Source organism: Spermophilus citellus (genome assembly GCF_964194105.1).
Source record: "Spermophilus citellus genome assembly, chromosome: 15".
Taxonomy (NCBI): Eukaryota; Metazoa; Chordata; class Mammalia; order Rodentia; family Sciuridae; genus Spermophilus; species Spermophilus citellus.
Genome location: NC_138195.1, coordinates 86,190,089 through 86,261,802, shown reverse-complemented (window position 1 = coordinate 86,261,802; position 71,714 = coordinate 86,190,089). Strand labels below are relative to the sequence as shown.

The following is a 71,714-nucleotide window of genomic DNA, read 5'->3' as shown; positions in this document are numbered from 1 at the left end:
AAGGCTGGGTATGTGGCCCAGTGGTAAAGTGCCCTTGCTTTAAATCTCTAGTACAAAAAAAAAAAAAAATTCATACTGTAGAATGCTATGAAACTATGTAGGAGACTGTAACAGTGACTGACACTTTGGGAGTTGTCCTTTGCTTCCCTTCCCTTCCCTTTGCCTTTCTGCAGGGTTCTTCCTCTCCCTAACTTTGGCAAATATACCTCTTTCCTTCTTACCCAGCATTCCTAATTCTAGAGAGAAGCCCCACCTAAATGGTCAAGGTATTAGTTGCTAAGTAATCTTTCTTTACATTTACAGAGCCCAGGATATCTGCTGACCTTCAGATAACTTGTTCTTTTAACCCAGTGCATAAACTAACACAAAGTATGTAAATTGCCGTGAGATTTAACTTGCACGGAAGTAATATGTTTCCCTTAAAATGACTACAGAAGCCTCAGGAGATCAAGTTTCATAGTGATATGCCAAAGAAGAAAGAGATGCATGTCTGGGATGATGAAGACCCTCCTCAGAGGGACCTTCCTGTCCATATTTTCCTTATCCTCCCTATGAAAGCCCCATGTGCTCCTGAGTCCTCCAAGATGAAGCTTTGAGGGTGACAGCCCCTCCATCTCTCAAGATGCTGGCCCTTGAATAAGCCTAATTTCTTCAAACTCTTGTCTCCCAAATATTGGCTTTCAAATGGCCAGCAGCCTAGACTGTAGTCCAGTAACAGACATGTATTTACTAACTTACTATAAGCCCATGTATAAGGAAAATCCTAAGCTGATCTGGTTATTTGTAGGATGAGGTAACCATACGCCAAACTTCCTCAGAGGAAGCATGTGGGGAAATGGTGTGAAGTAAAGTTTGGGGTGTGCACCCCCACAGTTTTCCAACCTTTTAAAATGAGAATATATTCATATATGAACTGTATAATAAGAATTCAAATATAAATATTTACAAATATTTAAAGTTTATATTTAATACAGATATATATTAAATACACTATTTGGACTCCGTGCCTATAAAAATACCATAGAACTTGCAATCCTCCTGCCTCAGCCTCCCGGGTTGCTAGGATTATAAGAGTGTGCCACTGCACCTAGCCTTTTGTCCATTCTTAAGTTGGGTTGTTTGCCATTTTGTTACTGGGTTATATATTCAAGGATATATTCTTTATATATTCTTTATATATTCTGAATATATTCTGGATATTAGTCTTATATCAGATATATGATTTTTATGTAACTCTTCCATTCTATAGGTTTTTTTTAACTTAGAGACAGTGTTCTTTGCATCAAAGTTTTAAATTTCTATGAAATACAATTAAACTATTTTTTGTTTTGTCATTGTGCTGTGTGTTATCTAAGAAAACATTGCCTAATCCAAGGTCTAATCAAGGCTGACTTTGAACTTTGCAAGTTCAAAGTCAGCCTTGGCAACTTAGCAAGGCCCTAAGCAATTTATGGAGACCCTGTCTCTAAATAAAAAATAAAATTGGCTGGAGATTTAATCTGGCTAAGTGGTTAAAAATTCCTGGGTTTGATACCTGGTACAAAAAAAAAAAAAAAAAAAAAAAAAAAAAAGCAAAGGACTTGAATAGTCATATACTCAAAGAAGCAAAGCAAATTAAAAGATGCATCAGGGAAATGCAAATCAAAATCAAATGAGATACTAATTCACATACACTAAGATGGCTACAATTAAAAAAATGATAAAAATGTGTTGGTGACATTGGTAGTTGGGACAAGGGATAAGTGTGAAGTTGTTTAATGGGTACAGACTCAATTCTGCAAGCTGAAAACAGTTTTGTAGGTTGGGATTGGCTGCACAAAAATGTGAGTGTATGAACTGTATAGTTAAAGTGGTTAAGTGATGTCATAAAAGTGTGGTCAAAACAAAAAAAAATATCTTGACAGAACTGAGAGGTGCATGTTACTCAGAACTATCTAAAGGATGTCTGTTTCTGGCAGCCACATCATAACGTGCTCATAAATTACTGTTAAGTCAATAAACATTTTTCAAGAGCAAAAAAAAAAAAAATACCATAGAAAAACTTTGGAAAAAACTCATTTGCTAATAGCATTTTCTTTCTTTCTTCTTTCCTTCCTTCCTCCCTCCATTCCTTCCCTCCTTTTATCTTTTCTTTCTTTTCAGTTTTCTAGGCATAAAACTTAGGACCTCTAATGTGCTAAGGCATGTGAGCTATCACTAAGCTACATCCCCGTCCGAGTGTTTTCTTTTTTAAATATTTATTTATTTATTTTTAGCTTTAGGTGGACACAGTATCTCTATTTTATTTTTATGTGGTGCTGAGGATTGAACCCAGTGCCTCACGCATACTAGGTGAGCACTGAGCTACATCCCCAGCCTTGAGTGTTTTCTTCAGTTAGGCAAAACTTCATCAATTTTTCCTTCCCCCTATTATTTATAATTCAAAATTTCAAAATACAGTATTTGATTGTTTTCAGTAGTTCAAATTAAATATTCTCAAAAACTGCAATGCATTTTATAATTACAATTGGTAGCAGGTTTTTTTCCCCTTAGTGGTATGTACAATAATGATGCTTCACCATTAATGGCATTTCTAGATTCAATGAAATAAGTCAAATAAAAAATATGAGAGAATACGTTAAATCCATATACCCCAGATCTACTATTCTTTTCACATTATCAAGGTCATTGACTGAATCTCACAGAGACACATTTATCTCAAAATAATTTTGTGTGGTGTTTGGGCTTGGGGAATAATTTTTCACTAAATTTGCAAGAACACAGGGTTAGTATAACAATTTCCCTTGGGGCTGGGGATGTGGCTCAAGTGGTAGCGCGCGCCTGGCATGCGTGCGGCCCGGGTTCGATCCTCAGCACCACATACAAACAAAGATGTTGTGTCCGCCAAGAACTAATAAATAAATATTAAAAAATTCTCTCTCTCTCTCTTAAAAAAAATTTTCCCTTGCATGATGTGCACTGTGCAAACATTCATAAAACAGTCTGTGACATAGCTAAAGGCTAGGGAGATGGATACAGAGGTGATCAAAGCAGATTTCTTGTCTGAAATTTTCTCCTAATCAGGCTGAAAAACAGAAGAGGGAGAGGGAAGTCATGGCCAGTTTTATTGCTTTTGGAAATTCAGAACTAGACATCCAAATGTGAGAGAAAAAGGTAAAGAGTCTCAGGATTGGAATGGAATAGAAGTGTTGGATTTATTGCCTCTCCTTGCTCCTTGTCCTTGCCCCAGGGTAGGCACTCAAATAGTTCCTCAATGAATAAGTTAGGGAGCAGGCCCATGTGGCCAAGGCCTATAGGTGCTAACTTTGTCTCTGGCACATACTAAGAATTCAGAAAATAAATGAGGGAGAAGGAGAAGGAAACAAAGGATTTGAGGGAGATGGTGGTAGGTGCAAGGAGGGGGAGGATAATGAAGGCTGAGTGGCTCCTACAGGTGGGCCATAAGGCCAGCTGTGGAGACACTGTTTATAGGAAGGGGATGACTGGAAATGATGTCTCCCTCCCTCCTATTTCATCAGTTTGTGTTGTCAGACCTGCCAGACAGGTTCGCCATAGTTAAGGAGAAAGGAGTAGGTGGAGAGAGGGAGAAAGGAGGCATTCCCACCCAACCTTAGCTTCAAGACTGATCTCTGTGCTGTCACAGACTGGGGCATGGGAATAGACTGAGTTCAAATTCCATCTTAGCTGCGAAACCTCACTCATGATGATGTTCTGTGCTTGTTTTCTCAGTGATTAAGTGGGAGTAATCATATTCTTCTCTGTGCTTCCCTAATAAAGGCTTGAATCAGGAAAAATCTTTATGCAAAAAAATAAAATAAAAAAAAATCTTTATGCAACATTTGTAGATAAGGAGAGACCACCCCAGATTCGATGATTTGTTTAAAGGACTCATAGGATTCAACATGCAGCTATATTCATGATATTCATGGATATGGTTTATTACATCGCTCTACCACTGAGCCACAACCTCAACCCCCAATCTCCAAAAGCAAAGGGAAAAGGTGACAGGGTTGATGCCCAGAGAAAATTAGGCCCATGCTTCAAGAGTCCTCTCCCAGTGGAGTCCCACAGGATGCCAGCAACAAGTTGTGACAACACTTGTTAAATGCCGTTGACCAGGGAAGCTCATTAGAACTCAGTGCCAGATTTTACTGGGGACCAGTCATGCAGGCAACCCCCTGCCTAGCACCTACCTAAATTCCAGATTCTCAGCATGAACCCCATAATTTATACACATAGTTTAGGGAAGTCAACACTCTTGTGGGTTCTGGGAGTGGTGGACCACTGCTGAAATCTAAGCTCCCAGTCACCAGTCAAGAGCCTATCTCACCAGCAGGCTTTCCTGAGGACATCAGTCCCAAATCTGCCTTGTCAATAATGTACTGCACAGCCTGCTGGCTCCTTGATCCACAGAAAAGAGTAAGTACTTGTTGGAACTAGAGCAGATTTAGAAAATGCCCAAACCTGTCTGGTCACGTGGACGAGGGACCCCCACATTTTCCATAGGTGGAATTCAATATAAACCCCAATCACATGTTCTTCAACTCAGCTTCCCTGTAAGGTTTTTGCTTGAGCAGTCTGAATTTGTAGCCTTACTCAGTCTAGACCTTTTCCTCCATTGAATGGTGCCTTCTTTTTCATGTCACACAAGGCAAGGTAGTTCTAAACTTTTTTTTTTTTTCTTCTTTTTGCAGTGCTGGGGATGGAGCCAGAGCCTCATATATATTAGACAAGTGCTCTGCCACTGTGCTACATCCCTGAGCAAAGTAGCTTTAGAATTTTAAATTCTATTAGCATTTCACTGTTGTTTCTCTAAGAATTAATTTGAGAAAACTTTCTCTATATTTGTTTTCTATTGCTACATAACAAATTAACAAACTAGAGGCTTAAAGCAATACCTGCTAATGAGTTCCCAGTTCTATGGGTCAGTGGTCTTAGGGTCTTGCTAGGCTAGAATCGAGGTGAAAGCTAGGCTGCATTCCTCCCTGGAAGCTCCAGGAGGGAGTTCCAAGCTCAGAATATTGATAGAATTCAGGTCCTTGTGGTTGTGGGAAGGAAACCTTTGTTTCTCTGGAAGGCTGTTGGTTACCCTCAGTCTTTCCAGATTACCTGCAGTTCCCTGTCACTGAGCTCCCTTCATGTATTATTGCTGCTGCTTGGCATCTCTTCCTTCCACAAACTCAGATGACCTATTGGCCCAGATTTAAAAGCTCTTGTGATTGGTTAGGCCTGCTCAAGTAATCTCCCCTTCTTCTTCTTCTTTTTTTTTTAGTTGTAGTTGGACATAATATCTTTATTTTTTATTTACTTTTATGTGGTGCTGAGGATCGAACCCAGCACCTTGCACATGCTAGGTGTGCGCTCTACCACTGAGCCACAAAGCAGTCCCCAATCTCCCCTTCTTAAAGTCAACCATAACATAAAACATAACCTAATCCCCAGGGATTAGGTAGGGCATGGGAACCCCCCTGTACAACAGAGGATGGGAATGTTGGAGACATCTTAGAATTCTGTCCACTACAATCTTCACTCCTTTTGTTTATTCATATATCACATTATGTATGGAGTGAGTGCTCTGTACCAGGCAAGACACAAAAGTGAACCAAACTTGACCCCTTAAAATTTACCGTCTACTGTGATGAGACAACAGTAATCAAGGAAATGAAGAAAACTATCAGTTTACTGTGAGTGCTCTGCAGGAATTCCAACAGCATGGTCTTCAGATTCAGATTGTTAGGTAAGGGTTCTCTGAGGAGATGCCACTTAAAGTTGCTCCGTGAAAAGATAATACAAGGAAAAGGTCCATGCAAATATCATCTAATCTCTGCCTAACTAACACAAAAGCTCACGCCCTGTGTCTCCACATTTCCTTGTAATCATGTTTAACATACTTAACAGAGAAGCTTGTTTTCAAACCACACCCTGAACCTCTATGCACAGTCTTACTCCACTTTTGTGGCTTAGTTGGTTAGTATAGCTTTGGACATGGCCTCCCAAAACCCCAAGCAGAAGCTGGGCTTCTTGGCTTGTCAACAGTGACAAGTGTTACTCAATGAACAAATTAGGGAGCAGTCTCATGTACCAGTTCTCATAAACATGTTCCCCCTTTTTCCCTCAGCCTTCTCCTAAGGCCTACAGAATGTTAATGGATGAAGACAGCTGAGCATACGATGCATTTCCCTCAATAAGTAGCTAACACTGACAGGATATGTTTCTGCTAAAAATACATTCAATTGAATTTGCATTCCAATTTTCCTGCTGTAAATTTCCAGAACTCAAAGATCCAATGAGAATTGCCAGGCACAATGTGCTCCCCTCTGCCCTTGTTATATCCCTGTTGAAAAGATTTCAACCCCATCTGGACATTGTCATTGCAAAGCTAGGGCTGGGGTTGTGGCTCGGTGGTAGAGCGCTGGCCTAGCATGTGTGAGGCACTGGGTTCCATCCTCAGCACCACATAAAAAATAAATAAATAAAGGTGTCCATCTACAGCTAAAAATTAAAAAAAAAAGAAAGAAAGAATGCAAGGCTATAAGATTTTGGATCTTGTTATCTTTTTTTTTTTTTTTTTTTTTTTTGATGTAAGCAGCAAAGAGGTGTTTATTGAGAGCTAGCTCAGTCCTCCAGGAGCACACAGCAACTGGTGACGCTGAGAGGTCCCGAGCTCAGGGTTTGCAGCAGTTTTATACACTCTTTGGGGAAGGCAGGGACTTCACATACATCATAGCATCTCTTAGCAAATCATAACACACCGCGGGAAAATCATAAAACAACTCTAAAACATGATTTGCACATTCACTGGTGGGAACAAGTTGGGTAAGGGTGATTGGTTAGTACAAGAAGGGATTCGTTTGAACTGATTGGTTTAAGCCATGAGGGGAGTATGTGCTGAACTACATGGTTTCCCAACATGTTATCAACCACCATAAACTACTGGGAGGGTCATCTGGCATCCCAGGTATTTTCCCTGTCTCATGCTGATTGGTGGTTGCTATGGGTCTTCACCTAGCCTGACTGAGTCAGGGACACCTGAGGCATCAGATCTCTCCTGTTATTTGTAGATAAACAACTCAGCAGGGTGGGTATGTGCCTAGGAGTGCTCTGTGGGTTTTTCCAAGGACAAGGGTCATGCCCCCTTTCTTGGACAGGCTTTGCTCTGAGGTAGAGGCTGGTTTTTCATTCCCCCCTTTGTCTGGAAACTTGGGAACCAAACATGTTTCCCTCAGTTGGGGTCTATTTCGGCAGGCTCTACATCTTGGTAAACAGTAACCCTCAGGGGACAGTCTTCAACTTCCCAAACTCACTCAAAATTGGCCTCTTAGGTCCAATCTGACTCGATTTATCTAATTACACTATCTATCTATTTCTGGCTTCATTCCCCTCTCTAATTTTAGGAACTCCTTATTGCTGTAAGGAGAAGGGGTGATGGCTCATTCTGGCTGCTTCAGAGCTGAAAGGGGGTGTTGAATGTGAGGGGGCTCAACGACGTAGGGGACGTGAGTTCCCTTTTAGAAGTCAGTTCCATTTGAAGTCTGGTTGTGGAAAAACAGATTGTCATCTGGGGATGGGTGCTTCATACAACTTTAGAACACCAGCTTGATATAATGCTCTTTTAAAGCTTCTGCCTAAAAGACTTGTATACCAGCCGAGTTTTCATCACCTCTTGATCGGGGTGTCTGGGTAGGCTTATAAGGGGGATCCCGGACGAGCCCCCAAATGTTATGCTTGAATTTGGGACCCCTAAAAGACCACCAGAGACCAAGATCGATGTAAGCAGCAAAGAGGTGTTTACTGCGAGCTAGCTCAGTCCTCTGCGCGCACACAGCCTGGACCTTGTTATCTTGAAGTTGGAATGATTAAGGGGCTCTGAAACACACACTGAACAAACACCTTCTGTGTGTTGACCATGTACCAGGCACTGTCTGTGCACAATGATGAGCTGTCCCAGTTGTCACCTTCAAGGGAGATCAATATGCAAATTGTCAATCATAATATAGGAGGCTTTTTTTTTTTTGGTTTTGAGACAGGGTCTTGCTGTGTTGCCTAGGCTGGTCTTCAAATCATGGGCTTAAGCGATCCTATAGGGTCAGCATCCCAGATAGCTGGAATTAAAGTGCACACCATGCCTGGTTTAGGAGGTTTCTTTTAATCAACTAGATCATCCATGCAGCAAATATTTAATGAAGGCTTATTATGTGCCAGGTACTGTTATAGGTGTTACAAAAACAACAGAGAACAAAATGGACATAAAAACCCTTGCCTTAATTAAGCTTATATATTCTACAGGGATGGACAATAAATAAAATATTTGGGGGTCAGATGGTGATAAGTACTACAAAGGAAAATAAAAAAGGGTGTTAGGGATGTTGGGGTTGTGGCTCAGTGGTAGAGCACTTGCCTTGCACACATGAGGTACTGGGTTCGATCCTCAGCACCGCATAAATTAGGTAAATAAGTAAAAGAAAGGTATTGTGTCCATATTCAACTAAAAAAAATTTTTAAAAAGGGTTCTTGGGGCTGGGGTTGTGGCTCAGGGGTAGAGCACTCGCTTAGCACACGTGAGGCACTGGGTTCAATCCTCAGCACCACATAAAAATAAGTAAATAAAATAAAGGTATTGTGTCCAACTACAACCAAAAAAAATAGTAAATATTTAAAAAAGAGTGCTAGGAAGTATGAAGAAAGGGAAGCTATTACTACTTTAATAATTTAAAGAGGTGTGGGAACCAGACTGGTGTGGTGGTGAATGCCTGTAATCCCGCAAATCAGGAGGCTAAGGAAGGATGATTGCAAGTTCCAGGCCAGCCCGGGCAACTTAGTGAGACTCTCTCTCAAAATAAAATAAAAAGCAAAAAAGGGGCAGGGATTGGGGATGTAGCTTGATGGTAAAGTGGCCCTGGGTTCAATCCCTAGAACCTAAATAAGTAAGAGGTGAGAGAAGACCTCATTAAAAAGGTGACATTGTGGTGGTGGGAAAATAATAAATCACAGGGGAGACACTGTAGGGACAGACTGTGCATGCCATTGTGAGGACTTTCACGAAGTGAGCTGTCAAACTGTAGGGTCTTGATCAGGGGACTCTGGTCTCATTTTTGTTTGAAAAGAGTTCCTCTATTTGCTATATGCAGAGTAAAGAGAAGAGGGCTAAGAAGTTAACAGATAAGTTAGCAAGCTATTTCATCTTAGATAAAAAGGAGTAATCACCTGGCATGATTCCAACCATGTGGTAGCCATGGAGGTCATAGATATGGGGTCTGTTGGATGGATTGATTAGAGGTGGGGATGTATTAGAAAAAGTCAAGGATGTTCCCAGTATTTTTTACCTGAGCAAGTGGGAGAATGAGGTTGCCATAATTAACAAGGAGAAGGTGACAGGAGAATACTGGAGACAGGAAACCAGGAGTCTGGTTGGGAGCAGGTTATGAGCATACAGTGTGTTCAGTACTTAGCCGATGTGTGAAATGGGCATCAGGTGTTACAGGTCTGGCTTTCAGGAGAGAGATCAAGGCTAGCAATACACTTTTGTGTAGAGTTGATTTTGAAAGCCATGATCTAGAACCGAGAGATGACTGTAGCTGGAGGAGGCAGGATCCAGAGGCTTGAGCCCTGGAATAGTTCAACTTCAAAGTTCAGAGCATGGTGGACACACAGGTGAGCAGCTGTCAGCAAAGATTGGAAAAAAAAAATCAAAATCAGAAAAGGGTCATCCTGGAAGCCAACTGAAGGGTGCATCAAGGCAATGGAGGGGTTGAACCCCTATAGTTTGACAGCTCCTTCATCAACAAGGTGCTCCTTGAGGCTTGTAGTCTTAATTCAAAGCCAGACATGCCACCAAGGTTGTATGTCTTTCTCTGGCTAAAATAGGATGTAGGAAAAAATAGATAAAGGTGGGATTTGACTGGGGTTGGAAGTTTGCCAGGTGATTACAATAAAGGGAGAGAGGAGCAAGAAAGGAATCAAATCTAAGTCAGGAAAGGAGGAAATATGGGAGATGTAGATTTTTTCTTTTACTTTTTTGAGACAGGGTCTTGTAATGTTGCCCAGGCTGGCCTTGAACTCATAATCGTCCTACCTCAGCCTCCCAAGTAGTTGGGATTACTTTGTCCCAGTTAGGAACACAGAATTGATGAATAGATTACAGGTCCCTGTGAAGCAGAAGGGTTGTTGGAGTTCAGGTATAAAAAACATAGGAGTTGGTGGCCAGAAGCTGAGATGCTTGAAATCAAGATTTTGGGAACTGAAATTGTAGGCATGACAAGGTCTAGTGTAGGGGTTAGCAAACTATGGCCTGTGGGCCAAATTTAGCCTGATGCTGTTTTTTGTACAATTTAAGAATGATCTCTACATTTTAAAGTGTAAGGGGGGGGCACACTGACAGTTATCCTTTCAGCAAGAGCACCTGGTCAAATAATTGAAGACATTAGACATTACTTCCTGGCTCACAAAGCTATCTGGCCTTTGCAGAGTTTGACAATTCCTGTTCCAGACTCTAGGTATGACCCCATGTGTGAGTGGCTGAGATAAGGCAGAGGACACAACTGTGAAGGTGAAGTGGCCAGGATGTTGGATCATCTAAATAAAAAGGAAATCACCAATAATTATGACATTAGTGTTGCCAAGAGAGACAGGAGCAAGAACTGAGTCAAGGAATGGAGGATGTGGTTTGTGATCTGAAGACCCTATAAAGGCAGTGATTCAGAAGGGTAGCAGGGGATCCAGCTTGACCACAGTATGATCTTTAAAGGTCAGAGTTTAAGGGAGGAGAGAAAGAGAATGATTGGAGCTAGCTAGTGGGAAGAGCTTCTTGGTTCCTCATCTTGTCTCTAGGAGTCAGTTGTTTAAGATATGGATTCAGTCACTCCTTGAGAAGGCTGCTGGGTTGGCAGGGTGCCCACAGATGGGGCCAGTGGTGGAATAAATAGTGGCGTGATTGAAGAACATAGGCAAAGGGGCAGCTAAGTTGCCCTGCAGTTTGAAAGGCTTTGCAGAGGAAGGTTTTTTTGGGCTGAGGCTTGGAAGTATTGGCAGCAGTCAGTGAGGTTAGTGTGAGTGGGATGAGAGGAAGGGAAGGGATACTTAGGTGTAGGAAAGCATGATATTGTTGAATGATGTCCTCAGAAAAATCACAAATGGACTTTGGTGTATCCAGACTCAGAACCAGTGCAATTAGAAGCTTTGAGTGAGGAACATTACTGTTTCTTCATTAATATTTGTGTACTGGTGCTTTGGTATATACTTGGGAGTTCACAGTAGCTGGGTAGATGCTCTATGAACTAGAAAGACACATTGGATTTCAAACGTGTTCTTACTTCCTCACAGATATAGTGAGAAGTTATCTTATATAAATGTATGGGCAATCATTCATTTTTCTCTCCTATATTTTTTAGAATAGAATATCTGCCCATTGTTCTGTCAGGCATGGAAGAATTACAAATTTGGTTATTTTCACTCTGAGCTTAGAATGAGCAGGGGTAAGATAGGATGTTATTGGTGCTTATTGCCTTGGCATCTAAGCTAATCTGGGGGCCAAGAAAGAATTGTGAATTGACATTTAAGTGGAACCCAATATAAAAGCAAAGAATAGGTGATGGTGAAGAATGCTCCAAGTGAATTGATGGCATACATCAAGTTGGAGGAGAAGCTGTCTAGAACACTGAAAGACAGTGTGGCGAGAAGGGCTGAGAGATGCATGGGGCCTTTATCACAGTGGTGTGTCTCTTCATGGAGCTTCTGCAATGTTCGAAGACTGGCTTTTCCCTAAGACTCCAAAGTCCTGGAAGGCAGGAAGCTAGTATGTCGCGTTCACTTCTATCACTCACATACTTATCAGGTATCATGGCAGGTGTAATTACCATGCCTGGTACATGGTATGCACTTGATAAAGGTTTGTTAAATGAATGTATTACTACGAGTCACAGCTTATCTCTCTGAAATTCCTTATGTTCATCAATATGACTACCCTGTAAATTGCAGAACATATTTGATACTGGGGATTGAACCTAGGAGCACTTTACCACTGAGCTACATTCCCAGCCCTTTTTGAGATAGGGTCTTGCTAAATTGGTGAGGCTTGGCCTCAAACTTGCGATCATCTTGGCTCAACCGACCCGGGAGCTAGGATTACAGGAGTGCAACACCACACTTATTTTATAATACTTGTTTTAAACCTGTTTGATATTATGTTGCAAAAATAGTGCCTTTAGGGCCGGGGATGTGGCTCAAGCGGTAGCGCGCTTGCCTGGCAGGCGTGCGGTCCGGGTTCGATCCTCAGCACCACATACCAACAAAGATGTTGTGTCCGCCGAGAACTAAAAAATTAAAAAAAAAAACTATTAAAAAATTCTCTTTAAAATAAATTAAAAAAAATAGTGCCTTTATAATGTCTCTAACAACTGGTTTTTGGGGGAATCTTTACTCCACTAAGGCAGGAACATAAACCTTGAAATAAACCCAGCATGATGGTGTATGCCTGTAATCCCAGCTACTAGGGAGGCTGAGCATGGCAACTTCAAGGCCAGCAAGGTAATTTGAAACCCTGTCTCAAAATAAAAAATAAAAAATTGCTGGGGACATAGGTCAGAGGTAGAGTGCTTACCTAACCGTATGTGAGACCCTGAGTTCAATCCCCAGTACCACAAACAAACAAACCACAGAAAAGGAAAAAAACCCTAAAACATTGTATTAGAGAAATTATCAATCACATGTACTACAAAAGTAACTTGACTAGGATAAAAATCTTCAGTCTGACTACTTCCTTTTAGCATGCTTAGAATATTTTTCATCATATTCAATTTGACTGTTTTCTACTAAATGAGCAACAGCAAGTAATTATGGTTTTCTCCTGGTCAAATTAGACCCCATCTTCACTCTCATTGTGTCCCCATTGTCAACTAGGGAATCACTAACTCTTCTTTTTTTGATAGGGATTGAATCTAGCTGTACTTAACTACTAAGACACATTCCCAGACCTTTTTATTCACTTTTTTTTTTTTTTTTTTTTTGAGACAGGGCCTTGCTAAATTGCTGAGGCTGGCTTTTAACTCACCTCCAGTCTCAGTCTCCAAGCCAAGCTACAGGCATGTGCCACTGCCTTGGTGGGAATCATTAACTCTTTTTTTTTTTTTTTTTTTAAAGAGAGAGTGAGAGAGGAGAGAGAGTGAGAATTTTTTTTTAATATTTATTTTTTAGTTCTCGGCGGACACAACATCTTTGTTGGTATGTGGTGCTGAGGATCGAACCTGGGCCGCACGCATGCCAGGCGAGCGCGCTACCGCTTGAGCCACATCCCCAGCCCCGGAATCATTAACTCTTGCACTTTTTTTTTCTTTTAAATCTATAGCATTCAACATTATGGCTCTTAGATGGTTCCAAATAAGTTGGAACTGTTGGTTGACCCTAATACGTAATATCCTGAAAATTGACATTATGCCTTTACTCACTCATAAAAACAGTGCTAAATACTTTTTCTATTTGAGATAGAGTATGTTGCTCAGGCTGGATTCAAGTGATCCTCCACTTCAGCCTCCTGAGCTGCTGGAGGCTAGAGCCACTGTGCCCAGCCTTAGATTCTAAATAATTTTATTTATTGCACTTACATAATTATTATCTATTATATTACCAAATGCTTCATATACTTTAAATAATTTGAAAGGGAAAAAATCAATGTGTAGGAATATTGGATTTTACTTTACCCCTCAACTTTTTAGTGTTTGTTTGCTTTTAGGTTTACAAATAATAATAAACGATTCCAGTTTGTCATTTTCTTTGAGGTATGATAATAGAAAGTCAAGAATGTTGGAAAGCATGTTCTGATATTTAAGCCAGGTTTCATTTTATTTTATTCAGTTTGCATCTTTCTATGGTCTACTAAGTAGGTTTTCTTTTTTTAAATAAAACACATGAAAGAACTATTTGCTTTTATGTTTGACTCTTTAATTTTGACTTAATTATAATATACACAAACAAGTCCCTTGATCTTGCCTATAAAACAGTTCCTATAGCTTCTTAGTACTTGTGGGGCTTTTATATAACCCCTGACTGGCTCTTATTTTTGGGGCCAACTAAGCTAATGCATATACAATGATCTAAGCATTTTGGAGAAAGAATACCTCTGACACTAATTTAAAAATAGCCTTTTTTTAAAAAAAAAAAAAGCATTTAGTTTTTGCTCCAGGATTGCATTTTCCAAATTTTCTTTCTTTATAGCAATAAATTTAGTTTAATAATAATAAAAACACCTCTTTGAGGAGAAGGAATGAAAAATGCTTGTTATGTGTATTGTTTTCCTCATTTATTGATGTAGTATCCCTTCACTAATTCACATATTCTGCCTATTATTACAAGATGTGCAATACTCTTGCAAAGATTATTCCACAGCTTTCTACATTTCCTTCTGAATTCATCTTAGTTTCATACCAAGGGCTTGAGAATTTGATTCGGTTTAATCTGTGAGCATTATAATTTTTTCCCCCACTAACACACATTTCTCTCACGTTTGTTTGTGACGTGCCCCATATGTAAAAGCGACGACACTCATGTATTTTCAAACATGCAAGCCTGTTCTGCTCCAGGGCTTTTGCCTTACGACAGGTTGCTCTGCCCCTGCTCGCCACCTCGGGGAGCCTCCATTTCCCGGCAATCCTTGTGACACCAACTTTATTTTAAAGTTACGAAATAACTGCTCGTTTGTTCTTCACCGCGCCCCCCCCCCCCCAAGCTTGTTCGTTGAGGACGTGCCACCGCTATTTCCCAGTGGGGAGCAGCACTGGGCTAACGAAGCCTGCTCAACACATTCCCCTTAAATAAACTCAGCATTTTCACTTAGCCTCGCTGATGGGGCCTAATGGCAAGTTAGCATGAGTCCGCACAAATCGTGTTGGAAACGAAATCGTGTGTACGCGCCTGCCTTGTGTCCTTGCAGAGCCTCTGGACCCAGACTCACCTTTCCCACCCTGACCCTCGCTCGAGTAGGGAAGGTCTGGGAATCATTTCCCTAACGACCCATGCGCCCCTCCATCCCAGCGGGCGCGGAAATCGCCACAGTCTCTGCCACGTCAGCCAGCGCGCGTGACGCCAGCGCGCCGGGAGGGGCGTGGCGCGCGTGGAGTCCCGCCCCTACATCCGGGGCTTAGGTGGCGGCGGTGCCGCCGCGCGGGGGTCACGTGGCTCCTTCCTTTCCGTCTCTGGCCGGCTGGGCGCGGGCGACTGCTGGCGAGGCGCGTGGACTCTCGCGCTTGTTCCCCTTCGTCTTCTCTCCCGGCCCGGGCCGCTAGGGAGTTCGCTGACGCCGGGTGAGCCGCGCCTGCCGCCAAGATGCCGGCCTATTTCCAGAGGCCGGAAAATGCCCTCAAACGCGCCAACGGTGAGTAGGGTGTCGGGGCGCGCCGGCGTGGGGCAGCCCGAGGCCTCGGAGGTCGAGGGCCCAGGCCTGCTGCCTCCTGCCCGGGCTGCGCCCAGAGCCGAGGTCGCTGCGGCCTCATTCGCCGTCCTGGCCCGGGTCTGGCACGGTTTCCTTCTCACTCCCAGCGACTGGGGGTGGAGGCGTGGATCGGAACCGTCCTACGGGCCTTACTCCCTCTGCTGCCTGCTGGTGCGACGCGGGGCGGCGGTCCAGTAGACAGTTCTGTCGGGGTCCAGCTCCTTCCTGGCGTCCGTCTCCAGCTGGCTTTGCAGACCACCTGGCTCTGGTCCGCTTAGGCCCAGCGCCCCCGACCGCCATCTGGGAGTGCCCGGGAGGAGGAAACATGGCTCCCTCCCGGGGACAATGCACGCGAGAACCTCGGCCCCACCTCCCCCAGAGGCCGGGAGTCCGGCAGGTCCACCTCCGCCCCCCCCTCCCCCCAGCAAACACCTCTGCCCCCTAGACCCGCGAGGTGCTTTGCCAGGTCAGGGTCTACTTACCCTTCATCCAGCCACTTAAGTGCACTTTAGGGCCTCTGACCCATTTAACCCGTTTCCTGTTTTGTTTTTTTTTCCTCCTCCTCTGGCATTGATTGGGGCAGTCCGAATGCCTATTCCGAAACATGGGAAGTTGGAACAGAGTTAATATAAAGGGACTTTAAGGTCCTTCCTAAACTGAGGCCTGGAAGGAGAATGGTTTCCCCAAGGTCACTCCGTCAATTAGTTGTTGAGCCGGGAGACTAAAACCAAGGTCTCTTGACTTCCAAATCGATTTTTTTCCCCCTCTTGTCATAGCGCTGCTGTTTGCTATTTCTATTTCCATGTGGGTAGTTAAACCCTCGCACTTGCAGGAAAAACTTGTGCCCCCTGATCTGTTCCAGGGGCACTTACTACATGGACATTATGGGGGTGCAGATGTCTTTTGCATATCTCTGTTCTGCAGAAACTTTCTTGTTCAGGTTTTTTTTTTTTTTTCCCTACTTTTAAATGAACACACAAGTATTTTGTAAGCACCCGTAGCTCTTATTTTCATCTTTCCTACATCCAAACAAGTTTTGGGTCTTACCCATGTTATAGATGGACATACCGTGTCTGTTAACAGGTTTTTTTTTTAAAATATTTATTTATTTTTTGTTTTCGGCGGATACAACATCTTTGGTATGTGGTGCTGAGGATCGAACCCGGGCCGCACGCATGCCAGGCGAGCGCGCTACCTCTTGAGCCACATCCCCAGCCCCTCTGTTAACAGTTTTATATTTCAAGAGTTTGTTGTGTTTTTTTTTTCCTTCAGTTTGTTTGAAACTTCATTTTGTGAAAAGACCAGTGGGAGTCAACACATAAAAGTAATGAAAATTATGTATTGTTGATAATGTCGGGATCAAAGATGTGTTGTTTTCATACTTTAAAATAAAACTGAGTTTTTGTGGGGAGGGACTAGTCTATGGAATGGACTAACTACATAATAATTGTGTTCGAAACATTAAAACTACAGCATAGATTTGATTCCCTACCCATCCTAAACAGTAATCTAATGGCTAGAAGAGACACTTTAAGGATTTAAAACAAATTTTTTAGGAAAGAAAATATAATGGAATGGAAATTTATTGCTACAGACTAAACTGTAGCTAAATTAATGACTTTTTTGATGTATTGAAACTTAGAATTTTATAATGGTATACAAAATAACTTGCATGAAATTTCTATTCTGCGCTGTTATTGTAGATAAATTTTGGTCAGTTGCATGCCTCACCGGCAGACCCTTGTCTATGCTAGCAGGATGAAGTACTGTGGTCTCCTTGGCCTGAACATTGCTTACATTGTGTTCATAACTTGTTTCCTCATCACTCCATTTGGAATCTTCATATAAGCTTATTTCAGTAACTTTTTAAAAATAGAAAGGATGTAATGTGTTTCAAATCTTTTTCCCACAATTTCCAAGTTGAAATAAACTTGATTCATGCAGGGCAAGTTGGAAAGAATTTGAGAGTAAAGTAGTCAAAACGAGAAATGGATATTATGGGGGAAAACTTGGGTCATATTTGTGTAGTTTTTAAGTTCTGTACTGACTCCTTGTAGTTTGGTGGCTTTTGTGGCTAGAGATGCTTTAACTTCCAACTGATAGCCTATATACATTTGATCTTTTGAGTGAGGTATCTCTTAAAGTGTCAAAGGGATAAGATTGTGAATGGCACATGGCACTGCTTACCAAACATTAAGTAGAATGATAAAAGGGTATTCCACTCATTGGAAATTAATTTTATCAATTTTTTGTATCTATAACATTGTAACCCCGAACATCCAATACATTATCTTAATAAAATAATATATTTTAGTAGAATAAACCTCCAAGGGGCTGGGGATGTGGCTTAAGCGGTAGCGCGTTCGCCTGGCATGCGTGCGGCCCGGGTTCGATCCTCAGCACCACATACAAACAAAGATGTTGTGTCTGCTGAAAAAACCAAAAAAAATAAAAAATAAAAAAAAAAATAAACCTCCAAGTCACACTGAGTCTCTGTATCAGGGCATTATTTTTGGAAAAAGTGACAGTAATTGTTCTGGAAGGTAGGAAATTGTCCCAGCAGTTATAGGCCAGAAATTAATATCTCCTTATCATTGGGAGAAAACTTGTGCCCCATATTATGTTGTTACTAGTGTCAAACTAGGTGCTTCTGACCCTATAACTGCCTTTTAGTTTATACTTTACAACCAATGCCTTAAAAAAATGAAATTGTTATTAACCCCACAAATGGAGTAACATTATAGCTTATCTATTTCTTCTATTGGCACAGATTAGTAAAAAGGACTGACCTAAACTTTCTCTTTATTGATAGATACATAGTTTCAATTGTGTATTCAAAAGATAAACTCAGAATGCCCACCCTCCTAGTAATAGTCCTAATTCTAGACTGATTGATTGATTTGGTTGATTGATTGATTGTGGTGTTAAGAGATCAAACCCAGGGCCTTATGCACACTAGGTAGATGATCTACCACTGAGTTATATCTCCAGATCCCCAGATTTTAATTTTAACTTGTAGAATATTCTGAAAATCAACATTTTAAGTATTAGAATAGAACAATTAATGCATGATAGTTCTTTCCAGCCTAAAAAAACTCCCCCAGCAGGACCTAAATCTTCCATATGAATACACACACACACACACAAACACACACACACATACATATACATACATATATGAATCGTAAAGACAGGAAAACTCACCCTTGTGAATTACAAAAAATATTTCCATTCTAGTTTTTTTCTTTTAACATCCTTTGCTATCCATACTTTATTTTTTAAATTTGGTTGAGGTGAGGGTGTTAACTAAGTTTGGTTTTTAATTTTTTTTAATGTGTTTTCTTTAGTTTGCTTGAACTTTCAAAGTTAGAAAGCATGGGATTTGGAGTTATAAATTTTGTTTAATCCCAGGGATTAAACCCAGGGATGCTTAACCACTGAGACACATCCTCAGCCCTTTTTTTATTTTATTTGAGAGAGGGTCTTGCTAAGTTGCTTAGGGCTTTGTTAAATTGCTGAGGTTAGCTTTGAATCTTAGCTCCTCCTGCCTCAGCCTCCCAAACTGCTGGGATTACAGGTGTGCCTCACCACAGCCAGTATGGAGTCATAATAAATTTAGATAGGTTGTTTAGGAAGTGAAAAGTACTTGGTAGTTCCCTGACCAAAACTTAAGAATATTGTTAAGAAACTACACTACCATTTAAAAACTGTATTATTTTATTTCTTTATTTTTAAAATTTTAATAGTTTTGTATTTTGTCATCACTCCTTGGTGGGTTCTGCTTTCAAATTTAACTCATTGTTCTTATTCCATATCATAAGCATATTGATTATGGTTACATATAGTATTTTAATATTTAAATCCATGTGTGAATTAAAAATAAGAGGTCATTTTAGTGTTACTACTGTGGTTTTCTTAATGTAAAGGATAAATTTGATTAAAGGCATTTTCTCCTAAAATTTTGACCGATGGACTTTTGATTAAACAGCTTTGGAAAATTCCTGAAGCACTGGGCACTCTTGGCTTGTAGCTGTAATTCCAGCAGCTTGGGAAGTTGAGGCAGGAGGATTGCAAGTTCAAAGCCAGCCTCAGCAACTTAATGAGGTGTCCTGAGCAATTCAGCAAGACCTTGTCTCAAAACTAAAAAGAGCTGGGGATGTGGCTCACTGGTTAAGGGCTTCAGGTTCAATCCCTGGTACCAAAAGAATAAAAAAAGAAAGAAAAAACCCTGAAGTATCAGTGGGTTTTAGAAAATAACCTTTTGCATACTCCAGGAGGAGGATAAGTATTTTAAAAGGAGATTTTTTTTTTATTCCAGTAAAGTTTCTGGTTGTACTTTGTTTAATTTAGTGAGTTTTTTTTTTTTTAAAGAGAGAGTGAGAGAGGAGAGTGAGTGAGAGAGAATTTTTAATATTTATTTTTTAGTTCTTGGCGGACACAACGTCTTTGTTGGTATGTGGTGCTGAGGATCGAACCTGGGCCGCACGCATGCCAGGCGAGCGCGCTACCGCTTGAGCCACATCCCCAGCCCCAATTTAGTGAGTTTTTTCTCCTCATTTAAGACTGACTTCAGTTGAAGGTAGACTTTCACCCATAATAGTGTGGGTTTTATATTTGCATGTGAAGAAGATTTGATATTATAAGGGGTGATTCAAGGTGTTTTATAAAGATAATTATTTCTTTCCATATTGTGTGATTTGCCCACTTGCAAACTTTTTTTTTTTTTTTTGTAGCAGGGATTGATCCAGTGGCACTTAATCACTGAGTTACATCTTTAGACCTTTTTATTTTTTGAGACAGGGTCTCAGCAAGTTGCTTAGGATGTTGCTAAATTGCTGAGGCTGGCTTTGAATTTATGGTCTTCCACCTCAGTGTTCTGACTGCTGAGATTATAGGCATGTGCCTGGCCCAATTTTTTCAATATGTCTTGAGAGTTGGAATATTGTTTGTAAGTTTCACTGGAGGAAGGAATATTGGGAAGTACCATTCCTGAAAGATGTGATAGTTAAAAGAAGACATAGTAGAGAATTACTGTATCTGTAGATGTAGTCAAACCCCCAAGTAAGAGATTGTTTGCCTAGCATAGTTACATGGTTGATAATGCTGTAACTTTTTAGGTTAGCCTTTGTTTTGGTGCTGGAAATTGAACCCAGGGCTTCCCGCATGCTTGCTCTCCCCCCACCCAGCATCCCCAATCTTCCCAGCCACATTAAGTAAAGAACAAGAATTATTTTGGGGGGTAGAGGGTATTGGGAATTGAACTCAGGTTTACTTGACCACTGAACTACATCCTCAGCTCTATTTCATATTATATTCAGAGACAGGGTCTCACTGAGTTGCTTAGTCCCTCACTTTTTGCTGAGTCTGGTTTTGAACTTTTGATCCTTCTGCCTCAGCCATTGCGATTACAGTCGTGTGCCACTGTGCCTGGCAAGAACAAAAATTCTTTGTCCAAGATTTTTTCCTTAGAAGAAAAATACAGATATTTAAAAATGGAGATGCAGTGTTTTAAGATATTTTATAGTGTAAATTAGTGATTTAGTTCCTTCAAATTGTTTTTCAGATGTGCAGTTGGAAGATTTTTCTGTTTGTGAAATTTGGTAATTGCTGACTTTTAAGCCAAACTTGACCAATTGGCTTGGATAAAATACCTCTTTTTCTCCCCAATTACTAAGTGTTTGGGCAAAATAAAACAAAGGGTGAGAAAAAGTAAGACTTGCCGATGAGTCATTTATTTCTCTTGAATTTCCAAAGGAACAATATACATAGAACTTATGATTAGAACTGTATTTTTTTTCCTTTTTTTCCTTTTTTTTTTTTTTTTTTTTTTTTTTGTACCTGGGATTCAACCCAGGGGTGCTTAACCACTGAGCCTCAGCCCTTTTTATTTTTTATTTTGAGTCAGGGTCTCACTAAATTGCTCAGGGCCTTGCTCAGTTTCTGAGGCTGGCTTTGAACTTGAGATGTTCTTGTCTCAGTCTCTTAAGCCAAGGATTGTAGGCATGAGCCACTGTGCCCTGCTCAAACTGGATTTTAAAATGTTTCCACAATCGGAATGCCTTCTGGCTTAGGAATAGTAAATTCAAAAGAATTTTTGCTCTATTATACTCCACATTTTTCAAAAGTTACTCTCTTGTGTACAGTTCTCAGGTTTTAGATGTTTATTTTGTTTATTTATTTATTATGTGGTGCTGAGGATTTCCAGTTTTTAAAAAAACAATTTTAGAACAGTGTGAGACTTACAGAATTATTATGAGAGTAGTAGATAGTTCCCATTTATATTATACCCCATTGTACCGTTTTATGAACAAGTTCCATCAGTAAGGTACATTTGTCACAACTTTTAGACCAGTAACTGATAATAGGAATTGGATTTCCTATCTTCCCTTTTTCTGTCTTGCATCTCATCAACAATCCCTCATTGTGTTGGGTATGGTGGTGCGTGCCTGTAATCCAAGCGACTCAGTAGGTTGAGGCAGGAGAATTGCAAGTTCAAAGCCAGCTTCAGCAATTTGGCCAGACGCTTTCTCAAAATGAAAAATAAAAAGGATAGGGGATGTGGTTCAGTAGTTAAGCACCTTGGATTCAACCTCAGTCAAACAATTCTACATTGTATTAAGTTGTCACTTCTAAGATTTCTTGGTTGTCACAGTTTCTTAGTCTTTTCCTTGTGTTCTCATGACCTTGAAAATCATGACTGTTTTAAGAAATACTGATAAGGTATTTTGTAGAATGTCCTTTGTCTTAGTCCATTTGTGTTGAAACAAAATAGCACATCCTGGGTACTTCTGCAACAACAGAAATTTATTTTTCACGTTTCTGGAGGTTGTGAAATCCAAGAACAGGCTGCCAACAAATTCCATGTCTGGTGAAGGCTTTATCTGCTTCCAAGGTGGTGCTTTGTTACTACCTCCTCTGGTGGAGACTAATGATGTTTCCTCAGTCTTACTAGTTTCCTCTATTATAAAGTCCTGATCAATTTATGAGGATGGAGCCCTCTCATCTCTTTAATATGGTTGCATTAGGGCTTAAGTATCAACAAGAATTTTGGAGGACGACACATTCAAACCATAGCATACTATAGTTATAATTTGTCTTAATACTTTTCATGTTTAGACTGGGGTAAATAAATGGAAAAATAGACCATGTTCACAGATTCTGAGACTCAGTATTATTGGTTCTTTAAACTCCCATTTATAGGTTCAGTGAAATCGCAGTCAAAATCCTGGCAAGTTATTTTGAAGATGATACCAACTAGTTGTAAAATTTGTATGGAAAGGCAAAGGACCTAGTTTAGTCTGCACAAAACTAAAGGACAAAGATGGCACACTCTACTTGAATTCAAGACCTTATCTAAAGAACACAGAAATCAAGATAGTGTGGTATTGACTAAAGAGTAGGCACATTAATTAATAGAGAATGAATGGAACAAAAAGCCTAGAAATAGACCCTGAAAATTTCAGTGTTGTCAACTGATTTTAAGTTTTAAAGGCAATCTTATGTGTTTTTCTGCCTCAAGTGTTAATGTAAATGAGCAAAAATTTCACCAGCTAGTTGAAAGTGACTTTGAAGTTGAACTTTTCTAAGTTGATAGAAATTTTCTTTTCCTCATTGTTTCAATATCTGGAACTTTTAAATCATAGTGGAATTGGCTGAAGTTGTTTTACCTGTACACTATTTTGACATAGTACCAGACTTTTAATTGTTCTATCTTAGATAATTATGGCATAGCTTTTTTAGATGTCAAAAATACATGTGATTTAAAAAGTCTGTAATGAGAAGTTACAGCAACCAGTTAAAAATGCAAGATTTAGACTTTTGTATATGTAACTAATTCTCCTGAATTTTTTTTTTTTTTTTTCAGAATTTCTTGAGGTTGGCAAAAAGCAGCCTGCTCTGGATGTTCTTTATGATGTTATGAAAAGTAAGAAACATAGAACATGGCAAAAGATACACGAGCCGATTATGTTGAAATACTTGGAACTTTGCGTGGATCTTCGTAAGAGCCACTTGGCTAAGGAAGGATTATATCAGTATAAGAACATTTGTCAGCAGGTACAGACAGAATTCAGTTTTATATTTTAAAAGTGCTTTTAGTAATATGCAGAAGAGTTTACCTTTCAGATATATTTTCTATCATATAATTTACTCTAAACATTTGGGAAAAAGTGGTTTAAGTTCTTTTTCTTCCCCTCCTGCTTAGGTGAACATTAAATCTTTAGAGGATGTTGTTAGGGCATATTTGAAACTGGCAGAGGAAAAAACTGAAGCTGCTAAAGAAGAATCCCAACAGATGGTATTAGATATAGAAGATCTGGATAATATTCAGACTCCTGAGAGGTATGAATTAAACCTTTGATAAATATTTTGATAGTTAAGTCAGTGTTTTTCTTTACATGGGTCTCCATCATCTGCACTTGAAGTAGATGTTTATCAGAAGAAAAAAAATTTTTATTTAAAGTTTTAAATGTGTAGTAACCCAAACAGTTATTTAGGTAGTACTGGAAATTTGTAAAAGCAGAAAATTGAAGCATTTAGAAAGATAGCTGTAATACAGGTTGGGAATTAGATGTAGACAATAAGTGTGTATGAAGTTGTGGAAAAAATTTGTACTATTTTGTTGGTTTTGATTTTTTTAATCATTGACACAGTAGGAAATATGTCTCATTGTTTTCAACATTTAAATTTTTTTTTTTTTTTAATTTTTTTGTAGTGTTCTCCTAAGTGCTGTAAGTGGGGAGGACACTCAGGATCGGACTGACAGATTACTTTTAACTCCCTGGGTAAAGTTCCTGTGGGAATCATACAGACAATGTTTGGATCTTCTTCGAAACAATTCTAGAGTAGAGCGCCTCTATCATGATATTGCACAGCAAGGTAAAATGACAATGTGAAATCCAAATAATTTGGTTTGAAAAGTTGACTTTAGAATAGATTTTTCCAGGGCTGGGGTTGTGGCTCAGTGGTAGAGTGTTCTTGCTTTGCACATGTGAGGCGCACTGGGTTTGATCCTCAGCACCACATAAAAATATAATTAAGAGAAATAAAAAGATTTTTTCCAGAAGTTTAACCTCTTTTTCTCCAAGGTACTTCCAGGAAACAAGCTACTTTTACCCTTATTGAAATGGGATTGACATTTGAGTATTAAACAAATGACTTGAATAAGAAATTCATTACCAGTTAAGGTATTTCCATATGAAATATATGCCACTGATGTCATTTAAAGAGAGTTTTTAAAAAGTCATTTTGGAATTCTCTGGTTGACTGAAAAAAAAAACAAACTTTCCATTGTTTTCTGGTAAACTTGAGTTCCAGTTTTGATAGTCCTTTGGCTTAAAAGAATTCCATGAAAAATGTTTTTTCTTTCTTTCTTTTTCTTTTTTCGATGGGTACTGGGGATTGAACCCAGGGACGCTTTATCACTGAGCCACATCCGTAGTCTTTTTTATTCTTGTTGATGAGGACCTCACCAAGTTATCTGAGGCTGCCCCGAACTTGAACTCCTGTCTCAGCCTCCCAGGTTATTGGGATTTTAGGTGTGCATCACTGTGCCTGGTATGTTTTCCTTTCTTAAGTAGTAAAATTGAATATAGAATTAGGCCTTCTTGGTGATTGAGGATCATCTTAATATCTAATTGTTTTTCTGCATACACTTAATTTTTTGAAATATTTTTTTAGTTGTAGATGGACACAGTTTTATGTGGTGCTGAGGATCGAACCCAGTGCCTCACACACGCAAGGCGCATGCTCTACCACTGAGCCACAACCCCAGCCCCAAACACTTAATTTGTGAAGGACTGTATTGAAAGTGTCTAGCCTCTTTACCCTTATTGTCACTTGTCATACTTTTCCTGTGGTGAATGCAGCCTTTTTACTGTATATGACTGTGCTCTTGGCCTTTTGTATTTTACCCTTATGACAAACTTGTGTCTGTGAAGCCAGTCTTACAGAGATGATGGGCTTTTCTTTATTCAAATACTAAGTACTAAGTGATTTGCAACTAAGAATGTTTTACTGTGAATACTGGGAACTGTGCTTTTTTTGCTTTATGTTTTGGTACCTGGATGCTTAACCTCTGAGCCACATCCTCAGCCCTTTTTTATATTTTATTGATACAGGGTTTCAGGGTTTCACTGAATTGCTTAGGGCCTTGCTAAATTGCTGAGGCTGGCTTTGAACTCATGAGCCTTCTCCACTGGGCTGTGTTTTGTTTATGTGGCTAGCAATGTTAATTTTCATTGTCCATAAGTGAACTTGGTTTTTTTTTGCGGGTAATGTGATATAAATACTAACTTAAAGTTAAATTGACCCACTTTGTTTTAAAGAGCAAAGGAATACTAATACTGCATATACATAATAATGTATAGGAAATTATTATATTTTAATTGTGGAGCAAGTGGTTTATATGAATATCTGTATATAGTTGTAGTTTACTGTAAATACCCAGTATATATTTTGTAATTTTAGTATGAAAGCATGTTGCATTTGTGTCAGTGAGAAATGTAAGTTAATTGTATTTTAGCCTAGAATATTTTACTTGTTTCAGTTTGAAGTCATAAGTCTTTGAAGGGTGAGTTTTTCTAAATGCCAATCATTTACAATTTGTAACTCCCAGAACCATATTTTGGTCTTAGGCCAGGAATGATGACACTGTCTTTTTTTGTTTTGTCAGGGTTCAAAATAGGGCCCTTGGAGGGAGTTGCCTCTCTTCATAACACATTCAGATGCTCAAGATGAGTTTGGTGAATCTTGTTAACATGGCAAATCTTAATAAAACCTCAAGTACTCAAGTCAGTAGTGGAAAATGCCTAATATGTTTGTCAATTATGCTTGTAGCATTTAAATTCTGCCTCCAGTACACCCGTAAGGCTGAATTCCGTAAGCTGTGTGACAATTTGAGAATGCACTTATCACAGATTCAACGCCACCATAACCAAAGTACAGCAATCAATCTTAATAATCCAGAGAGCCAGTCCATGCATTTGGAAACCCGGCTTGTTCAGTTGGACAGTGCTATCAGCATGGAACTGTGGCAGGTATGTTGTAGAATATTAGCTTTTTCTTCTAGTAATAATCGGCATTGCTTTTTTCCCCTTAGTGAATATCTTCATCTTGGTATGATGGTTATCTGGAGCAGGATGAGTTCTAGACAGGAAGTCTCAGTTTTCAGGCCTGTGAAGTTTGGGCCTAGTCATGTAATCTCTTTTAGAGTTAGTTTCTTTTCCTATAAATTGGTACATTTTCAGTGCTGCTCAAAGTGTGTTTCTATGATTGGTGCCAGTCTAAACTGTTTAGTCTGGTGAAATAAGTGTAGAGGAGAAAAGAACTTGCAAAGGTGTTTTGGTTTTGCTTTTTTAGGGGGTTGGGGATACAAAGGATTGAACCATAGCCTTGTACAAGGTGAACACGTGCTCTACCACTGAGCTACATCCCTAGGCTCTACAAAGGATTTCCCCCCCTAATTGGATAATGAAAAATGAGTTTATTTTCTGTTTCATTTTTTTTTTTTTAGAGAGAGAGAATTTTTTAAATATTTTTCAGTTTTTCGGTGGACACAACATCTTTATTTTTATGTGGTGCTGAGGATCGAACCCAGCCCCCCGTGCATGCCAGCGAGCACGTACTGCTTGAGCCACATCCCCAGCCCCTCTTTTTCACTTTTGTAGTAACATTATTTCATAGAAGTTTTTGTGGCAACAGATTGGAAATTACTGTTCTTTTAGAGAGAGAGAAATGCAGCCCTGGACTTTTGCCTAAGCACTATGGCTTAGGAAGTATGCATAGTGAATACCATATATATAAAAGCTTTTATATATTTGATACAAAATATTTAATTGTAATTACAAAGGAACAAACTAAAAATTGGGAGTTTTTCAGCCAAGTGAAAGTGTTATTCGATTTCCCATTCTTATTTCATAATGTTTTCCCCTTTAAAGAAACATCCATCTTAAAACACTACCTATAGAGGACAAATAAACATACTTATTATAGGAAAAAGGAGATAAGTTAAATGTTCTTGCATTGTCACATCACACAGAAATTACTTGTATTTATGCTGCTGTTACACCTTTTTAGAGTTTTCCTTTATAAATTGCACTAAGTGGTATGATGATATGCGAATATTTGCTGCTTTTAGTCTATTCTATTGTATTTCCTAAAGAATTTTGAAAAATTTGAAAAGTTAACAGTTGTAAGTTGTAGTTAAATGAGAAGAACCATGTATGAAGGCAGATTGATGCTTTTGATATTGTGTGTTCTGTGTTTTAGGTTTCATTCAGAGATTTGAACTAGAAATTTTTTTGTTTCCGAATGCAGTGACTAATTTATACTACTAATTCTAGGAAGCATTCAAAGCTGTGGAAGATATTCACGGACTATTCTCCTTGTCTAAAAAACCACCCAAGCCTCAGTTGATGGCAAATTATTATAACAAAGTCTCAACTGTGTTTTGGAAGTCCGGAAATGCTCTTTTTCATGCATCTACACTCCATCGTCTTTACCATCTATCTAGAGAAATGAGAAAGAATCTTACACAAGATGAGATGCAAAGGTAAGAATGTTGTACTTGAAGAGTAGTATTGAAATTATGTATCATATCTTCTAAATGAATGGTATAAATTAAGGTTTCTCAGCTTCTGTACTACTGACATTTTGAGCTGAATAATTCTTTGTTGTAGGGCAGTCTGTGCATTGTAAGATGTCTAGCACCGTTACTTAATCTCTACCCATTAGGTGCTAGTAGCAGTTCTTCTAGTTGTGACTATCAAAAATATCTCCAGGCATTTTCTTGAATAATACTCTTGGTCCTAGGAGTCATTCTTTATCTGATAGCCAACTCCATTAAAAACCCACATGAGAAAATTGAGTATTAGGGGAGAGAGAGAAAGAGAGAGAGAGAGAAAGTGAACCTTTTATCTGTGTAGATATGTGAGAGACATGAGCCTTCTATGTACAGGTAGTCTATTCTTAGAAAAAAATTAGAGTTAAGATAATTATTGCATCAAGTTATTTTTTTCCCTGATTATACAACCCTAACTGTAAAATACAGATGTTCCTTGACTTAGATGGAGTTATGACCTGAAGAGACTATTGTAAGTTGAAAATATGATAGTTAAAAAAAATCATTTAATAACCCTAATCCACTCAGGATCATAGCTTGACAGCATAGTGCATTGCAGGGCATCCGTTGTTGACTCTCATGATTGTGTGGCTGACTGGAAGCTGTGGCTCCCTGCCATTTTGAGAACATCAAAGCCTATACCACTAATTTGGGGAAGAAAATCAAAATTCAAAGTACTGTTTCTCTTGACCACACACTACTTTCACGTGGTAAAGCCAAAAAAATTGTTAAGTTGAAGCATTCTAAGTTAGGCACCGTTTGTATTTGAGAGTTATATACAAACATGAAAAATTTATTCGAATACAAGAAGTGTCTATAACCTAGCAATCTATAGATTAAATGGTTCTTTTTTAAAACACATTATATATAGCTTATTTTCTTTCAGTTACTTTTTTTTTTTCCTTTCGGCAGAAAGAACCCTCTACCTGGGTTTTCTTTTGGGGATTGAACCCTAGGCTCTACCACAGAGCTACACAATTCCATACTTCGGTTACTTTTAAAAAAGTAATTAGACACTTCATACGCCACTTATTTCCTTGAATTGGTTGACATTATTATTATTTTTATTATTAAGATTAAAACGAAGGGCTTTATACATGGCAAGGCAAGCACTCTACCAATTGAGCTATATCCCTAGCCTGACCATATTATTTTGGTTTTCTGTAGAATTATATATGCCAAATTATTTTTCTTAGAGGTTTATTGCAATGTAAGGAACCAACTAAATCTGCTAGTACTTTGCTACTTTCTTTGAAAATCTTGAGGATAGTATCCCTTGTCATTCATTGTTACATAATTCACTATATCAATAGTGAAAAAACAGTTTTCCCTGTAAGATACTGATACTGTCCCTTCAGGGAGTACTGTAATAGTAGCAAGCATCAAGTTATTTACTTCTGTGTATGTTATTTGGTTTAATATTCACAAAGACCTTGTGACAAAGTTCAGTATTTTGCCCAAGATTACAATATTGGAAACAGTGAAGCTGAGGCCTCAGAGTCTGAATTCATTGACTTTTGTCTTAATGTTTTAGGGCAAATTCAGCACCCTCCTCCCTCGTTGTTTTTGGTACTGAGGATTGAACCCAGGGGTGCTTAAACACTGAACCACACCCCCAGCACTTAAAAAAATTACTTTACATATCTATATATAGACATAGATAAAGATATATATAGTGCTGAGAATAAAATCCAGTGCCTCACACGTGCCAGGCAATTGTTCTACCATTGAGCTACAATCCCTGCGGGTCCCCTGCTCCCTTGTTATATTTATTTGGAGACAGGGTCTTGCAGAATTGTGAAGGGCCTTGTTAAGTTGCTGAGGCAGGCTTTGAACTTGGCGCTCCTCCTGCCTCAGTTTCCCAAGCGCTGTGATCACAGAAGTATGTCATTGTACCTGTCATTAATTTTTTTCTCCTTATTGCCATTTATTTATTGGGTTCACAAAAATGTGTCTTTTCTGCCTGTTGGCTGCAAAAAAGCAGCAGCAATAGTGAGTGGGTGGATTGAAATTGTGATTCCATGAGTATTAGTTTAAGCAGGATCCATTTCTCTTTTGATTAATCCCATATGATGGGATAGATAATGTGGGTGTGATGTACATCTTCTGACACTGGCGTATCATACTATATGACTAAAGAAAGGTGATTCTGATCTGCTTTTTCTGCCCATCAAGCAACATTTTGACTTAACAGATTTAATCTCTTTACCACAGAATGTCTACCCGAGTCCTTTTGGCTACTCTGTCCATCCCTATAACCCCTGAGCGTACTGACATTGCTCGACTTCTGGATATGGATGGCATTATAGTTGAAAAACAACGTCGTCTTGCAACATTACTAGGTCTTCAAGCCCCACCAACACGAATTGGCCTTATTAATGATATGGTTAGTATCTGTCTGTGTTTTTACAGCTTTGGATAGGAAACTGATAAAGTTGAATAATTTGTGATTAAGTACTGGGAATTCTGATTAATTGTCAAAAGGATTCTCATTTATGAATAGGAAACCATTGGTATAAATGGGGAATTTCCAGATGATCATTTCCAATAGGTTAAATTGGTGGGAGCTTTGGTATAAGAAGACTTGTACTGGTTCTGAGGAATATTGTGGGACACTGAGTCCAAGGAAGTGTAACAATGGGTAAGCATAGTCATATTTCAAGGGGCTGTAGGGAAACAAAGCAGGCTGACTTATGTAGCATTTCCACATATGGATGATGGGACCCAGAGAAAAGGGGCAAGCTTTGGACCTTATTCTAGACACCTAAGACACTTTTTTCTATTAAAGTTTCATTTTATATGGGTTTTTTTTTTTTTTTTTTTTTTTGGTACCAGCAATTGAACCCAGAGGCACTTAACCACTGAGCCACATCCCCAGCCCATTTTATATTTTTTAGGGACAGGATCTCTAAATTCTTAGGGCCTCCATAAGTTGTCTTTGAACAATTGCTCAGGCCCCGCTTGAATAATAGGTGTATGGCACTGTGCCCAGCTATTGTTTTATAGCTTTAAAGCTGTGGCTCTTAATCATTGTTATCCACTTAAAGCTGTAAAGTAACAGTTGTTGTGTTCAAAGGATTGTTTCCAGATCCCCTGTGGATACCACAGTCCCTTATTTAAAATAGTATAAATTTGCATATAATCTCCTAAAAACTTAAAATAAGCTATAGATTACTTATGATATTTAATGCAAAGTTAGTGCTTTGTAAAAAGTGATTTGTAGCACAGGAATAGGGCTTGATAGTTTGGAATGTACCAATGTTAAGACTCTTTACAGAACAATGAGAAGAAAATAAAACTATAAGTAGCCAGGAGTGGTGTCTCATGTCCACAGTTCAGGAATTTGAGGCTGAGGCAGGAGGATAAGTTTGAGGCCACCCTTAGCAACTAATCGAGGCCCTAAGCAGCTTAGACTCTGTCTCAAGATAAAAAATAAGAGCTAGGGATGTGACTCAGTGGTTAAGCATTCTGGGTTCAATCTCTAATATGGAAAAAAAAAAAAGTACATATATAGCAGAGATGCAGTCTCCCTCCCCCAGTATTTCCTACATATGGTTGGGTGATCCTGAGGATGTAACTGCCAAATGAATGGAACACTGTTTTGTTGATGGACATTTGAGGTTTCTCTAATTTGGGCCTAATAGAAAGTGTTTCCCTAATTTTTGTGATAATTTGCACAGATTTTTTGTTGGTAATAAATTGTCTATGGTGGCCATATTTGTGCCAGTATCTTACTAGGTTGGCTTAGAGTTATTTCCTTTTTAAGTTATTTCACTATAGACAGATGTATAATGTGGGGCAAGAAATTCCCCTGGGTTATAGTTTAGATAGATTTAGGTAAACTTTGGTAAATTTAAGGGGGTTCAGGCTTTACAATCTTCAAATCCATTTTACAAATTTCTGACCCCATTGTTTTCTCTAAATTTATACCCCATTAGACTCTTAGTGGAAAATATGCTGCTGTTAAACCTTGTGCTTTGTTTACTATAGGTCAGATTCAATGTACTACAATATGTTGTCCCAGAAGTAAAAGACCTGTACAACTGGCTGGAAGTAGAATTTAACCCATTAAAACTCTGTGAGAGAGTCACTAAAGTAAGCATTTGTCTTTACGTTTTGGTTTTGGTTTTGATACCATGTAGCCGGCATTATTGCAGTTTCGGGTTGTATTTATCTTTGTTAAAGATGAGTATTATCTTATGTTTGAATCAGTGCACATTTCATTGTCTTTTTTCTTTTATATCAAGAGAAAAGAGATATTTCTGATGTGCTAAACAAACGTGGAGGTAAATTAGCAGCATGACTGTCTTAGTCATTGCTGTCAGTCACCTTCAGACAAGTATCAAAAACCTTCATGTTAAATTTTCTATTTCTTTGCATTTTATGATGTTTTTATGTATTAAAAAATTGAAAGCATTTCAGATATTTCAGTATTTGTTTCCTAAAAGTATAATTCTTTCTAATTTAATGGATTTTGTAGGTTTTAAATTGGGTTAGGGAACAACCTGAAAAGGAACCAGAGTTGCAACAGTATGTGCCTCAACTGCAGAACAACACCATACTCCGCCTTCTACAGCAGGTAAAAATACAAATGCATGTTTTGTGGAGAAAGTGGAATTTCCTTTTTTGAGCATTTCTAGCATTTACTGGAAAAATTTAGAATTGCCCAGGAAGTGAAAGCTCTCAACAGTTCTGCCCCCATCCAAATTGGTCTGATTTGTTTTGAAAACAAAATGAAACAATGTTTACTTACTTTCTTGTTGAACCCTATCATTTTGCATTTTTCTTATTTCTAAAGTAGGGTTTGTTTGTTTTTAGTACCAGGGATTGAACCCAGGGGTGCTTAACCACAGAGCCACATCCCAGTCCTTTTTTATTTTGAGACAGGGACTCATTAAGTTGCTTAGGGCCTTGTTTAGTTGCTGAGCCTGGCTTTGAACTCTCAATCCTCATGCTTCAGCTTCCTGGTTGCTGGGATTACAGGTCTGCACAACCATACCTGGCTAATGTAGGGCTTTCTTATTTCTTTCATACCTATGTGGTTTTTTCATAGCCAGGTGGTATCATGGTGTACTTATTAGTGAAAACCTGTATTTATAGGTTTTTTCCTGTTAGAAAATGTCACAGCATTGTGCTTCTTACATATACCTGACTTTCCATGTGCATGGGATTTTCTTTAGCATAAGTAGTGGAATTGTCTTACACAATTACACAAATTTTCAACTAATTCTTAACAAGAATAGAGAATGAGACAACCTTTCTCTTTGTTAACACTTGTTATAGTACAGTTTAAGTCCAACATCGTGAGTAAGTTGAAATGTTACTTTTAGTAATAGCTAAATGTTCTTTTTGGTTTTCATTTGGTGAAGGATTCTTTAATTATACATCCCCTTAAGTATATGCACATTTCATTGACCTGCTTTCCTTTGTATATGTGAGCAGTGTTATTTCTTATGTGCTACACAAATAGTTGAAGGTTAATTAGCAGAATAACTATAAATAGTAATGCTGCCAGTCTCCTTCAGACAAAAAATTTTACAAAAAGTGTTTAAAGGTACTAGATGAATAGTAATTCTTATTGATAAATATGTAAGCTTTTGTATGTGTATGGTGCCGGGGAATTACGTGACGAGTTAATTTTGTTTTATGAAACTACGATTTCAAAAGATGACACACTTGAGGAGTAGTAGTATAATATGATGATTTATAGCATAGGAATAGGGCTTGATAGTTTGGAAAATGTACTGTGAAAATAACTGAGGTTCAGTTTTGTGTTTTTCTGAATAGTTGGATGTCATGAGATTGCACATCAAAAGTGCTGAATTGATGGCAGCTATTATTATCAACCCTGTGTTTTTTATGCAGGTGGCACAGATATATCAGAGCATTGAATTTTCTCGTTTGACTTCTCTGGTTCCTTTTGTTGATGCTTTCCAACTGGAACGGGCCATAGTAGATGCAGCCAGGCACTGTGACTTGCAGGTATGTACTATAAGGGGACATTGAGGTGGGCAGAAGTTCCCTGAGGACTAGAAAGACATATACCTTTTGTTTTTTGTGCTTCTGGTATAATGGCACCTTTTTAAAAAATACTTTTTTATACTCAGCATTCTTGTTAACTTCTTAAATTCAGTTGAATTTTATTTTTATCAAGATACTTGTCGAATGATTTCATGTTAATATATCAATTTCATCTGATAATTTCCCAAGGTTCGTATTGACCACACTTCTCGGACCCTGAGTTTTGGATCTGATTTAAATTACGCTACCCGAGAAGATGCACCAATTGGTCCTCATCTGCAGAGCATGCCTTCAGAACAGATAAGAAATCAGCTCACAGCCATGTCCTCAGTGCTTGCAAAGGCACTTGAAGTCATCAAGCCAGCTCATATACTGGTATACATGTTTTTTTGGGGGAAATGAATTACCCAAGTCCTGAGGGATTCTTATGCTCTCTGTCTTTCATGAAAAGGCTTGAGATAATATCTGAGAGAAGGGAGATTTGCTATTTTTTATTCACTTGGTAATTTTGTTATCAGATTTCTTAGATAAACAAATCACTTTAATACCTTTCAGCACAAAATATTGCAGAGGTAATGTAGTAACAGATCATGTAATATAAAACAGAAGGCTGTTCATATATTATGACCCCCAAAAGAGTGAAGTACACAGTGATTGGGCTTCTTCCTGCTTAAGTTGTTTGTGATCTCAGTTAGTATTTCTTTGAGTATTTAAGGTAGATTTGGGCACAGAGAAAAGTTGACGTAGCAAGTAGAGATGGTTCTTTAGCTAGGTAATTGCTATCAGTGACTGAATAGGTGTAGCATCACAACAAATGGCTTGGGTAATGCTATCTTCTCTTATTAAATGAAAACACAGATAAGGGCAGTACATCAGGGTTATTTTGTACATTTTATTTTTAGAGAATTATTTATTAAGAGAGTGAGAGAGAGAGAGAATTTTTAATATTTATTTCTTAGTTCTCGGCGGACACAACATCTTTGTTGGTATGTGGTGCTGAGGATCAAACCCGGGCCGCACGCATGCCAGACGAGCGCGCTACCGCTTGAGCCACATTCCCAGCCCTTTTGTACATTTTTTGATGTTTAATACCAGGGTCCGTTGCTTTTAATGTTTTAAAAAATGCATTTGTTTTTGAAGCAAGAGAAAGAAGAACAACATCAATTGGCAGTGACTGCATACCTTAAAAATTCACGGAAAGAACATCAGCGTATATTGGCTCGCCGTCAGACAATTGAGGAAAGGAAAGAGCGGCTTGAGAGTCTTAATATTCAGCGTGAGAAAGAGGAACTGGAACAAAGGGAAGCTGAACTTCAGAAAGTACGAAAGGCTGAAGAAGAGAGACTGCGCCAGGAGGCAAAAGAGAGGGAGAAGGAGCGGATCTTACAAGAACATGAACAAATCAAAAAGAAAACTGTTCGTGAGCGATTGGAGCAGATCAAAAAGACAGAGCTGGGTGCCAAAGCATTCAAAGATATTGACATTGAAGTATGTAGAATATCACTCATTAACAACCAAGTTTGACCCAGGTCTTCTGTTACTCTTGCAATCATAGTCGTTTGCCATTAGTTGGTTTATTTTGGGGTTTTAGGATATTTCATGCATTTTGTTAACAGCTGTCTTGGTGAGTTAATCTGAGAGTAAGCATTTGATTTTAATTGGTCCATGCAGTTTGTAACCTGTGTCTTCACTGTTGGTAATTTGGGTGGATGTAAAGTGGAGGAGGCAGAAAGAGATGTTAAGATTGTGTATGTTTTAATTTAGGATTTGATTTAGAAAGCAGTGTGTCCTATTGATTGTCAGGTATTTCTTTTATGTTTATATTAATGATGGTACATTTGAATTACCTTTTAGGATCTTGAAGAATTGGATCCAGATTTTATCATGGCTAAACAGGTTGAACAACTGGAGAAAGAAAAGAAGGAACTTCAAGAACGGCTGAAGAACCAAGAAAAGAAGGTAAATGAAAGGTCCAGTAAACTTTCAACACAAGTTAAAAGAAACTGGGTATAGTGGTATACACTTATAATTTTACTTAGGAGGCTGAGGCAGAAGAAGGCCAGTTTGGGCAACTCAGCAGGAATCTATCTCAAAATAAGGGCTAAGAAGGTTTGGTAGAATAGTTGTCTGTTATATATGGGTTCAATCCCCCGAACTGGAAAAAAATGTTTATAAAAATGTTAACAACTGAATTTATTTTCATGCCCTTCAGATTGACTATTTTGAAAGAGCTAAACGTTTGGAAGAAATTCCTTTGATAAAGAGTGCTTATGAGGAACAAAGGATTAAAGACATGGATCTGTGGGAACAACAAGAAGAAGAAAGAGTAAGTTTTTCATTTAACTAATATTTTTAGGTTGTAAACTTAATAAAATCTTCTGCCCTCGATGGGACTAGGGTTTCACAGTTGACTTATTTTGTTAAAAATGGTGATTTAATATCTGCTTACTAACAGATTGATGGAAAGTAGAAATTTTTACAGTAGAACGGAGTATGGGTGTTGCACGCATGTATTCCTATTTACTTGGGAGGCTAAGGCAGAAGGATCTCAGCAACTTTGTGAGACTCTGTCTCAAAATAAAAAAAAGGGTTGGGGAATTATCTAGAGGTAGAGCACCCCAGGCTCAATCCCTAATAGCAAAGAGAAAACGAGGGGAAAAAAAAAAGGAAAATTCATGGTCTAGATTACAAACGGAGTAACATAAAGGACAACTGGAATGCTTATTTAAAAATAAAAATAAATTTATGTACACTTTATTTATTTTTTTATTTTTTTTTATTTTTAAACATTTTTTTTAGTTGTAGTTGGACACAACACCTTTATTTCACTTATTTATTTTTATGTGGTGCTGAGGATCGAATCCAGGGTCTCGCACGTGGGAGGCGAGCGCTCTACTGCTGAGCCACAACCCCATCCCTTATGTACACTTTAAATGGGTGAATTGTGTGTATGTGTGTGTGTGTGTGTGTGTGGCCCAGCGGTAGAGCGATCGCCTAGCATATGTGAGGCCCTGGGTTCCATCCTCAGCACCACATAAAAATAAATAAATAAAGATATTGTGCCCCAACTACAACTAAAAAATAAATATTTAAAAAATGTATCTCATAAAAATTTCTGATATCGGGCTGGGGATGTGGCTCAAGCGGTAGCGCGCTCGCCTGGCATGCGTGCGGCCCGGGTTCGATCCTCAGCACCACATACCAACAAAGATGTTGTGTCCGCCGAGAACTAAAAAATAAATATTAAAAATTAAAAAAATTTCTGATATCATGGTACTAAATAAATCCTATCTCTTAAATGATAGCTCCCCCAGGACTCCTTGTGCCTGAGTGCCTTCCTGGGGACCTGTGGGCAAGAATCATGGTTATCATGCCACTTTTATGGGAAGATGGAAGAAGGAGGGAAGTAGTCATTGCTAATTGTTCGAGAATGTCGGCAATTTGTTTGGAGTGATTTAGTAATCAGTAATAAATACTTTCAAATTTAACTGTATTGTGTACTTGCAGATTACTACTATGCAGCTGGAACGGGAAAAGGCTCTTGAACACAAGACTCGAATGTCTCGAATGCTTGAAGACAGAGATTTATTTGTGATGCGACTCAAAGCAGCGCGGCAGTCAGTTTATGAGGTGAATTTACTGGTTTTAAGGAAAAGTTTATTTATGAGCTTTTTAGTTTTGCTTTAATATTCTCTGTAAACACAGTGGTACATTCTGTCCTGAGTTAATGTATTTACTAAAGAATATTCAAATGTTATTTTAGGAATATTTTGGAAAAGTTTTCATCTTTTCTAAATGTGAAAGTCTCTTTGTACAGGTTTGTTTAATGTTTCAGAAATGAAACAGCAACTTTGAGATCAGAGTTCCTAGGCATTGTAATTTTAATAATTTTATCAACAATGTAAAATGTAAGAAATTTGGCATGCAGATATGGTTGGAAATTCTGGTCTTTGTACTTGGAGGTTCCTTTTTCGGGTTCTAAGAAATGTAGTTTGTTCTTTTGGAAAAAAAAATATTATTTTTTGGTTGGGGGACTGTTTCATTGTAGGAAAAACTTAAACAGTTTGAAGAGCGATTAGCAGAAGAAAGACATAATCGTTTGGAGGAGCGGAAGAGGCAACGTAAAGAAGAGCGCAGAATAACTTACTATAGAGAAAAAGAGGAGGAGGAGCAGAGGAGGGCTGAGGAGCAAATGCTGAAAGGTAAAACCACATAGACATGGTTGGAGGGATGGATTCTGGCTGATGTCAAATGTAGTGTTTGGCGATCTTATTTTATAGGAATCTAGATAGGTGAATTTTTAGCACTATAGTGAACTGTTTTCAGAATCCAGGTTGTTACATTGAGGATGCTGTGTCCTTTGTGAATTTGTTTCCACATATTTGATCCTCTGTTTTTTTTTTTTTCCTTCCCCCTGCGGTACTGGGATTAAATCCAGGGGCACTACCACTGAGCTACATCCCAGCCTATCTATTTATTTATTTATTTTCTGAAGCAGGGCCTTGCTGAATTGTCCAGGCTGACCTCAAACTTGGGCAACTCTTGCTTCAATTCCTGAGTCTTGTTTGATGTTCTTTTAAAAATTCATGCTTTTTGTTTTTCATCACTGAATTCTGTAAAGGTATTAACATTGATTGAAGAATGAATGCCAAATGAAGGCTGTCAAATGGTCCTCTGTCTGGAATCTCAGATTTGCAGGAATGGAGGGAGGGAATCTAATCTCATCCTTGTTTTCTTGAATATATTATGCCATTTAGCTGTTTTATAATTTCCTTCTACTCTATGTATCCTGTTTATTTAACACTAGAAAATTAGGCCTAAAACTAGGGGAAAAGGTGCTGGTGAGAGGAACACTTAGTAACCAAATAAATTATATAGAGCGAGAAGAAAGAGAGAGGGCTGAGCGTGCCAAACGTGAGGAAGAGCTTCGAGAATATCAGGAGCGTGTCAAAAAACTAGAAGAAGTAGAAAGGAAAAAACGCCAAAGGGAGTTGGAAATTGAAGAGAGAGAACGCCGCAGAGAAGAGGAGAGAAGACTTGGCGATGACCCACTTTCTAGGAAGGTGAGCACAGATATGATTTTCTGTTGTAATGAGTTTCATGTTTGTCAGCTAACGTTCTTTTTTTTTATTGCTCAAAACATTACAATAATCTTGACATATCAACTAACCTTCTTGCATGATACCTAGAAGGTGACATGACACAAATTCTCTTTTGGGCAGAGATAAAACAGTCTGCATCAACTGAGAGCTTGTTCAGTCCCACGCCCAAACCTCACTATTCAGAATCTACAGTTTAATCAGATTCCTAAATGATTCAAACACTATTCTAAATATTTATTTATTTATTTATTTATTTTTTTAGAGAGAGAGAGAGAGAATATTTCTTTTTTAATATTTATTTTTAGTTTTCGGCGGACACAACATCTTTGTTGGTATGTGGTGCTGAGGATCGAACCCGGGCCGCACGCATGCCAGGCAAGCGCGCTACCGCTTGAGCCACATCTCCAGCCCTATTCTAAATATTTATAATACATATTGTCAAACTGACCTGTATTCTCTCTACAATCTTGTGTCTCATGAATTTCATTTCCTGATTGATTGTATGTTACCCACTTAATCAAAAAACTCTTAAGCTTGTTCTTTGTATCCCTACATTAGGCTTCTCGTGGTTATTGCGTTTTTCACTAGTTTCTACTATCACCATTTTTTTTTATTGTAGATGGACACAATGCCTTTATTTTTAACTATTTTTATGTGGTGCTGAGGATTGAACCCAGTGCCTCACATGTGCCAGGCGAGTACTCTACCACTGAGCCACAACCTCAGCCCTACTGTCACCACTTTCTTCTCTTTCTGCTTTATGTATCTGATGCCTGTCTCTGTATTCTTCCTTTTCCTTGGAATGTGCCCACTTTGTTCTTTAGAGAAAACATTGTTTTAACATTTTCTTTTCTTTTTCTTTGCTTTTTTTTTTTTTTTTGGTACCTGGGATTGAGTGCAGGGGTGCTTACCTTTGGACTACATCCCCAGCTCCCCCACTTGTAGAATTTTTAAAAAAATATATATTTTTTTTAGTTGGCAGTGGATCTTTTTATAATTTTTATTTTTTAAATATCTTTTTTTTAGCTGTTGATAGACCTTTATTTTATTTATTTACACATGGTACTGAGAATAGAACCCAGTGCCTCACTCAGCTAGACAAGTACGTTACTGTGCTCAGCCCCAGTTCCAGCCCCTATAATTTTATTTAATTACATGCAGTGCTGAGGCTCGAATCCAGGGCCTCACACATGCCAGGCAAGTGCTCTACCAAGCACTCTATCACTGAGCCACAACTCCATCCCTAATTTTTAATTTTGAGATAGGGGCTCATGAAGTTGCTTAGGACCTCACTAAGTTGCTGAGTCTGGCTTTGATTGAATTTGGCAATCCTGCCTCAGCCTCCTTTGTTGCTGAGGTTATAGGTGTAGGCCACTGCATCTCCTGGGTCAACTTTTATTTTAAGAGAAATAGCTTGGCATGGCATTCTCTGTGCCACACCTGTATTGGATGCTTATCTTTATGGAAGGACCTCATGCTATTACAATATGGTCTTTACTTTTACAATGTATATGGACAGAGTTTTGGGGCCCCACCCCCAGATTGAACCAAAGGGTATTTTATCTCTGACCTACATCCCCAGGCCTTTTTAAATTTTGAGACAGACTCACTGAGTTGTATAGGCTGGTCTTGAATTTAATGATCCTCCTATCTTAACCTCCCAAGTTGCTGGTATTATAGGCATGTGCCACTGCACCCTGTAGGATTTTTGTCCTTGTTGCTAATTTCCAATTTTATTTCTGTGCATTCTAAAATACATTGTTAGGTTTTTGTGAATATTTTTTTCTGTTGGACACAAAGTTTTGTATATATATGTATGAAATCAGTGCTGCTGTGTATTTAAAACCTGTTATATATATTTTTTAGGAGAACTTCATCTTCTGAGAAAAGAAAACAGACCTCCTGTAATTTATGATTTTAAAAATTCTTTTAGTTAGCTTTCCTAAATCCATCTGTCTATACTTGTAGTCATTTTACCCTATTATAGTTACGCCCACCCCATGGCTATAAGGACATACTGTTATTGTAATGCCTCGTTTTTCATGCTGTCTGCTTCCATATTCTTGAGAGCCTTTTTTCTTTAAGGCAAATTTAAGGACTTTTCTCTGCTTATTTTTATTTCCTCTTTTTGTGGTTACCACTAATTTTCCCTAAAATGTATCTAAATTTTTATAGTATAAATTTTAGTTTCTACTTCTACAGAACAAACCAAATTCTGAGCATGACTTACTTAGGTATTATTGCTGGGTATATTTTGCCTCAAGATCATTACAACCTCTTCTCTTTCTACTTAGGACTCCTTAGCAGTAAATTTTATGGCCATGTGAGCAACTGTTAATTTATTTGTAAGGTATTTGTTTTATTTCAGTAATAATTAAGAAATATTAATTATTCTGTCAAAAATAATAAGTTATTTCAGATATTTCCAGTACGGTGGTCATACAGTGAACCAACACAGTAGACAGTGGGGGACACACCTGTACTGCACAATAAAATCAAAGGCAAATAGTTTTCCAGTTTTTCTTTTGTAGTGCTGGAGATTGAACCCAGTGACTTACACATTCTAGGCAAGCACTCTACCATGGAGCCCCTCTCCAGTTTCTCCTCCTCCTCCTCCTCCTATATCAAATTTACAGTTTTGTCAATATGAGCTTTTAAATTTATTTTGTATGTCGTGCTTAGGATCAAACCCAGTGTCTCAAGCCTGATAGGCAAGTGCTCTACCACTGAGCCACAATCCCAGCCCTCCACTTTTTCTTGAGGGGAAAAGGCCCAACCATGTAAGCTGCGAAGCTTTTTTTAAACAAAAGAAAACAACAGAAAAATCTTTCTAGCAATTGTTTAGTGCTAAATATGTTTATACTGTATCATGTTTTCCTCTTTGCAGATACATTTTGGTTTTAATTTATATATTTTAGTTTTGTTTTTTTTTTTCTTTTTCCACACAATGCCTTTGTATCTCAAGAGATTTTGTTTCTTTCTCATACTTGAACAATGGTTCAGTGTTTGGCCACTTCAGAATCATCTTTTATTCTTTTTAATGCATTATCACACAGGGGAGGATTCTTGTTACTGATCTGGGTCTTTTTTTTTTTAAATTTATGTTTTAATTGTAGTTGGACACAATACCTTTATTTTATTTATTTAGTGTTGCTGAGGATTGAACCCAGGGCCTCACACATACTAGGCGAGCTCTCTACCGCTGAGGCACAGCACCAGCCCTAGATGCTTTTTTTAAAAAAAAATATTTATTTATTTAGTTTTTAGGTGTAGATGGATACAACACAATGCCTTTATTTTTATGTGGTGCTGAGGATCAAACCTGGGTCTCGCCTGTGCCAGGCGAGCGCTCTATCACTGAGCCACAATCCCAACCCCCTAGATGCTTTTTTATTCCTTGAAAATTTCTACAGTTTTCTTTATCCTTAAAAGGAATTTAATCATTTCACTGATGATGTTAGGTTCATTGTGATTGGTCTTTTTTTCATTATTCACTGTTGGCATTTTTACTCTTAAAATCAGAGGTATAATTCTCCTTAGACAAGATTATATTAACTTAAGGAAGTTTCCCTCCCTTTTCTCTTCAAAATCTCTTTTGTGTGGTCACTTTAACTATCTATTTTAGTGCTGGGAATTGCACCCTGGATGCTTCACCACTGAGGCATATCCTCAACTCTTTTCTTGCCCTTTTTCTCTTTTGAGACATGGTTTTGCTAAGTTGCTAAGCCTGGCCTTGAATTTGTGATCCTCCCTCACCTCCTGCATCACACACTGTTACACATGTGTGCCATCATGCCTGGCTGTACCCTGCCACCTTTTGTTGTTGTTGTTGTTTAAGGCAGGGTCTCACTAAGTTGCTAAGGCTTGCCTGGATTTTGTGTTCTTTGTGAGCTTCATCCTCCTACCTAGCTGAGATTACTATAACTGTGTACCACCATTCCTGAATTGTCTTTAACAATTTTTCTTTTGCTTTTTTTTATTTTGTAGTAAGTTGTCTGAAATTCCTGTTTGTTCATTAGCATGGCCCATTCCACTATTTGCTCTACTGACTTTAAAGTATTTGTGGCCAGTCCTGGTGGCACATGCCTATAATCTCGGCTACTTAGTAGGAGGCTCAGACAGGAGGATTGCAAATTCCAGGTCAGCCTGGGCAAATTAGCTAGACCCCATCTCAAAATAAATAAAGATATGGGGATGTAGCTCAGTGTAGGGAGAATACTGCTGGATTCAGTCTTCAGTACCACCCTCCTTGAAAGGGAATTGAAGGGGGCACAATATCTTATTCTTTGTTTTGCATAAAGATGACAAGAGTAAAATAAACATTAAAAGATAAAGAAGAGCACCTTGAAAAGGCAAAGTTGGAAAAAAGATGAAAAACATCTTTAAAGGAAATGTGAGGAGTGGGAGAAATGTGGTCTTTGGGTATGTGTGTCCCCCTCCATTGGAGTGACCATGTTAGTTACTAGTTACATTGACTTTTTAATTTGTGTCCACTTGGGAAAGTCTTGGCACAGCCTCACTCTTAATAGGCTAGAGTCATCCATGATAGCAGGAGAACAATTATTATCTGACTACATGTGTCCTTCAGTGCTTCTCATCTGTAGGCTGTATCTTCCAGAGAGCCTTACATACCTAATTATGGCTGAAGGTTATGTTGTAGGAGCAGGCAAGCTGCGTCAGAGGGTGCTCAATGAAATGTTGTGCCAGATTTTTAATGAAATACCAATTAAATATCTCCTGACACCCTTCCCATGATTTTTAGTGCAGTGCTTTCAAGAGAGAAACACTGTTAATCTAACCATTCTGTTAGACATTTCATTTATTCTGCTCTTTTTTGCATGTGCTCAGTAGGAACTGTGATGTATGTTTCAGAGTACTTGTTTTTTTTTTTTCCCCCACATCATATTTTTCAAAAGGGAATTTCTAGGCCAGTGGTAATCTGTAGATCTTTTAGGTGCTCCAGATGTGTACTCTCAGGGTGATTTCAAGTGGTGTTTTACCAGCTTATAAAAGCCATGTACAATATTTGAGAATATTAGTTTGGTTGTACTATCAGTCTGATTGCAAAAAAAAAAGAAAGAAAGAAAAAAACTTTTAAGACATGCTTATATTTAAGGGCTTGAGGTCAAGATTGACTATGTTTGGTATTACCAGTAGTTGTCATTATGAATCATTGTCACTGTGGTGCTTCTTGTTTGCTTTGCTTATGCAGGATTCTCGTTGGGGAGATAGAGACTCTGAAGGCACGTGGAGAAAAGGACCTGAAGCTGACTCTGAGTGGCGGAGAGGTCCACCAGAGAAGTAAGTAGAGTCACAGAATTTTTGTTGTGGATCCTGGTAATACTCCATCGGAGTGTGTATGTATGTGTGTTTTTCCCCAGTACCTAGGATTATTGAACCCAGGGATACTTGGCCACTGAGCTTCATTCCCAGCCCTTTTTTATTTGAAACAGGGTCTTGCTAAGTGCCTTAGGGCCTCACTAAGTTTCTGACACTGGAACTTGTGATCCTCGTACCTTGGCCTCAAAGGATTACAAGTGTGTGCCACCATACTTAACATCTACCAGTGGTTTTAAAAATAGGCTTATTTGTAGGGATGGAGAAAGGAAAAGCTGAGAATTATTATCATGCCTGATTCTTTATTTCACCCTTACTATGATGACTAATCTCTAAACACTCATCTCAGATATTTTAAATTCCCTGAGAGTATTGAGTTTAGAGAGTAAGAAGGAAGAATTCTATAACACTTTTTCTTTAGATTTGTTAAATAGACGTAGCTGTTCTTGAAATAACTTCTAGTGGTAGACACGAATGCCAGCTTTTTAGTTTCTGTTCAGAATGTAAGTTTAGAATAATCATTATAAAAGATTAGAAATTGCCAAGGTTCTTGTTTCCCCACTTTGCGCCCCCCCCCCCTTTTTGGTATTGGTGATTGAACTTGGGGATATTTGACCACTGACACACATCCTCAGTCGTGTTGTGTATTTTATTTAGAGACAGGGTCTCACTGAGTTGCTTGGTGCCTTGCTTTTTGCTGAGGCTGGCTTTGAACTCATGATCCTTCTGCCTCTGCCTTCCAAGTTGAAGTTACTTATGGCCTTGCTTTATTGCAGTTAATTCTCCTGTTTCATCCACCCAAGCCACTGGGATTACAGGCATGTACTACTGTGCCTGGGTGGTTTTTCTTTTTTGCTGCTGGGGATGGAACCCAGAAGTGCTCTACCACTCAGCTGCATCCCCAGATCTTTTAATATTTTGAGAGACAATCTCATGAGTTGCCTAGGCTGGCCTCAAACTTGGAATCCTTTTGTTTCAGTTTCCTGAGTCTTGAGATTTTAGGTGAGCATCACCATACTGGCCTGAGGTATTTTTAAAGGCAATAAAATAAAATACAATTCCTGAATGATGGAATGCTTTGTGAAAATACTTGGCCTTAAAAATGTGTGGCTGTTCCTCTGTAGGGAGTGGAGACGTGGAGAAGGGCGCGATGAGGAAAGGCCTCATCGGAGAGATGAAGATCGACCCAGGCGTTTGGGAGATGATGAAGAGAGAGAGTCCTCTCTTAAACCAGATGATGATCGGGTGCCTAGGCGCAGCATGGATGACGACAGAGGCCCTAGACGTGGTCCTGATGAAGATCGCTTCTCTCGTCGTGGAACAGATGATGACCGTCCTTCTTGGCGTAATGCAGATGATGATAGGCCTCCCAGACGAATTGGTGATGATGACAGGGGAAGTTGGCGTCATGCAGATGATGATAGACCACCTAGACGAGGACTGGATGACGACAGAGGAAGCTGGCGAACGGCTGATGAGGACAGAGGACCAAGACGTGGAATGGATGAGGACCGGGGGCCCAGGCGAGGAGGTGCTGATGATGAACGATCATCCTGGCGCAATGCTGATGATGATCGGGGTCCCAGGCGGGGCATGGATGATGACCGGGGTCCCAGGCGAGGGTTGGATGATGATCGAGGACCTTGGAGGAATGCTGACGATGATAGAATTTCCAGACGTGGTGCAGATGATGACAGGGGGCCTTGGAGAAACATGGATGACGATCGGATTCCCAGACGTAATGAAGAGGATCGGATTCCCAGACGAAGTGAAGACTCCAGACCTGGTCCCTGGAGGCCATTTGTCAAGCCAGGTAAAATTCTGGTATAGACAACTAGTTGAGATGCTTTGTGGCATCTGATGTGTTTATATGCAGAAAATGAAATTTAAATGGATAAATGACATTCAGCTATATTATCATTTTCTGTTTATAAGTGGATCTTTTTCCATAAATGCCTTATGTAGTCAATTTCATGTCAAAAGTTTCCTTTGTTGTTCCACACCCCAAAACAGATACTGTCTTCTGTAGTGGTGTTGGGCTCATTTTCTCTCTGTTCAGTTGGATGCTGCTTTGAATGCTATTTTTCTGTTCCCATCACTTAAGTATTAAGTGTTCTTCAGGTTCTATCTTAGGCCAGCCTTCTTGAAAATAAATCTTTATTTTTTTAATTTTTTTGTTTATTTTATTTTTTTTAAAGAGAGTGAGAGAGAGAGGAGAGAGAGAATTTCAATATTTATTTTTCAGTTATTGGCGGACACAACATCTTTGTTTGTATGTGGTGCTGAGGATCGAACCTGGGCCGCATGCACACCAGGCGAGCGCGCTACCGCTTGAGCCACATTCCCCAGCCCCAAAAATAGATCTTTAAAATGTACAGTTATTAAATATTTATGTGGACTCCTGTCCACCGTAGGATTATACATGGAAGAACTCTTTTCATTTTTTTAGTTCTGGGCCTACTCATCTTTTTCACTTTATGATCCTTCTATAGTTGTATGTGTCTATGACACATTTGTGACCATCTTTAGGTGATGTCTGCATATTGCACATTGGCAACAACTGCTTTTAACACATGGTACGTCTCCACTGGGAAACCTCACTGACATTTTAGACTCAACTTGTATAAAACTCCTACGTTTCTGTCGGCTCACCACTGTCTTAACTGTATAATCTAGAAATTTGGGAGCTCTCCTTTCTCTGGTCTCTTTCATCCTTTATTTTAATCTTTGATTCAGTTTAGTTCTGCCTTTTTGATGTTACTTAAAAGCACCCACTTTTGTATTTTATCTGCTTGAACTTGGGTCTGGGCCACCATAATTCTTTGAGGTCTTGCTTTTACCTACTAACTTATCTCCACTGGTTCTACTCCCAGTTCTTTTCTTTGTGCTGTAAAAAGCCATTCTAAGTTTGGATCTAAGCGAACAGCTTCCTTCTTTATCTTTGGTTTCTACTATCTTTATCTTTTCTGTTCTGACCCTGGGCAAGTGACCTTTGGGGCCTTGTGTAAAATGTAGTTAACTGTATAGTAGGTACTGAGGAGTCCTAGAGGAAATATAACATTAGGTTCCTTTGGGCCTCTGGTCACATTTTAGCCAGTCAGAATAACTATGTTTATGTGTTTTTTTCAGGGTACCTTATTTGAAACATAATATTGCTTCATGAGCATAGAATTCACTGCCAACAGTACTGTAACTCATGTCTGAGCAAAGCTTTTTTGATACATAATATATTTTCTCCCTAAGAGACATCATTCATAGCTCTCTTGTGCTTGGGGATACTAGATAGCATTTCAGTAGTATGCTTGGGTTGTTTGAAACAGTGAAGTCAGTAGCAAACCACAAAGGTATGAAAAACATGGCACTAAATAAATAATTCCTGGAAAGGACACTTGTTAGAGTAAGAGCTGAAACCAGAAGGCAAAGTGCTGTCCACTTTAGCTGTGGCCGTGTATATTGGGCAACTCACAATTTTTGCTGCTTTGGAGTGACTGCAAGGTGCCACAAGATTAAATTTTGGGGTTGCTACTTTTTAGCAAGCACAGAATCTGATAATATTAAGACCGACTCAGCTATTGATAGGATTGAGCAAGGCAATTTAGGCATATGGTTTAGGTAAGTGCTTTGCCTTTGGTAGTGTCTGTGTTGGTGACAGTAATAATTATTTGTGGTACAGCTATGATAAGTTTTCACTGAAATGTTTGCTTCCTTTGACCTCTTTGTAGATTTCAGATCCATGGCTACATGCAAGACACGGGGCAGGATCAAAGCATTTGTCCTTGTTTCATGACTAGATGGTGGGTGGTAAGTGGTGGATGACAGGAATATGAAAAGAGTCTTTTTTTGGTGATGAAGATTCTGAGAATGTTGCAAGGTATAAATGACTCATAATTTGGGCTTTAATGCTCAAGGAAAGCTCTTTAGGTTTTCTGCTAAAATGAACAGTCTGCTTATCCTCAGGACAAATTGTATACCCCAAACCTTTGCTTACAGTAAAAATTCAATGATATTTTTATTTTACGGAACATAAACCCAGGTAGTCTATGCAGTGACACACAACAGCTTTAGGATTTTTCTTTTTAAATGAAATTGGAGTGTCTTCATCATTCTAAATAATGAGTTAATGTCAACATACCTTTATGATTACTGATCTGTTTCTTGATTGAAAAAAATATTTTGCTGCTTATTTTTTTAAAAAATAGGTGGATGGAGAGAGAAAGAAAAGGCCAGAGAAGAGAGTTGGGGTCCACCTCGAGAATCAAGGCCATCAGAAGAACGTGAATGGGATAGAGACAAAGAAAGGGATAGAGACAATCAAGATCGTGAGGCGAATGAGAAAGACCCTGAAAGAGAGAGGGACAGAGAGAGAGATGGTGGGGATCGTGAGGATCGCTTCAGAAGACCCAGGTTGGGAATTTTTTTTTAAGTTGGATGTTTCTAACTGAACTGTTTGTAGAGTTGCAGTTTTAATATTCTTTTAAATACTCTTCGTGTATTCCAAACTGTGTTTTAAGAAACCTTTCTTTCTCATTTATCTCTTAAATCATGTGATAAAGTTTTAGAGTTCATATAATTGAATTATCCCTTTCATGAGACAATGTTTTAAACTGTGTAGCTATCTACAGGTTATATAAACTGGAAATGAAACCAGCGTGGGTGCAGTATCTGAGGTCCACTTAGGAGTTTAAACCTTGTCCCTTATATATTCATAAACTATGAATGGGTATGATGTGTTCACTTAAAATTGCCTGTATAGTTTACCTTCAGCAAGAATTTGTCATTTTAAATGGTTACAGGGATGAAGGTGGCTGGAGAAGAGGACCAGCTGAGGAATCTTCGAGCTGGAGAGATTCAAGTCGCCGAGATGACAGAGATAGGGATGATCGTCGTCGTGAGAGAGATGATCGACGTGATCTAAGGGAAAGAAGAGATCTCAGAGATGACAGAGACCGGAGAGGGCCTCCCCTCAGATCAGAACGTGAAGAAGGTATGAGTGTTATTTATGCTGGAGTGTTGGAGAACAGTCATTCTGGCAGTTTGGGTTTTATGTAGTTATTTTGTAAATAACGCATCAACACCCCAACCAGGTAAACAGTCTATTTTAGTTTAGAATTTGTGATTCTCATTCACTTAATGGTCAAGCTGTGACCAAGCTCATCTCTAAATTTAAAGTACATTAATAGACCAAATTGGATAATGAGCAATATGTAGTGATGAAATTTATTTAGCAAAAAGGAAGAAGCAGTTTAATCAGTTACTTTAGAATTAAGATCCTGGCAGATTAGCACAAAGTTTAAGAATTCTTTCTCTGAAATTTTGACAGTTGAAACATTAAAAAATATTTTAATGTATTTAATATGCCCATAGCACTTAAGTACTTGTTCTCACACACTTTTAGTATTTTTTATTTGTTTATTTATCCATTTTTTTGTAGTTGTAGATGGACAGTGTGCCTTTATTATTTATTTTTATGTGGGGCTAAGGATAGAACCCAGTGTCTCACATGCACTAGGCAATTGCTCTGCCGCTGAGCTATAGCCCCAATCCCACACTTTTAGTATTTTGCCTGTACAGCAGTATTATAAGTTTATTCTTATAGCCATAATTTAAAATTTTATATTTTTATGGCTAATTTTTTGTTAAATTTTTCAACAAGAGCCCCAAATGCTTTCAATTTAACAGTGTCCATTCACCTAGTATCCTCCACCCTGTGCTGGGGATTGAACCCATGGCCTTGTGCATACTAGGCAAGCAGTTTACCACTGAGCTACACCCCCAGTCCTTTTAAAAATTTTTGGGAAAGGGTCTTGCTAATGAAGTTAAAGTTGGCCAGACTGTTCTTGATCTTGCAATCCTCCTGCCTGACACCAGAGTAGCTGGGATTATAAGCCCGTGGTGACATACCCATCAGGTCAGCCAGAGTTTTATCACTTTGTATTAAAATTTTATAACTACTAGTATATTTCCCAGGCCAATGGTTTCTGTTTGTTTTGAAATTTTGAGTTATATCTCTTAAGTATGTTAAAGATTTTTTTCAGGAATTATAGTCAAAATAATTAAAATATGTGGAACTTTTATTGATTTTTTTTTTTTTTAAAGTTGTGATTCTGTACTGTTAATCTTCAGTGTGGGAAGTATTCCTTTTGCTCAAGTTATGTTTAGTGTGAGCCAGAAGAATATAGTATATACTTAAGCTTTATTTTCTAAATTGAACTTTTTAGTGAGCTCTTGGAGACGTGCTGATGATAGGAAAGATGACCGGGCAGAAGAGCGGGATCCCCCTCGCCGAGTTCCTCCCCCAGCTCTTTCAAGAGAGAGAGAAAGGGACCGCGACCGGGAACGGGAACGGGAACGGGACCGGCACCCGGACCGAGAAAGTGAAAAAGAAAAGACCTCATGGAGAGCTGAGAAGGATAGGGAATCCCTTCGTCGTACTAAAAATGAGACTGATGAAGATGGATGGACCACAGTACGACGTTAAGTCCCAAGATGGTGGATTCAGACTCTTGTCTTACATAGGTTTGATCACATTCAAGGATTATTATACTTGTTCTTCAACCAATCTAAATTGGATTATTTAATGTTGTTTCACCATAACACAAAAAGCATGAACTCGTATTAATCCTATATAATAGATTGATCATGCACCATATCCACAGAAGGTTGGAAAACCATGCCATTTTCTGGAATTTAAGGTGTTGCATTATTTCATCAATCACTTGTTTACAAAAAACTAAAAAATAAATTTAAAATGTGAACCCGTCGGGTATGGAGTAACACCTGTATCTTGGTATAGAACTGATATTTTTTTGTTTGATTTTGAAATATCTGATATTAATTTGGAATGAGGTATTAAGCTTTTGTTAAAATGTATTCGAAGACCCTTTAAACCAGTGGATCTGAAACAATTTTCACACCATTAGCGGTTGAAACATACCTCTTTAGGTATTTTGAGGTATTTACTATTAACTAAATTTAGGAAGTTTTTAGGTTCACTCTAAGTGCAGTAAATATAACAGACATTGGATACAGTGGGATTTTCTGTAGATTTTACTTAAGAGGTGAGTATAAAGCAATTTGCAGTCATTATTGTAATGACAATACTGTTCAAGTGCAAACCCAAAACAGTACAGCTTTTAAATTTTAAAGCATTTGGTAAACTATCGCTGTTTTTTTTCTGTTGCCAATAGCAAACTGCTTTTCCATTAATGGAGACTTCATGCCTTTCAAGCATTTTAAATATGACAATATTTATAAATGTGTGATTTGGAAGAATTCTTTAAATTCTTTTTCCTAATTTCCTTTCTCCAGAATAGATTCTTTCAACAAGTAATTTGTAGTAATGACTGTGTTGACTTCAATTTTTGGAGTGTAGTAGCTATGTTAAAGATTAACTATTTGGTCTTATTGAAGCCAACACAGAACTTGCTGCTGTGTTTTTTCTTCAGTGATAAATAAAATACTTACAGAATTTGTTTTAGTGTTGATTTGTGATCATAAAGTGTTATGGTAAGTTTGCATATTCAGCTGAAGTTTATTTTGCTTGAGTTTGTATCAGTGCCATTAAATGTCTCAATGTTCAATATCAAAGAAAATAGAAAACAACCTTAAATATAACACAGAAAGCAAATGCAGCTAGGACATTTCCTATAAAGTGCCCTCCTTTCTTAACTGAAACTCCTTAGAGAATGTTATTTACTAAATTTTAGTGGCTGTGGGCATGGGAAATTTGATTGTTACTGAGCACTGTTGAGAGTTCCTGTTGGTACAGTTACAAGGCCAAAAGAGGGACTGTTGATGCTTTTTGACTTAATCAGATGCAGCTTTTCTGTTATCAGTGACCAGTTTTAAACACTTCATTTCTGGTGTATGAAACATGTGGAAGTCTTAAAAGGTCTTCTGTGAGAATCTTTTCTTTCATAAAAAGATCAGTGATTATCTGGGGCAATGACCTGCTATGAATTTGTTACTGTAAAACAAAATTGTACATATGACATCATAGATAAGTCCCAGTCAAGATACATTTTATCAGACTTGTTTAGGTGAGTCATAGAAGCATGTATAACAGGTTTCAAGGCCAGTTTGCAAACCTACCCCTTCGGCTTGGACCATTTCCCAGACATCCTTCTCCCAGGGTTTCTTTGTCCTGGGAATCAGAACTGAGCACAGCGGAAGGGCAGAGGAGTCTGATGATGCTGTTGCTTTGTGATCCAGCACTTGGGTTTCTGCTGTCCTGGACTCTGACCCTCTCTGCTCACACACTGTTAAGATGTTAAATTTAAACAACCAACCCACTCACTGATGTGCTAGGAGGCGCCCATGTTCAGTGGCTTCTGCATTTTTAAAAGGGAAGAACATTGTTACTAACATAGATGGCCTGAGGGTGGAGATCTCATTGGGCGGTATTCTCTTCATATTTTAGCTCCCAGTATTTCAATGTTAGCTGTAAAACTGAGGCAGATTTGCTAAGGCAGGGGTGTATGAGATATGGGGTACTTTAAATGGATTTATATAATGGCCAGCCAACTAATTCTAAGGAGACCTTTCCCAATACTCTCCAGGCTTTGGAACTTTACAACAAACTCCATGCTTAGTGTTCTAAGTTCTGGTAAAATAATGTCAGAACAGTGAATGAGTGGGCTGAGTAGTTCAGCTGTAGAGCTTGTTGTGGGAGACCCTGGGTTAAAACAGATCTCAGTAAAGGGGGGGGGGGCAGATTGTCATTTACCTCTCATCACAGTGATTTCTCTTGTATCAAGGGTATGTCAGTATCACCTGCTTGAACATGTATAATTTGGAACAGTATAATTTGGCTTAAAAAAAATTCAAAGCAGCCAAATTGATTTGGTCACTTATCTAGGCCTTTTGGCCTGGAAAAATGCACTGCTTTGTTTATACTGATGTCGACCCCCCCACACACCTTTTTTTAGTTGTTGATGGACAGCATGCCTTTAATATTTATTTTTATGCAGTGCCTAGGATCAAAGGGTGCCTGGCACTCTGCCATTGAGCTACAGCCCCAGCCCTATAGTGAGTGACCATTTTGAAAAGGTAAAGCAGAGCAGCCAGGGAAGTACCAACTTCATGTTGACCTGCATAAAACAAAGCTTATTTAAATTGTATATCTTCTACAAAAGAACAGAATAAGTAATTAGTGGTTTTATTAAGCTACTTAGGCCCAGTCAGATCTGCAGTTAGACTTACCAGTGGATTGTTTTCTTGGTTAAAAAAAAAAAAAAGAAAGCTTGCCTGTCTACCCCTCCCCCCTTGGTTCCAAAAGGGCTCACAGCCACCTAGTATGGTTTACCTCAGCCTCCGTTATGCCTTCAAATGAGTGTTCCAGATCAAGTTAATTTGCTATGGAGGAAGTTAGCTGTTTAATACCAAAGGAGTCTGGCTCCTAATACCCTAGCTAAATCTGCCTTCTGGTAGCTTTATGTACTTAATCTCTTGGTGGTATTTTCAGATAGTTGTGTTCATGCGTTCATCTTAATTCACTTCGTTTTTTGCTGTGTACATCTGTCTTCATGGGTAGGTATCTACATAACATAGTATGGCATGCAGCATGTTGAATTTAAATGATCTTGGAAGTAAGGTCATGATTAGAAACCTTTGCCTATGAATCAGGTTTCTCACTGATAACTGGCAGGGTTCCAGAAGCATATGAGGGTCTTCTATGAAGACTGGGAACATGGAGGGGAGCCGTGTTTCTTCTCTGCAATCCCCAGCAGTTATTTTGATCGGTGCCAATTCTGGTGTGCCAGTATCTGAAGCCAGATAACCTGTACTGAAGATTCCACTCCATGTTATTACATTAGTTTTCCCATCTTGTGTTTTAGTTTGAGGGATAATGGCTACAGTAAGTTTTCCTTCACTATTTAGGAATTCTGGAATTGAGCAACTCAGGATGAGCCTGAGCACTGTTCTATAATATTTGTGAAGAACTGAAAATGGGTGGTGGGCTGCGTTTGTGGCTCAGTGGTAGAGCACTTCCCCAACTTTTGCGAGGCACTAGGTTCTATTCGCAGCACCACATATAAGTAAAATAAAGGTCCACTGGCAACTAAACAATGTTTTTTTTTTTTTTTTTTTTTTTTAAACAAAACTGGAAATGGGAAGTTGGGGGCATGAAGAGAAAATGCTATGCAATCATACTGTATAAATATTTTTTTAAACAGCACCATCTCCAAGTGTATACACAATATGATTATGACTTGGCACAGTTTTTAAAGGTGAAAAAGGCTAGTTGCTAGTTCAGTAATAAAAGATCTGGTACATAAAAGGAGCTGTGTTCTACCTGCTACAGACTGCATTTTACACCTCCAGTTAGGACGGAAACAAGCCACAAGGAGGGAATACCCACCCAAATTAATACTGAAAAGAACTAAATTTCACTTCTTAATGCTTATAATTGCTTCACCTGGAATTAGAATATAACTAAGGACAACTAAAAGTGCATCAAACAATAAAATAGTCATTTTGCTGACATTCCATAAAATCGTCAGTTTTAAGCTCAGTTCAGAGGCTATTAAAAAAATATACTAGACCTAGTAAAGTGCCTCCATTCATAAAACGAAACACCCAAGATTAGAGATAATTTCATACCAACGCGCATCTAAAATAGGTCGACGTATACAGTAAATAAACAGCGTCTCTCGGCTGCCATATTCAATTAGTGAAATACACATCCAGCCTTCTTCCGCAGTCCTGGATGTGTGCAAACTAGAAACAGTCCCCCTCATCCGTCCCCCTCCAAAAAAAAAAAAAATCAGCGTCTAGTCAATCTGCTCGACAGAAGTACTCCTGCACAGCTGACTTCACGACGTTCCAGGTTGAGCCTGTGCTAACAGCTCCGCAACTCTCCAATAAACAGGGAAAGACCGTTCGCAGAACAAAACGGAGGGCAGGCAGCGAATGCAGGTACCCGCAGGCTGGACGCCGGGCCCTCAGCGCAGCTTCTTGCCTGGCAGGCTGTCCCTAGCGCCGCGCGGCGGCGGACGCGCGGCGGGCGGCGCTGGCACTTTGGAGAGCGGACAGTACTTGATGGTGTGCGCGTTGTCGCCGCTGGCGCCGCACAGGGGGCACGTGTAGCGACGCAGCACCGGGCACAACACTCTCCCGTCGGGGCCCTTCAGGATGTGGGTGGTGTAGAGAGCCACCGCCTCCTTGTTGTTCCGGCAGAACACGCACACCTGCAGCTCGGGTTTGAGCAGCCGGGCGGCGGCCGTCCCCGAGGTAGCTTGCAGTCGGGGCTCGGCCGCCCACGCCGGGGCCCGCTCCTCTCGCGGCGTCACCTCGGGGGTGGTGGCGGCGGCGGGCGCGCAGCCCAGCAGCACCGCGGCGGCGCGACCTGCGAACGGGCTCAGCTCGGCGAAGCGCTCCTCCAGCAGACCATTTTCGGCGGGGCCTGCGCATAGCTCCAGCGCGCGTAGCTCCAGCGCGCCCCCCAGGAAGCGGCCCCGGGACCCCGGCTCGTCGCTGTCGTCGTCGTCCTCGTCGTAGTCGGGCGGCCCCAGCGCCGGCCCCAGAGCCACGGGCCCGGCTCCCGTGTGGGGGGAGCAACAGGACGAGGACGACGAAGAGGGCGGGGAGCCGCCACCGCCGTCCTCGCCACGGGCGCAGCCGAAGCGCGGTTCGCCGTCCACCGCCTTGGTGATGAGCGTAGCGAGCCCCAGGTAGTCGTTCCACGAGCTGAAGGGCTGCGGGTGCGCCTGACCCTGGGCACTCACGTAGCGGGCACTGGGCACGACCGCCATGGGCGCGGGGGCGCGGCCACGGCGGGGCGAGCGGGGCGCCCAGGGAAAAGCCTCCATGGGCGGGCTGCGGGCCGCACGCCGCCTCCCCGCCGCCGGCGCAGGCCGGACGGAAGGGACGCGCCGAGCCTGCCCGCCGGCCAGCCGCGGGGTGGGGCCGCCTCGCTGCTTTTTATCGGGCCCGCTCCTCCCCGCGCCCCTCCTCGCCACCGCGGCCCTGCCCCCTGCGCTCCCCCGCCCGGGCCACCTCGCCTGCGCCCCGGACGGAGGCGGAGCAGAGGCGGGCGCGCCGGGGGCGGGCGGGCAGTGCGCGCGCTCCGCTCAGACCCGCGCGGCTCCCGCGCCCAGCGCGCTGCGCCCGCCTTGCCAGCTGCGGGGCGCCTTTCATTCTGTGAGGGGGCGGGCGAGGCGCCGCCTCGGACCGCAGCGCTAACTGGCTGCGGACCGGAGCCCCAGCGCCACGGGCGCCGCTCCCGATGCTGATTGGTGGCGGCTGGGGAGGGGGCGTGCGCGGCACGCGCAGCGGGTAGGTGAGGGAAAGTAGGGGAGAGCCGACCCGGGCGGAGGCTCGCCTTGATTCCAGAGCTGGACCCTGGGACTGGAACAGGTGATCAGGCCTGGGCCTCCCTGGGTCTGGTGGTGAGGGTCGCCGAAGACAGGGTTCGGGATGGCGGGGGGGGGGGGAATGCCCCAGGGTTTACTCACCCACCTTCCAGCCTAGGATGGCCCTGGGCTGCGGACTGACAAGCCCTCTTTTTGCCTCCTAGCTTCTCGCCAACGTGCGCAAGAAAAGCCGTGGGAGGTAGGACACGGGGGAAATCTCAGGATGCACCTCTTACATCGTAGCCGCCCAGCGACCCAGTAACTTCGATCGCACAGGGCTCGGGAACGTTTTCTGGCGAATGAAATACTCACAAACCTCCAAGGCTCAGAGAGCTTTTGGTTTTAGTAAATAGCGGAGGTGCGCTGGAGTTTCCCACAGGACTAGAGGTGTTCAGTCTGGGGCCATTCGCTGATGACTTAGGTTGGAGTGAGGGCAGGGCCAGAAAATCGTCTCACCAGTCACAGAGCTTAGGACAGTGATGATGATGATGGGTGTGAAGCCTCTCTCCCCTGGGGGGGTCTGGATTGAAATCTAGGGTGTATGCAATTTGAAAAATAGCATATCCAACATTATAATTTAATGCTTTGAGGCGAATAAGATTTTTATTTGTAAAAACATTGGAGAACAAAATTTAGATACTTTTTGATTGACTGATAGGATGACAGGTTGTCTTGCCTTTCCCAGGAAGAGGTAATTTTTTTCCCCCTTTAAGATCAAAAGAAGGAAAGTTTTGAGGCACTGAGGGCTCTTCTAGAATGTGACCTAGATATTGCACAGTAAAATGCATGCTTTGGGCCAGTGGCAGGTCAAGGCTTTCCTTAACCCACTCTGGACCGTGCAGTGGGTATTGAAACTAAGAGATGGGATCCCTGATGTCAGAAGCCCTGGTTAGGCCCGAAGTCATACTTCCAGGTCTGGCTGTACCCTTCAGGTTTAGGGTGGCCTGGCAGAGGATGCTAATGTTAGCCTGGGCTGACATTAAAATGAATGAGTGGGTGAATCAGTGTTAGTGGTGGAAGAGGTCTTTGGGCTCATTACTACTAGTCTTTACGGATGAAGAAAATGAGCCTCTGAAGAGAAAGACTTTTTTGAGGTTACACAGTTAACTGTGTGACAGCCACAACCAGGACTGGGGCCCAATCTCTCTTGACCCGGTGGCTTCCCCACCACACCATGTCTAGAAGGTATTTCAAGAGATGGAATTGGTACATGCATGGACAGAATTCAAATGCAGAGCAAGGGAAGGTGGAAAGCGTAGTGAGATGGTCTGATGTGCCTATGGCTTGGGCCCCTGCCTGCAGGAAGCAATCCAAGGCCTGCTGGCAGGCACAGGGAAGGACTTGAGGCAGTAAAGTGGTGCCTGTTCTGATCACCTGTTGGGTTAGGGCTCTTAGCCCCCGACAAAAGGTGATATGAGACCTGCAACCAGGCAGTAGTACAATCCAATTGCCAATACAGTTCCTCATTCAAGTTTGTGTTGGCACTCAAGTTAAAAAGTCATCCTTTATTTCTTCCCCCTCTTCCACCAAAAATAAATAGAAGAGCCCAAGTGCTCTGGGACTCCCACAGAAGCCTGGCAGGTTTGCTGACACTGAACTTGAGCTCTTACCATGAGAATGCAGGCCCCAGAGTGGTATGAAGATTATTATTCTATAAATGGAAAATTCCACCGTGATCCTGCAGCCTGCATACCTCCAAGGGATGCAGACTTTTTGAGCTCTGAAGAGTGGGAACCATCATTCTGAAAAAAAGTTCAGCAAAGAAAGTTTAAAACTACTGTTTGTGCTCCCTCTGGGTCAGGCCCAACGAAGGAAGGCAAACAAACGGAGACCTTCTTTCTTGCCCCACATAGTTCTTATGTGATGGAATGAAGAGAATAGGAACTTGGATATGAACTTGAATAAGAACAAATGCCTTTCTGGGGACTTGCAGCCTGAGTGAGTGGGCAGTGGTAACAGGACAGAGATGCCCCAGAAGGAAGTGGAAGGAACAAGTGTGTTCTGGAGTCTGGCCACATGCTATTTCCGGGGCTGCTCACCTTTCTCGTTGTCACCGTTGCCCACTGTCAAGCAGGCATTTGGCCCAAAAGGAAAGTCTGAAAGTGGAAGCGAAGCATGAAGATGTTTGTCATGGGCGCATGCTGGGCATAGTACCCTGGAAGCCTTTGCTGTTAGTCACCATAGAAGGGGCAAAGTGGCAGCTGCTCCAGCTCTGGGTAAAATAAATGGTTACTTTTGTCACCAAGCACAGTCCTCAGCCTGGCAGTGAGCTTGCCAGCTCTTTGAGGTGAGAGGACTGACTTGAGAGTGGCTCTTAGTACTTCCCATGAAGTCTGACTGTCTTTTGTTCACTTTCCAGGAGTCTGGAACGAAACAGGTGGAAGTAGCCAGGGTGTGGACATTTCTCCAGAGGACACCCTCAGACAGTCAAGGCAAGAAGACAGGTGGGCATCAGGCCTCATCCTAGCAGTCAGGGGTGTTGCTCAGTTTCTTGTGGGTGGTGGTTGGGGGGCTGCCTGGGCTCTGCGTTCTCACATCTCTGCAGGTCCCCAGCCAGGGCTGTTTCCTTTGCTGGCAGAAGAGCTGAACCCTGAGAGACTGCACACGGGCCTTGTGCTCTTCAGAAGCACAAAGTCAGCCCTGGGGAATGAGGCAGCTTGGCTGGTGTCCAGCAGCTCTAGAGGTGCTGTTTGTCGGGCTCTGGGTTCCTGCTGGCCTGCTTGCCAAGCTTTTGCCAGGGGCCAGAAGTGCTTTAGCTGCCCCAGCTGTGGGATTGCAGGGGTGAGGAGGGGCTGGCATGGGGGGCATCTTGCCTGCAGAGTGTTGACTCTGTCCACGTCATGCCTCTGGAAGCATCCCTTGCTGAAATGGGGAGCTTTCTGGGCCAGGTTGCAAAGACACAGGTGGCCTTGGATGAGGAACTAACTCCTCTGGGCCACAGCTCTTTCCTCTGAAAAGTGAAGGGAACTCCTCATGTAATAAGTGGCAGCCGCTTGCAGGTTTAGGACAAGCAGAAAACATCTCATTTCCCCTGGTCACAGTGGGGGTAAGAAGAGGGCTGCTGACCCAGTCCTGGGGTGACTTGGTGACTGTTTGCACAAGATAACTGAGTACACTGGAAGCGTACACTTCCTTGTTTGAGCCACTTGGAGCTGGGTATTCTTGTAGCTGACTCGGTTGACAAAATTGCCTGTGTGTAGACAAGGTCTCAAAGGGATAGGGGGGATTGAGGGCAGGTGCTTTAGGGTATGGCTTTCCCCTGCCTGTGGGCTAAAGGCTCCCAGCTGATGGGAATAATTCCTCTACCTGTCACGCTAGCGGCCCCCACCTCGCCCAGCGGCCCTGTAGGGCTAGGGCTGATTCGCTCTGCTACTGCAGAGACTCCTGCTGCTAAGAAGTAGCAGGGCTGAGACTTGCACCTTTGTTGTTCTCACTCCAAGCTGGGTGTGAGCCTCTTCAGATGCACCTGGTCTTTCTTGGGGTAGCTGAGTTTCTGCTAGCGGGGTTGGAAAGGCCAGCAGTGCACAGCAGTGGGAAGGGACAGAGCAAGTACCACTTGGGGCAAAATGGGTACATCACATTCATGTCAGATGTCCCCCAAATAAAATCAAGTCCTTTTAAAAGCACTCTAGTGGGGCATGGTGGCACATTCCTTTAATCCCAGCAATTTGGAGGCTAGGGCAGGAGGGTTACAAGTTCAAGGCTAGTCTGGACAATTTAGTGAGACTTTGTTTCAAAATAAAAAGGGTTGGGGGTGTAGCTCAGCAGCAGAGCACTTGCCTAGCCTGTGGGAGTCTCTGGGTCTGATCTCCAGCATGGCCAAAAACCAAACAAAAAATAAATAAATTTACCATATGACCCATACTCCTAGAGCATGTATGTACCCAAGAGAAATGAAAACAGAGGTCCAAAGCCTAGTACACCAGTATACTCAGCAGTATCATTCATAATAGCCTGAAAACAATCCACCAACTGATGAATAAACAAAGTGTGGTATATCCACAGAATGAACCACTACTCCTCAGCAATAAAAAGGGAAAACCTATGGGTATATACAACAGGATGGATGACCCTCAAAAACTGCTAAGCGAAAGAAGCCAGACACAAAAGATATTGTACAGTTCCACTTGTATGACATTTCTAGAAAAGATAGAGTTTGGAAGCAGATTAGCAGTTGCTTGGGGATATTCACGGTGGGTGGGCGGGGCTGCCTGCAGATAGGCAGGAGGAGTTCCTGGGTTATTTATGGAAGTGTTCTAAGATTAAGTGGTGAGGGTGCACAACTGTATGCATTTGCACAACTATATGCATTTATAAATGGGCCCACTTATAATGAGTTTTGTGTGATATAAGTTATACCTCAAAGTTGTAAAAGATGTTCGCAGCAGCATTTTTCTCTTTTTGGGGGGTGGGGTGGGTACTTTACCGCTGAGCCACATCCCCAGCCCTATTTTTGTATTTTTTTAAATTTAGAGACAGGGTCTCTGAATTGCCTAGCCCTTGCTTTTGCTGAGGCTGGTTTAGAATTAGCAATCCTCCTGTCTCAGCCTCCTAAACTGCTGGGATTACAAGCATGTGCCACTGCACCCAGCAGCAGCATTACTCTTAATTGCTCCAAACTGGAAGTAGCCCAACTGTTCATCAACAATAGATAGGATACATGACTTGTGATGTGTTAATTCAGTGGAACACACTGAGCAGCATTAATGCGTGAATTAGAGCTATGTGAGAAAACGTGGGCATAATGTTGAATGAAAAAAATATGATTGCAAAAGACTGAAATGTATTCTGTTTCAATTTTGATAAATATAATGTTAAATAGTATTTTGCAGGCAGCCATGAACTTCTAGGAGCATCTGCACCAGGCCCCACACACCAAACCAATATAGTTTAATTGCAGTGACTGAGCTGTGGTTGATTGCAGGAGGCACTGTAGCCAATTAAGCTGTAAGCAATTAACTAGTTAATCTGTAACCAATTGACTGGTTGATTGACTAGGCTATAGACAATTAGGTTGTTTTCCGAGCCTCACTTCTGCTCTCCTGTAAGTGATCACACTGTTATGGCTTCAGGAGTTGCCGGATTTGAGAATTGTTTTTGTGTTGCTCAAACACATTTCACTGAATTTATTTGGTCTAAGAAATTTTAACACCAAAAAAACATGCAAAACTGATTTAAGAAACAAACATATCTGGAACAGCTGTAGGGGAGAGCAAGGGAATGACTGGGAGGCTTGGGACAGTGCTTCTCTGGGGACGTGTGGGACCAGAGAGGGCGATTGAAGGTGATGGAAAAGCACATGGTTTATACATAGTTATTCTGTACACCTTGCTTGTGTGTGTGTGTGTGTGTGTGTGTGTGTGTGTGTGTGTGTGTCTTTTGAAGCTACCTACTAAAAATGAGAAGTTTTGCTGCATGTGGTGGGGGTACCTGTAGTCCCAGCTACTCGAGAGACCAAGGCAGGGGAATCGCTTGATTCTGGGAGTTTGGGGTCAGCCTGGGCCACACAGTGAGACCCTATTTCCTAAAAATAGGGGGAAAAAGTTTTGGAAAAGTGTGAATTATTTGCAGTCTTTGATCCTTTATTATTAGTAGGTCCTGGCTAGGCACTGCCGTTGAGAATTACTACTCCACGCCTGGGGTGTAGCTAGTGGCAGGGCACTTGCCTGGCTTGGGTGAACCCTGGGTTCAGTCCTCAGCACTGCACAGACACAGACACACAATGGAGAAGGGAGAAGTACTGCTTCAGGCTGTAACCCATCCCCTCTTTGATGATCTGGCTTCTCTATCCAGGAGGACACTCATCTCCACTTGGAGTTGGTTAGAGGAGTTTCCATCCTTCCTCCCCTGGGTGTGGGAGATGGACAGGGAAGCAGAACTCGGGCAGCCCCAGGCAGGGCCTTTGGCTTCTTTGTGAACTTGAGCATGGCGTGGTAGAAGGAGGAAGTCCAGGGGAACCAGAGCATCTACTCCAATGGCCAGCCCCAGGGAGCTCAGTGTTAGGCAGGAAACGTTGAACAAGGCTTTGTCTGTGGAGAGGGGATGCTTCTACTGGGGGGTCTCGTGTGATCTGCTCGCCCTTTGTGCCTAACAGCCTTGCCGGACCACAGCAAGGACACCTGTAATCTAGTGTATGTCACATTCAAGCTTGCTTTTGCTAAATTTTTCTTGGGGTTGTAATTTCACTTTTCCATCTGTTTATAACTTTGAAATGTTGCATGAACTGTGTCTTCATGGTTGGCATTTTATGGTCCAATGGATTGTAAATTAAAGAGTTAAGTTTAGGAAATTAAACTGTGCACACACAACCTAGAAGGAAATGCATGTAAATATTTATTCCTTTTCTGAACAGGGAGGGTCTTGAAAGGCATTTAGATGATGGATGAAATTCCAAAGGAAAAAGCAAAAGATCTAACAACCTGGGGGCAAAAAGGGTATAAAACAGTAACAATGACAAAGTTTTAAAGGGCCACAGCAAGCGACTATTTATGGCAAATATCTTTATAAAACATGACAAATGTACATGGCAAATACCTCCCCAAAATATGGTTTCTAAAATGTCTATTGCACATATGAGAATACAGGGCCACTGTTTTTATTGTTGATATTTACTTATGTAAACAAACCTTGCTGGCTATGGTGGTGCATGCCTGTAATCCCAGCTATTTGGGAAGACTGAGGCAGTCAGGGAGACTGATTTCAAGTCCCAGGCCAGCCTAGGCAACATATGGCCTGTCTCACACTAAAAATAGAAGTGACTGGGGGTGGAGGCCAGTGGTAGAGCACCCCTGGGTTCAATTTCCAGTGTCAGCGCGCGCGTGTGCGCGCGCGCGCACACACACACACACACACACACACACACACACACACGGCTGGGAGTGTGGCTCAGTGGTAGAGCGCTTGCCTAACATGTGTGAGCCCCTGGGTTCCGTCCCTGGCACTGTAAAAACCAACCCAAGCAAAACCATGAACTGATTAGAAAATGAACATAGAAGTAGAAGATAGGCAATGTGTATGGAAAAAGGATTCTTGGAGGAAATAAAGTGATTTGCAAATGGAAGATAAAAAGATACAACTCCTTTAATAACCAAAGAAGGGCAAATTAAAACAAGATACAATTTGTATCGATCACATTATATTTTAAAAATCCTTTGGCTTTTTGAGGAATATGATGAAGTGGATACTTTCCTGTGCCTCCTGTGTGGGAGGGTCCTTTGGCGGGGTCTGTTAAGAGTGTCAACATTTTCCTTCCTGTTGGATCAGTGATTTGACTTCTAGGAATTCATTCTAAGGAAACAGTCACTTCTTAACAGGGACCTGGCCTGAGAAATGTCTCATAGAATGGATGATTCCCTCATTGTGAGATCAATTACGACAGCTGTCACAAAGTCAGGCACGGTGGTACACTCCTGTAATCCCAGCGGCTCAGGAGGCTGAGACAGGAGAATTGCGAGTTCAAAGCCAGCCTCAGCAATCTCAAGTCCCTAAGCAACTCAGTCTGTAATAAAATACAAAATAGGGCTGGGGATGTGGCTCAGTGGTCAAGTGCCCCTGAGTTCAATCCCTGGTATTTAAAAACAAAAAACAAAAACGACAGCTTGTCATCTCATGGCTCAGTTATCTTATGCATCTGTTGTTGACTGAAATATCATTATGTGCTGACTGTAACCCAAGATGCACTCAGAAATTACAGCAAAAATCATTATTTGTGGGGTTGTTTGTAATAGTACAGAATTGAAAACAACCTAATGGCCAAAGTGAGGGAGGAACACCTTAGCTGGGCATGGTGCAGGATTGTAATCCTCACTATTTGGAGGCTGAGGCAGGAGAATCAAAAGTTCAAGGCCAGCCTAGGCAACTTAGTGAGAACTTGCTAAAAACAGAAAATGAAAAGGGCTGGAGATGTAGCTCAGTGGTAGAGTGACCCTGGGTTTAATCCTTAGTACCCCCCCCCCCAAAAAAAAGTAGTTCAGTGATGGTGGTTATTATATAGTCAATGGAAGTTATGTTTTAATTTTAATGACCTGGGCAAATGCTCACAGTTTAAATCTGTAACTGGTGTAATTCTGAAATAGTAACAGTGATTCTCCCTGGGATATGGGATGAGACTACAGATACTTTCCCTCTTCTTCTAACATGGGTCACGAGCTAGGCTTTGGGGTCACGAGCCAGGCTTTGAAGGTCTCCCATCTTCAAAACTAGCGTGTTGGGTTGAGTCAGTCCCACTCTGCATCTCTGTGACACCTCTTCCTTTTAAGGGCCCCGGTGATTGCACCCCTGGATACTACAGATCCTCTCCCTATTTTAGGATCAGCTGACTAGAAATCTTAATCCCATTTCCAACTTTACTTGCCCTCTGGCCTGGAGGGTAGTGTGTGCCAATATCTTGCCTATATCCCTGGCCATGTCACCTTGGGCTAGTTGTTCCCAGCCTCAGCCCTGTGGATGTTTTGGGGTGAGTAGTTCTGCATTGTGTCTTACTCCCACTGTCCCCGACCTTGTGGAATGCTTAGCAGCCTCCCTGGGCCTACCCATTAGGTGCCAGGAATAATTGCCCTGTCTCCAGTGTGACAACCAAAATGTCCTCTTGTCCCTCAGAGGTGAAGTCACCCCTGGTTGAGAACTGATCTGTAAATGGCTATCGTGTGGCCGTGAAGATCCCATGGGGTGACAGCGGCATAAAGTTGAGCGAAGGGACAAACATAGCAAGGTTCCTGTGAGTGGCACGTATCTGTGTCTCACTTTTCAAAAAAAATACTAAATTCATTTTTTCATGCATACACGAACACATAAAAACTGTGCATATTGGTCTTTGATTATTAGTAGATGTTGCTGATAACTCACTTCAGAGCGTGCCACATTGTCTCCACGTCTCCACACGACTCCACACTGTTCAAACCAGGGTGAACGTACCTATTGCCTCAGGCACCGTTTCCGTACGGTGAAAACATTCAGAATGCCTTCTTCTAGATTTTTGAAATACATATTTTACTTTTCTCAATGCACATTACTATTACAGTAATTAAAACTAAAATTATTAAAAATGTGGGGCTGGGGTTGTGACTCTGTGGAAGCGCACTCATCTGGCATGTATGAGGCACTGGGTTTGATCCTTAGCACCACATAAAAAAATAAATTATCCATGTATGATTAAAAAATATTTATTAAAAACCCAAACCCCAAACTCCCAGTATTGGGGTATGAGACCTGAAGAGTAAGCACGTCAAATGCAAAAGTACCTTTTCAATGAAAACACTAAAAATACATGTTAATTATTCAAATAGTGGATTTTTTCCTATTATAAAAATTCAAACGACACTAAAGTTGCCCCACACTGCCTCATCTTACCCTCTGTGATTTCTTCCCCAGGGGCGCACCCTGGGGGTGGGAGTTGGGCTTGGTTTGCTGTTTTGTCCTGTGGGAGTGTGGGAGGGGTGGGGCCAGGCACACAGCATCCCTCAGTTCATTCATGAATGAGTTTAATGTTTAAAAAAATTGCTGCATAAATCTTAGCAATTGTTATTATATCTCATGGTCAGGTTCCATGACCTCAGAAGTTTCAGTGGGGTTAATGGTATCACTGCACGGGCTTGTGAGGTAACCCTGTGTTTTTTGCCATGTGCTTACACATGCATGCACACGTGGACATTCTTTTTAAGTTTAATGTAGCTGAGATCCCATAAATCCTGCATTTTGCTTTTTTCATTAACTGTGTCTTAGACCCTTTTGGGGTCAGTACCTGTAGAGCCCTGCCGTCCCCTTGCTGCTGTAGGGACAAGCCGTGGTCTATTTAAGGAGTGGTGCACACTCCCGTCTCTCTTCCCCGTCCGGCAGGTGCTCAATGAGCAGATCTGCTGCTGATGGAGCCAAGTGCTCCGCAGGCTGCAGGAGCCTACTGATATTTGGGTTTCACCGCCTGTGCCAATCTTGGAGTCTTTTTGGTTCGAATGCGTCAGTCTTGCCTGAAAATCTATCCCAAGGCTATTTTTAGCTGGTTTGCCCAGGGGATCAGCTGCTCTATGAAAACATTGTGTACGCAGGGCCAGTTGCTCCTCTGTGGTTACTGATTTCAGCAGGTGACCACAAGATCTCTGCTACTCCAGCACTGGGGATTGAACCCAGAGATGCTGTACCACTGAACTACATTCCCAACCTTTATTTTATTTTATTTTCAGACAGGGTTTCACTCAGTTGCTGACGCTCATGCCTCAGCCTCCCTGATAGCTAGTTTACAGGCACGGACCACCATGCAGAGTGATTGCAAGGTTTTAAGACATGCCTGTTCCTTGGGTGGACCTGGCTGGGGGACTGATGTGGAACCTTGGGTTCCTGAATCTTAAAACAGACCTAGGGGTCTCCATCGTCAGCTCTTGGGGATTTCTGGCCCTTTGGGACAGTGTGGTGACTGAATGCTGTAGGGATGTTTGTGTTGTGGCCTCAACTTCACACAAACCTCTGCACAAGCCACTTGCTCGGCCAGGAATACACTTCCCTTCCCCCTTTTAGGCTTTCAAGCCTCGACTCTAGTTTCCCTTCAGAATGCTTCTCCTTTTCCCAGCAGTAGAGCTGGTCGCTTTCACCTCTGAGTCCTCAGGGACTTTCTACCTGTCACCTCCCCATCACGTGATAGGAGATTTGCGTGGACCTGGCTGGTTTCTGTCTGCTCCTCCACGTGGTGGGGGCTCTGGAGGGAGAGACCCTCGGTGCCTGTTCTGGTCTCTGCACATCAGGGGACTTTGCAAATGTCTGCTGGGCGAGGCGAGCCAGGACTGCAGAAAGGGAACGTGGGGGCCGGTGGGCACTGTGAGGGCTGTGTGGGTGGGGAGCTGGGGAGTCACAGGTCGGGAGACCTACACCGTTTCCATGAGGCCACTGGCAGCTGGCTCTTCCCAGGATGACTCCAGAATGGTCCCTCCCAGACTGGAAGGAGAAACCCAGATGTCAGAGACTTTAATTCACTTCAACTGAAATCTCTAGAAAGGAACTTGTGTGTCACACTTCTGGGAAGTAATGGTCACTTTTTTTGACCAGACACCCCTCCCCCCCCCCCAGCCCTTGGCCATCCAGGGTGAGGCTGCAAAGTGGGAAGTGAGTTGGAAGGCCTGGGATCGATGTCTCTGAACAGAGATGACCTACTGCTGCTGTTTTGCTAAGCAGAAGGTGGGCCCCTCTCTAGGAGCCTGCTGGCCCTTCCTTTGCACACATTTTTACATACCATTTTACCTGGTCTCTCAGCTCAGACCAAAAGTTATTGGAGGTAGAGGAGGAGGTGGACATGCATCTGTAGGTATTACTGCACAGGGCAGAATATAGTAATTTGGCAATGTTAATTCTGAATTCTTGGGTACATGTTAAATTTCATTTACTCTGTTTAAGAAGGCAAGAGATGGGGCTGGGGATGTGGCTCAAGAGGTAGCGTGCGTGAGGCACTGGGTTCGATTCTCAGCACTACAGAGAAACAAAGATATTGCGTCCACCTAAAACTAAAAAATAAATAAAAGAAAAAAAAAGAAGGCAAGAGATATAGACTACAGCTTAGAAAGTGACTAACATATAATTTGGTGTTTTGAGTATCTTATGATATGGCTGTTATTTACTAACATGATAGTTTGCATGATTGCCAGCCAAATAATAAAAACCAACCCAGTGAGACCCTGTCCCTAACTGAAATACAAAATAGGGCTGGGGATGGAAGAGCCCCTGAGCTCAATCCCTGGTACATACACACACACACACACACACACACACACACACACACACACACTAATGATAAGGATCAAGAGTAGCATACCCGGTACTGTTAACTCATTTAATCCCCAACAACCGAGGGAGGATTATTATGGGCAATTCCATTTTATAGATATGGAGGGTGAGGCTCAGAGAGGAATGCGACATACCCAAGGCCACACAGCCGGTGAAAGCTGGAAGGGAATTTGAACCCAGTCCAATAGATGAACAGCCATCACCCATCTGTTCTCTGATTCAGCTGTGATTGTCCTCCCATGTGTCTCAGGGGACAGCAGCCCTATTGGGTGTGTCTCAAGCTATTCTTTTATCTGTCCGCTTTCCTCTAGTTCCCTGGGAAGGTTCTGGGTGGTGGCGTTGCCTTTCAGGATGCTGGATGCATTGTCAGGGCCCATCGCGTCCAGGTGGGTGGCATTTGCTAATGACTAGCTCCCTCCTGGAACCAAAGAAAAGTGCAGCCTCTCTCCGAGCCCTGCAGAGAATCCTGACCACCTGGCTGTGCTTGGGAGGTGCCCACTTCACCTTGCAGCCAGAGATAAAGTGAAGGGCCGTCTCCCTGTGTAGCCCAGTCCAGTCCAGCCAGAGGGCAGGAGGCGACAGCCCCTGGGAAGCAGGGTCCTGGCCAGGCTGGCACCCGTGGCTGTTCTGCAGACTGCCCTGAGGTTGAGGGCTGGATGCATGCAAGATCTGTTGGTGGAGTCCAAGGCATGATCTCCCGGCCAGCTGCTGCCTGCCACCGGAGGCCACAGGCCCCTGGTGGAACACTGGTGCCACCTTCAGAAGAGAAGTCACGGGTGGTAGCAGTGTGGATGGAAAGGGCCTGAATGACCCAGAGCCAGGGTCCATGTTTCAGACCCACCTGTGACTTGCTCCATGAAACTGGCCAGTCGCTTCTCTCCTTTAGGTCTCAGGTGCCCCGCGCTCTGCAGTAGCAGGGCAGGCAGTGGCTTGGAAATGTGAACGCACCCCACTGTGAAATGGGGTCACCAAACATGGTGAACTCCCCTTCTGTTAGACTGTTGGTGTGTACCTTTGCTTTTGTATATATGCATACATAAAAGTATAGGAAGATAATAAAAGGTTGTAAACGGTGGCCTTAGGTGGTGGGATTAGATTATTTATTTTTTTTTATTGAGCCGTTTATTGGCTGACTCATTTTAAAAAAATACCCAAGTTTGGATGCAGGATGTCAGATTTCAGGTGCGGACGGAGCTCCTGTCTTCTCATTGCTGCTGCCTCTGCCACAGAAGCCTGACAGCGATGGCCTCCCTGTCCTGGAGACTCAGCCAGATGGCCTCTGCAGGGACCTCGCCCACCTGCCAGCAGGTCTCGGTAGCTATACTTGCCCAGGGGTTGCCAGCACCGGACGCCTGGGGGGGCGTCCAGCCAGGACCTGGTGGTGCCGACGTCATTCTCAGAATAGCCCACCCAGGAGTCCTGTCCTCTGGGCTTCTTCACCTCTCCCTCTGCACCCACCTGCCATCCCCAGGTTCAGCAGAGTGACAGCCCTGGGGAGGAGAGAGTCAAAGCACAGCGAGGAGGTGCCTGGAGCTCTGGGGCTCTCCTCTGCTTTCCACTCCCTCGCCAGATGTTCTCTGGGTCATTCCTGTCCCATGCAGGTTCCCTCTGCTCTCCTCAAGTCTCCGGGGAAATCCTGCCTGGCCGTCAAGGCCAGCTCCGGCTGATGAAGCGTGCTTTCCTGCACTCCCTTAAGTTTTTCTGGATAATGCCTGTCTCATGCCAGGTGGTCCTGGTAGGGCTGACACAGACGGATCCAGAATCCTCTCTCCCTGGTCACAGGGATGGGCCAAGGCATGGGCTCGGGCATGGGTGACGGGACCCAACCAGGGTTAACCAGACCCTTCCCTGAGATTGATGAGAGAATCTTGCAAGAGGAAAGTGTTCTTTTTTTGTCATGTCACCTGGGATGTTAGGAGTTTGTGACTGCCATTGGCCATCTTGCCTGCACAGAAAGAGCACCACCATGCAAAAGAAAATCATATACTGTCAGAGCCCTAAGGACAACATTGCTTGAGCCTCTGGATCCAGCTATTTCTGAAGCAGGATACCCCTGGATTTCCCAGTTAGATGATCCAATAAATCTCTTTTAATGTGACAGTTTAATCTGGGATTCTGCTTCTTGCCTCTAAAGGAGACTTGACCAGTACCACTTCCCTGACCCCCGTGGGTCTCCACCTTGCCCCCCTTCCTGAAGTTAGTGACTCACATTTCCCTGACACAGTGCCGTTACATTCTGCTGTCCTCCTCCGCAGGACCTCCCGGCTCCTCTTTTGGCTCACAGTTCTGAGCCGAGGTTTATTCAGTAAAGCATGAGTAAGTGATGGTGGCCACCTCGATCGAGCCCCTTTCTGCAGCTGCTAACACTTGTATTCAGTGACTAACTGGATCTGAATTCACCTGGCAGAGAAGCTTTTAAAGAAACAGATCTGACTCTACCGGACACCCATTTCTACTTCAGGAAGGGGGCTGGGCTTGGGTGGTGCCTCTGTGATCCCATCTGACCCGCCTCAGGCTTTGAGAACAGATAGAACTGTTTCCAGATTGATGAGGAAGCCCAAAGCCCTGGCCCAGGCATCTGCCAGGACGAAGGTGGCGGTCAGAGCCTTCCTGGTCCCTGGGAGGGGTGGCCAGGGGGTCAGGCTGGTCCCTTGTGGGAATGGGGCTGCAGCCCAGTCAGGGATCCATCTGGAGAGGTCAGAGAGCCGACTTCCTGGGGGACCTTGACAGTGCACAACTTCAGCTCCTGGGAAAGTTGAGGTTTACTTCGTGGGATACATATCGGGACATACTGTTTTCAGTTACTATACACAGACCATGTTCACTAACCACAGCATGATAAAAATTACAATTCAATCAATAGAGAAAAGTTAGCCTAAAAATGAGAAAGATCATGCCCAAGTTTCTCAACCCCAGTCAAGCTCCAGGAGCCCAGGGCCTGGGCCCTGACTGCCAGCTGCCTCTGTGGGCTGGTCTGCTCTGCTGTTCTTGGGGCAAAACATCCCTCCTTGGCCAGTTCAAGGACCCGAGGATGCCTGGTGGTCTGTAAGCAGGTACTGTGGCAACTGCCTGCATAAAAGTTAGATCGTATTTTTTTAAAA

General features: G+C 41.5%; 2 protein-coding genes across 3 annotated transcripts; one reads left to right on the top strand and one right to left on the bottom strand.

Moving 5' to 3' along the window:
- The first annotated feature begins 14,009 nt into the window (after positions 1-14,009).
- On the top strand, positions 14,010-51,969 carry EIF3A (eukaryotic translation initiation factor 3 subunit A). 2 transcript variants are annotated; one of them, XM_081267089.1, is made up of 22 exons: positions 14,010-15,361; positions 23,283-23,473; positions 23,622-23,758; positions 24,132-24,295; positions 26,255-26,454; positions 27,760-27,968; positions 30,252-30,423; positions 32,028-32,132; positions 32,518-32,616; positions 33,903-34,019; positions 34,248-34,433; positions 35,199-35,546; positions 35,913-36,017; positions 36,271-36,384; positions 37,566-37,688; positions 38,107-38,260; positions 38,937-39,121; positions 44,373-44,461; positions 45,622-46,310; positions 48,697-48,901; positions 49,291-49,481; positions 50,716-51,969. In XM_081267089.1, the coding sequence occupies exons 1-22, from the start codon at positions 15,313-15,315 to the stop codon at positions 50,973-50,975; spliced, it is 4,092 nt and encodes a 1,363-aa protein (XP_081123215.1). In that variant the 5' UTR covers positions 14,010-15,312; the 3' UTR covers positions 50,976-51,969. The 2 variants fall into 2 exon arrangements, with proteins under 2 accessions (XP_081123215.1, XP_081123216.1); XM_081267090.1 differs by lacking the exons at positions 14,010-15,361; positions 23,283-23,473; positions 24,132-24,295 and having other exon boundaries at positions 23,636-23,758.
- A 2,731-nt stretch (positions 51,970-54,700) lies between these two features.
- On the bottom strand, positions 54,701-56,456 carry NANOS1 (nanos C2HC-type zinc finger 1). The gene has a single exon (XM_081267091.1). It carries the CDS (start codon positions 56,305-56,307, stop codon positions 55,441-55,443), a length of 867 nt encoding a protein of 288 aa, XP_081123217.1. The 5' UTR covers positions 56,308-56,456; the 3' UTR covers positions 54,701-55,440.
- Positions 56,457-71,714: the final 15,258 nt, after the last annotated feature.

Coding starts and splice junctions, on each gene's coding strand:
- EIF3A (XM_081267089.1), top strand. CDS start 15,313: ATGCCGGCCTATTTCCAGAGGCCGGAAAATGCCCTCAAACGCGCCAAC. Junction 36,385..37,565: donor AACAACAAGAAGAAGAAAGA/GTAAGTTTTTCA, acceptor GTGTACTTGCAG/ATTACTACTATGCAGCTGGA. Junction 46,311..48,696: donor GAGGCCATTTGTCAAGCCAG/GTAAAATTCTGG, acceptor TTTAAAAAATAG/GTGGATGGAGAGAGAAAGAA.
- NANOS1 (XM_081267091.1), bottom strand. CDS start 56,307: ATGGAGGCTTTTCCCTGGGCGCCCCGCTCGCCCCGCCGTGGCCGCGCC.